At 45.1% G+C, this 72,089-nt stretch overlaps 4 protein-coding genes and 1 long non-coding RNA gene across 5 annotated transcripts; 2 read left to right on the top strand and 3 right to left on the bottom strand.

The window, feature by feature from the left end:
* Positions 1 to 13,483: 13,483 nt before the first annotated feature.
* Positions 13,484 to 19,193, bottom strand: LOC135373186 (uncharacterized). The gene is made up of 3 exons (XR_010416327.1): positions 19,172 to 19,193; positions 18,314 to 18,525; positions 13,484 to 13,552 (listed from the first exon to the last, which is right to left on the bottom strand). It is a non-coding gene; the product is annotated as an uncharacterized LOC135373186 (long non-coding RNA).
* Positions 19,194 to 29,357: 10,164 nt separating this feature from the next.
* LOC135373224 (uncharacterized) lies at positions 29,358 to 32,722 on the bottom strand. Its single transcript, XM_064606459.1, has 4 exons — positions 32,684 to 32,722; positions 30,651 to 31,270; positions 30,081 to 30,156; positions 29,358 to 29,978 (listed from the first exon to the last, which is right to left on the bottom strand). The coding sequence occupies exons 1-4, from the start codon at positions 32,720 to 32,722 to the stop codon at positions 29,358 to 29,360; spliced, it is 1,356 nt and encodes a 451-aa protein (XP_064462529.1).
* A 13,829-nt stretch (positions 32,723 to 46,551) lies between these two features.
* On the top strand, positions 46,552 to 47,340 carry LOC135373223 (uncharacterized). Its single transcript, XM_064606458.1, has one exon. The coding sequence runs from the start codon at positions 46,552 to 46,554 to the stop codon at positions 47,338 to 47,340; it is 789 nt and encodes a 262-aa protein (XP_064462528.1).
* Positions 47,341 to 47,714: 374 nt separating this feature from the next.
* Positions 47,715 to 49,403, top strand: LOC135373222 (uncharacterized). The gene has a single exon (XM_064606457.1). It carries the CDS (start codon positions 47,715 to 47,717, stop codon positions 49,401 to 49,403), a length of 1,689 nt encoding a protein of 562 aa, XP_064462527.1.
* Positions 49,404 to 54,255: 4,852 nt separating this feature from the next.
* Positions 54,256 to 56,485, bottom strand: LOC135373221 (uncharacterized). The gene is made up of 2 exons (XM_064606456.1): positions 56,168 to 56,485; positions 54,256 to 55,476 (listed from the first exon to the last, which is right to left on the bottom strand). Exon 2 carries the CDS (start codon positions 55,417 to 55,419, stop codon positions 54,280 to 54,282), a length of 1,140 nt encoding a protein of 379 aa, XP_064462526.1. The 5' UTR covers positions 55,420 to 55,476; positions 56,168 to 56,485; the 3' UTR covers positions 54,256 to 54,279.
* Between the last annotated feature and the right edge of the window lie 15,604 nt (positions 56,486 to 72,089).

The following is a 72,089-nucleotide window of genomic DNA, read 5'->3' as shown; positions in this document are numbered from 1 at the left end:
ATGTTATAGGAGAGGACTGGTTATACAAATAATGGAAGATTTCTTTTAGACGACCCATATGTGAATATACTATATGGAAAAAAGTATTTTTTGCAAGAGCTTGATATTCTCAAACGCTTGGTTAAACACTGAATATAGATCAGCTTGATATTTTTATGTGAAGCTAATCCCGATGCACCAGTTTACAAGTATAAATAATCTGGGGCTCCTTCAAGAATGCTAATTTGCCGGAAATTTATCGTAAACTTGATAGAAAATGTGCTCCGTTCTTGAGTTTTCACCACGTCACCTGATCTATTCTCGTTCTACATACCATTTGGGATGGCACTCGTGCTTCCCCTCTAACACCAGGCAAGGAAAGCGCACAAATGATGTATATGTAGATCTCAGAAGGAAGCCCGTAAGGGACAACTTCATATTTCGGCACATTTTAATGTGCCCCCATTGTTCAAGAAAACAAAATGATTTACATTCGATATATGCATCGTGCAAAAAATCCACACATTTTTTTTCAGTGATATTTAAGAGAGTCAAGCTACACCTCTGGCTGGGTTTGGCTGGAATAGCCCAGATTGACAGTTACACAAGCAGATGTAAGTCAACATTGAAAATATCAAGGAAAAAAGGTATTTTAAAATGCCTCACTATGTCTCACTCAGTTTACTATTTTCATAGCTTACACCTTGACAGTTGTTCTTTATCCTAAAATGGTTTTATTGCCAAGATCCACGAGAAAGACCGTGATCACATTAACAAGTTTCAACTGTATACCAAGTAATAACAAACATGGGCTTACTTTTTCTGCAATCAATTCCGTATCAATGAATGACATCGTTGAGTTACAAGCTTCAGTGAAAAATCACTGCTAGTGACGCAACATGTGACGCCAGTGTCTTTCACCCCATCCCATGTTATTCTATGAGCAGTTAGCATCTGAACCAATGAGCTTGCATGATGCACTTGAAGGGGAATTTCATATGTGCCGATAAACATACTGCAGTGCTAATTTAAAGTGTAGTTTGTACCAGTGGAGCATGCTCATATTCAGTATGCCATGTGAACTGGGGAGGATTTTCTGGCATAAACATTAGATGAGTGAAGGCCCTAAAAAATGAAATCACTGTTAACGTGCATTTGACAACCTGCATTTTTATTACTGGGAGACTCTCTTCGTAGCAAGAGGGAAAGGATGCTGGCAATGTGACACATGTTCATAAAATGTAGAACCAGAAACACAGAAAAAAATTTACAGCATATGATGATCTCAATCACGTCATTGTGTCCGGATTTTAGCCCAACGGCACGGTCAGCAAGTAGAGAACATCCAGAGCATGCAAGGCATATATTTCCTCATTCTCCGCACTCCATCTTCTTCGCCATCCCGAAAGCTATGCTCATCTTCATTGATGCACCCACCAATCCACAAGAAGACTGTCGAAGCTCTCCCACTCGTATAAAGTATATTTACCTTGAACTGCAAACTGTTTGGTGCACACTCCACAAAACGAGAACAGCTGATTGCTGATTTCATGGGGGCGGCCATGCGAACTGAGAAGGCCAGTTCAACGTTCAACAGAGGGACAATTTTAGCTGAGATCGAAGGTGGCGCTTGTCGTCCGTGCAACAATTTCCAGAGTAAACCGATCTCGATCAGCCCAGATAGCTCAACACTTTTCATTCTTTTTCTTTTTAGTATTATTTATTATTATTTTTGGTGCATTTCCAACTCTAATTCCTATTCCAGCTCAACGGCTCAACCGCTCAGCACTTTGACATTAGTGCAACGTAGAGTCAATAAATAGCTGTTATAAAAAAGTAGTGTCATTTGTCTACACTGGGAGCAGTACGTAGTTAGCACAGAGATACCTAGCCAGAAGCTGGGAGCAATCACCTAATTCTAGCTACACGTTGCTCGACACTGGGAGCACTAGACAATGGGAGCAGTACGTAGTTAGCAAATGACATACCTGGCCAGGCCTTCTTAGCAGGACGCTCGGAGCTCTCCAGACGTTGCTCTACACTGGAAGCACCAGACGCTGGAAGCAGTACGCATATTTAGCAGTGACATAACTAGCCAGACGCTGTTAGCAGTACGCTGAGAGCAAGATAGCCCATACCAATCTCGTGCCGGCCCCGCCCCGGCTCATGCAAGTGATTGATAACCAAACATATGTCTCGTTTTTATATTTCATTTTAATGAATTTGATTCTGCATCACCTGCAACACACAATATATTGCAATTACTACACAATGACACATACGTAAGGATGCGTCACATCTGCTACTCAATGCAGCACACAAACTGTCACACAATGATACACCTCACACAAACATTGTTAAGAACTTTTACGCGAGGGCACACAATGTATGGGCCCATGCAACCACAGTATATAGAGTAATAATGGACTGACCTTTAGTATTGAGGGCTCTGAACTGCTGTGCTTCATGCATCAATGTAGTCCTCTGAACGGCTCTGCTTCATACATCCATACACTCCTCTGAATTTGATATACCAATCCACACGACATCACTGAAAAGAACAGAGACTGTAACAACATTAGAAGACAACAGTAGGACGCACCACTTTGCCAGGAGTTCTGAGGAGAACACTTCGACAACAATCTTGAGGAAAAGCATACCACATTGTGGTCGCTGGAAAAAACTTCGCTTTAGTACCCCTCTTGCAAAACAAGTTTTCGGATCAATTATCTTGATTCGTGTATCTCTTTCTGTTGCGACTTGAGCAACAAACAGCTTTTCTTTTCTCGCATAGCATTATCTTCAACTAGGATCTGGCGACTTTTTGTTTTTGCTCTAAGGTGTGTGTAACATCTGAAGAGAGAACGTCTCTCTTTCGGGTGACTATCTCGAATCGCATATCTCGAGATTTTCCCCCGCTTACAAAGCAAGTAGCAAACCAGTTGCATTTAACAGTAGCATGTGCAACTGGATGTCTGCCAGAAAGAAGGAAAATGGCGAGCCAGTTTTATGTAAATCTGCAATCGAACGCTTCCACTAACATGATGAGGAAGTTTCGTGTTAAGCTCTCTCAGCTCTTAAGTCTAGATGGTACATGTGGGAAGTTGCCCTGACAGAGGTAAATATTTCTTTTGCAATTAAGAACATCACAGGTGGCGCTAATGAGATAACGGAGACAAGCATGTTCGGTGCTACAACCACAAAGAAGAAGAGGAGAAGTTTCTGGCGGGGGAAAATATTCTCCCACCCATCAAGCAGTTGCTCGCAAAGCATTACGGGACAGAGGCACGAATGATACGTGCTACTGGTCATTATGAAATACAGCTTCCACTCAATGCTAACTTGGAATTCAGTCTCACACTGGCAGCTAAGCTTGGCTTAACTCAGAAGATTATTGGTCGCTTGGTGATTGATAAATGTCAGCCTGTGAAGGTGCTCGAGTACCAAGTGGATACCCAAGAGGAAATTACCTTAATTGCTTATCAGTCACGTACAAAAAAAAATCCAGAAGGCTATTACAGCTCAGGACAGGATCTCGTATGTGAAATAAATCATTCATATCGGACACAGTTACAGCTGCCACAGAACGCTTGTCTTTTATTCTACAATTCCTACAACAACGTCTGTCAGCTGGAACGTCATAACGATGGTTACACCACGTTTCATCCATATTTAGCTCTAATGTTGGGATTTGGAGCGAGAACAAGTTTCACCAACTTTGCTGTGGCACAGCGTGATATATGTCTTTTTCCGGCACAAAATTACATCTTCGTTTACACAGACATCATCCGGAACGAAGCTGTAGGATATATACCTCTCCACTTTTGCCACTTTTACCTATACTTCCATTCAGGGTACAGAATCGTAACGGAGTCATTTCTTATTCTTTTACAAACCTGTACTATAAATATGTAGCAGCCAAGGAATTAACTACCATTCAAATCGAGTTTGCAATCGAGATAGGTGATTTCATTCCATTCATTACAGTGTCAGGACGTGTCGGGACATTACAGTTTAGGGAAGTCTAAAAAGAAAAAAAACTGCATATATTGCAGTCACCTTGATGCGTCACACATTTTGGTGCCGGAAAGCATATTATTCCATATTATTCAGGTCCACTTTGTCAAGTTGGATAGGGCTTTTCCTCAGACCTGGTGCAACAGTTCATACCTATTCTAACTAAACAAGTGGCACCTGCAATCTGGATCGAAAACTCCTCGACACAGGACGTCATATGGCTGAAGAAGTTCAACAACAAACAACATTTGGAGAGGCTGTAAAGAGAGGTGTTGGACGCACGATACACACAACCCATGACGATTTGCTTCGCAAACTTAAAAGAATAGAAAGGAAAAGCAATAAAAGCAAACGCAAGAGGGTTGGCCGGTCAGTGAAAGTGGAGAAGAAACGAAGAAAGGTTGACTTTTTCACCTGAGAAACATGTCTAGCATTGCTATTGTACATAAGAATTCCTGCCTCTGCACAACAAATCAACTGGAGCTCTTTTCATTACCTCCAACCAACTTTTCTTTGGAAAAGTCAGAATATGTGGAGTTCTTTCCCGTTTCAGCACCAACATCGAGTGGTGTGATTGAGTCAAATGTTCCTGGTCTTGGAGGTGGTTTTTTCGATATACGCTCGAGTTTCTAACACATTTAATGTAAGATTGTTCGGAAAAATGGGAACGTGGCATCCACCATGGTAGGCACGACTGTGACACCAGACAACATCATCCCTGTTGAGAGTTTTGCCTCTTCCCTCTTTCAACATGTGCACATTTATCTAAATTCGACACTGATTTCTAATTTCGAGCACTATGCATATCGTTCCTATCTGGATATCATTACCAATGCAAACAATGTTACTCGAACTCACACACTGTCCACAATGATATATGAGCCAGATCCTGTGGGAGAGTCAGAAAATTTTGCTGTGCCTGCTGACGCAAAAGGGATGTTTGCTCGTGATAAACGTACTAAAGGATCAGCACTCTGTGATCTTTATGCACAAATCTTCAGTGACATCTGTCAGCAGGAAAATTTTTTACTTAATGGCACCGATATCCTGTGATCTTTATGCACCAATCTTCAGTGACATCTGTCAGCAGGAAAAATTGTTACGTAATGGCACCGCTATCCGGGTTGTGCTCCGGCAAACAAGTGACGAATTCAGATTCCTCTCTGGTCCTGCTGAGAATGAACAGCATACAGTGGAGTTTTTACGCATTGTCCTCTACCTTCGACATGTGCAGGTATCACCCAGCGTACTTGTCAGCATTGAGCGAAGACTTTAGGCGACACCTGCCTCGTATCTCCTCCGCGGTTTTAAATTAACGATTGCACCGAACCAGTCTCAGGCGATATTCGATTACCTCTACAGTGAAAGAGTTCCATCAAAATTGACGGTGTTGATGGTCAAGAGTGTTGCATACCAGGGCAATTTGCAGCAAAACCCTTTCACACCTAGGTTTTGTCCTTGAAGTGTCATCACTCTGTCCTGGAATTGTCCTCAAGGAAGGCCTGAGGACATTCTTAGTACGCCATAAATAGTGCCACATTGACACAATGAGGAGGTTTTGAGGATCAGATTTGACCCTCCTTGGGATGTTATCCCTGTCCGTGCATGATGTTCTTAGGATATCCCTGGGATGACAGTGTGTTCTTGGGGTTAAGTTTTCGTGTTACTTTATAGCTTTCACCCGGCGGTATTCCACAATGCCCGTAAGTTCCCAGACAGAACAAATTGATCCCACGGAGGTCCCACGGATATCTTAAACGGGATCTCACGACATCCTGCGAAACGGGTCTAGCGGGACAAAAGACGTCCCACGGACACCGTTTTGTCAGCTCCTCGAACATCCCAGTTACTTCCCACGGCGGTCCCATTTGAAAATGCGGGATGTGTGACGGACGACGGATGGAAGTACTCTTTCATGTTGAAATTTAAACGTTTTGTTGATTTTTAACCATTATATTAATTAAAATATAGAGATCACTATAAAGGACAGAAGTGATTTATTTTTACGCATGATACACGTACAGTAAGGCATTTGTGTTGCAATGACGCTTACACCCCACAGCAGTAACGTCCATCAGAACATGCGCTGCAATATAGACGCAAAAAATTGTTGAAAAGTTATGTCCAGTCTCATGCGGCACACAAAATGAATTTGTCCAATGTCTGTACAGCACAGAGAAGTAATGTTATTTAATATAGCCGAAACTAAGCCTGAAACGTTTCAGGGAAATGTGTCGTGCAATGACAGAGTGGTCGGTGGCGTAAGTCGAGAGGTCTGCCTTTGAGTGTCGTGGGATGTTCCTGGGCAGACTTTACAATTAATCAATATATTTTTCCTCGAGCACTTGTGCAACCATGATATAAAAACATGCAAATTCTCATGCGGGCAGCCATACGCTCCATTTGTGCAGGAGTTCTCAATTTGACTGTAAAATTTCCATTTTACAAAACTCATGAGGACAGTTACTCACAAAGCTACACTGTTATAGAGCATAAGGTATAGGTACACGAATATTTTACAGCCCCGTATAAACGCCAAATTTGGACAAATTCCACAGAATATCGAACAATTAATCATAAAAAGACAATGTTTCAATGGGCCTTTTCTCAGAGCGTGGGAACTCTCAGACAGGTAACGGAACAACATACAGCAGCAGAACTATATTCCCAGAGCACATATGTCACATATTTTTGCTGTCCCACGCACAGACATATGCGTAGAATGTTCAGTAAAGAAGAAAATCATAATCAACTGCAAATACTACCTCAACGTATCCCAAATTGAATCTGTGCAAAGTATAATGTGAGCTGACTCAGAACGAATGAAAAAATTGTAGCACTTCCAAATGATATCTTGATATTATGCTAGATCATGAACAAGCTCTTGGACCTTTTGGAATGAAACAAAAAACAGTTTGTGAAAAATGAAATGCTTAATGTATACTAAACTCTAAGCATCAATTCCCAAAATACACCCAAATTATCAGAGCGAAAGTGTGTTCTATATTCGCCAGAAGTAAATAATTTACGAGCGATTCGAAGGATGTGTGGATGGGGCAAAACGATTGGAGTAATCAACATGCAACGCAAATGCTCCTCTGTACACACACACTCACAGACACATGAATAAGTTTTGCAACAGTCTTTTCAATTTGCGCAGCTTGGTGCTTCCTTGCAGGAAACTCATCAAATCTTTCGCGACAAGTGTTCTGATGCATCCTGTAAACCACGACTTGATTGCTTCTTCGTTGCATTGTACTTTGTGCAGGAATCTTGTCGTCATGCCAGGTGAAGCAACCTAAACATCAAAGGAAAGTAGACTGCGCTTGAGATTGTACATTTATTGTTGGCACATTGAGCTTCAAAGAACATACATGCCATACACATTGTCAAATCTGAAGCACATGCACTTATATTCCTCCAAAGTTGCAGATTGGGACATAATTAACTTAATCAGTGTGCCAAAATCTCACTTTTTCTTACGTTGCTTTAGATCGGAAGAGTGAGGAGACGCTGTTTGCCATGAGCACTAAACTCATACTGCAGTACCCTTGAACCATGCGCCAGATGAGCCGTGGAGTATGATCTTCCTATAGAAGAAATACAAGGAAAATCAAAGCAAATAAAAAATCAAAGCAAATAAAAGATGACACCACCATGAAATTCGGCATAACTGACATTAAAAACAGCAACTGATGGTGTAAGGCAGGCCACTAAGGCGGGCGTTCAGAATAAACTTGACCACCACAAAACATTACATCAAACTGATCTACCTTAGCAGTTTTGAATTAGGTTCTTTTCTTTGCGGTGTAAGCTTCGCAACACAGACAGATGACCTGACAAGGAATCGAGAGTCGCTCGTGTGGCATGAAATGAGTCAAACGGCACATGGATGCTAGCGGAAAAGAACTCACCTGAATTGCAAGACTGAAAAGCGGATTCCGGAATACATCGGTTCAATTACATTCAAAATCAGGTCGTCCAATCCTCATTTCCACGGCAGACGCAGAGACCGCTTCATCATCGCACCTCAAACCCATTCAAACCGCACGGGCGGTTAGTCTGCGTTCAGCGGAACATAGCAAGCACAAGTTTCGTACTCACGATATTTGCAAATGCGAAACGTGTGCGCAGACACATAGTAATAATATCTATTCGTATTCCAGCATGGCGTATTGCAAAATAAGCTAAAAAACGCCAAAAAAATGAATCCAGCCCTCTACCACTACAATTTCAATTCCGAAACTGCACGCAGATTAGGCCCTGCGGCATCGTTGCGATTGCACAATGATTGCAGTTCACAGTGCAACTTGCAACGACCGTTGCGACCGGGCGACGCGGCGCAGGTGCGTCCGTTTCTGGGGAATGACAGACATGTCCTGTTACCCTTTTAGACATGACCACCACGTCCTGAATACCGCAGCTAATTGCTTGCGAGAGAGCCTCTCGACACATACCGGTGTGCACAGATGTTCTGAAGCCCTGATGAAAAAGTATCCAGTTTGTGAAAGAAATCAGTCCAGTAGTTGCTGAGGGGGGCAGTCTGTCGTGCGATATATAAAGAGGGAAATGATCGCTACGTCTAGTGTCGACGTCCGTAGCGCACAACAAGTGGCAAATTGTGTCGGTTGAGCATCACGAGAGGTTTAATACATCGAGTGACGTTGCGGATCGCATGTAAGTTGGCTCTCGATTGTTCAGCAAGCACATGTTATTATCCTCCATTGCCTCCAACAACCCCCTTCCCCTACCGTCCGTCCTTCGGCTTCCCCAGGCCGAGTGATGGGCATTGAAGTAACCCAGCACGAGCGCCGGGGCTTCCAGAGAACCAAATAAGCGTTCGGGGTCACTCCACAGAACCTGTACCGCGGGACGTATACAGATATTGACGACCATTAACAGCATGGGGCCAAGGCGGATCCTGCAGATGACGTAATCATAAGAGCGATGACAAACTGACCCGATGGGCGCAGCAACGAGGCCATTATGAATGTATAGCGCTGTTCTGCTCTCAGAGGATTGATGAGATCGATAGATTGTGTATCCATTAACGCGATGTGTAGAATCCATGCCGTGTGCGCATACAGCTATGAATGGGAACTTGTACTGTTTAGATGTACTTTAAAATCAGGGAGCTTGTTACGCAGGCTTCGAGAATTCCACTGTATCGTCGTGGCCTTTCTATACAATGCCGTCATGCTGATGCAAAGATAATGCCTCCAGTGCCTGAGGAGCTTGAACCTCGGGCAGTTGCGACGCATTAGGAAAAGCAGAGACAATTGCCTTAAGGGCAGCGAGTACCGCTGAGAAGAGTCCCAGAGAAGGCACATCTTCAGGCGCTGATGAGGGTAACTGTCTCCTCGTGCCTGCTGGTTCCGTCACACTGGCGTAAGTGTGTGAATCTGCCTTGATGGACGAGGAGGCGGTGAGAGGCTGCTTGTAATGGGCTTAGTCACGATTATGTTCAGCGACCCTCGTTCACCTCGTGCAGATCGAGGGGGTAGTGCAAAAAATTCTTGTGCATTTGTTCCAGACGGGAGTGTGGCACTACCAGTACCATTTTGTTTTTTGTTGAATACAAAGAATTGTCTTGCTCCTAGGCTGAGTTGTCCAAGTGATGGTCGGCTAGTTCTAGCAGTGACTTTTCATCGCTCACATTATTATGTAGGAATCTGTGTCTATGTACAAGAGTCTAGTATCGAGAGCTACACGCATCAGATGATTGTGATAGGAGTCAAACATCTTAAGCTTTGAGAGTTCTAGTAATGTGAAACCCAAGTAAAGTGGTTGTTTCATCTGAAGCACTGCCTGAGAGAACTGGAACAGGATTACATGAGCACTTAATGCTCGAAACTGTTTGAGGTTTGGCTTACGCAAGCGTTTCAACACTTGTTGGTCCGTCACTGTGAGGCGACAGTCTACAAATTTTCTCACTTGCATACAAAACCTCCTGAAGACAGCATTTATCATCAATTTACTCTTCTGACGTTCGAATGTATCAGTGGCATTTTTTCGCAGTTCGTGATTGAAATCCACATAGTCGCGGAGAAAAGGTTTCTGGTTGAATTTTAGAACTCCGTGAACCTTTGTGACTCGCTGTCCCAATTGCATGTACAACTGCAAATTGCGATAGTGAAAGTACTTCTCTTTGTTGAACAAAGGTAGCAGCACCTTTCGCTCGATAGCTTTCGACCGAAGCCCAAACTTTTCCATCAACTGTTTCTGGTAGTCTGACAAATAGGTCGTAGGGAACAGAAATTTTCTCTGGTGCAACTGGAAGATCACTATGTCGATCATGAATTTCTTGATCATACAATAGATCCACTTCGAGAAAGTAACCAATAGATGCACCATGTGGAATGCGAGTTACATGTAGGTTCTCAATTACTTCCTCTGTCAACCACTGAAACCCTCCAAAGGGTAGCGACTCTCGCATTACTGATCCATACAGACCGTTAATGTCAATGTAGTTAATTATTCTTGTCGGCTGTGTTGGATCAAACTGCTCTGTTCCCGGAATGTTTGCAGTCACTTTTCGGAGAGAGCATTGTGTTACACCTCCTCGCAAGCCATTCTCAATTAGCAGGTATGCATCGGCGTTGTGAACGAGTTCTAGTTGTATCTCACTAATTTTTAGTGCGCAGGACATGCTTAACCCTGGGAGAGATACAAAATGCAGGGGCTCAATTTTGTGCACAAGAAGTGTCCATTTACAAATGTTTTGAAACACGTCTGCTAAAAGCAGTGTGTCGGTGAGCAGGTACAAATCTGAATATTCACCTAGACTTGTAATTTGGAATTTTTCAAAGACACTCTGCGCATGGTAGTAGTCTTCTTCACTTACTTCCACTCAATTGAGTGTACTGAAGAATTTATCATGGGGTCCCAGACAACACAATGACATCCCACGGACGTCAAAGGGTATCCTGCATGGGACATTGGGGACATCCTGGGGAGCTATTTGTGACATCTCTTGGACGTCATATGACGTCCCTATGGCACATCCCGGGTTATCCGCGAGAAATCCTGGCGACGTCGCTTTATTACATATGTCGGACGTGTTTGGTACAATTGTATGTGGTTCTTTATTGTTGTAGACACTCAAGAAAATGACGAAATATCATCATGCATTGATGTGCTCCTGTTATATTTATTCGTTTCAGCATACACTGAACAGTATTACAAAAAATATGAAACACGTACATTCACAAAACTTTTTTTTACATTGAATTCGCAATATAACATATTCGTGTAACTTACAACAGTAATAGAAAGGATAAGCGCAAGTCCGTAAACTTAGACTTTAACATCCTTGACTAGAAGGGTGCTAGAAACTTTCCAGACACATGTCCACATAGAAATATATGAAAATATCACACAACTGCAATGTATCACAGTGAAAACTGAGCAACTGAATGTGATATATGTCAGTATAGTGCACAGAGAACAGTCAGCTATGCGCTGCTAAAACAGAACGAAATTACACAGTTTTCTAAAAGACATCATAAAATAGAACACTCGAAAATAATACAAGCAGTCTCTTTGCAGATGAGAAATTGTTTGCTGAATGAACAGTCACGTGAGGCATAAAAGTGGTAAAAACATATCATGAAACATCCAAATGACAGCACCCCTGACAAGCAAACTCTTAAAAATGCTCTAAATATCCTTGAATTACAGTAACGAAGAGCACAGTATATGCACACTGTCTTTCACTTAAGTACCACGCCGGGATAGTTCAAAAAGAGAACACACCGAAAGAAAGAAAAACACCGATGAACCTCCCCTTCGGCGGGGACCTTTGACACATTGGCTAGAAACTGACGTTAGAGATCCCATTTGCACACTATGTGCATTAAATAAAATCCCTAATTTTGAATTTTACCTCTGGCATTTTTTGTACCCTGTGGACCTTCCTCAGTGACATGTCCCAGTGAAAGACTTGTGTCGACCCTTGGTGGCTTACAGTAACTGATTTGATTGTGTTCACAATTACCTTGCGCAGTCTACCAATACGTTATTCTGCTAAAACATCAGAGTACTGTTGTGTTCAAAGGAATGGATGCTTGCGACGTTTCAATATCAACCCGACTGGCGAATGACACTTGCGGCTGTGTCATAGGGTAACCGAGACCTTGTGCCTTGTTCTTTTATTGTGACGTTGGTAAGATCAGGTCACACATTGTCCTATGTCGCGACTGCAAGTGCTGTGTCAGAGCACCACATGGAGCTGTTCCTTACCATCCACCACCACAGCACTGCGACTATGACACGAGAAATCACAACAGAATATGTGGGCTATATGCGAGGGGTATTTGTGTTGGTAGAGAAACCCAACAAGAAAAGCAGCAACAGAGCCTGTTTGCTGGGGCATACCGTGCTATAAAAGTAACACACAAAGCACAATGGCATACGCATTCTAAACTAGAAAATGCAATGAGGATTGATACAGCCCAAACACAATATAGTTGAGGCTTACGATAACCCCCCTTTGCTCGTCTTTTCTGCCTGCCTGTCCTTCCTTTCTTTTGCATGACGTAGCCATGATTTCACTGCATCTTCAACATCCTTGAACGTTATGTTCTGCTTGTCCTTTGGCGGTGAAGATCTGATGGATTCTACAGACTTGTAAAAGTAATAAGTAGTAGTAAGCAATAGTTCCAGTCAGCTGAATTGTGTGTACCTCCTAAATACTCCAAGTCTGCTTTTCTAAACTCACAACCTGTACATTGTGTACATTGTACAACCTGTACAAGTGTCACATGAACATGTGCGCACAGGCATGTTTTGTGCGCTTGTATACACAGACAGACAGGTGGTGATGACAACAAGTTATGCAAATACAAGTTGGCTAATTATCAGAGATGCACAATAAATATTTTAATAAAGCTCTTCAGCAGAAACTCCAGACAGCTAGAATTTGACAGAATTCTTGTTCAAGGCATCTCCTATTAAAATATTCAGAAGCTTTGTAGATGGAGTCAGTGGTTTTCCAAATCACTTCCTTGTAAGGAAAACTACTAGAACTACAACAAGCTACTTTGTTGTAGCTTTTTTCCGGGGCCACCGCCATCTTTCCTTAGATGGAAACGGAAACAAACAAAAAAACACAGCTAAACTTCGCATACTGAATGTGGGGAATGCAGAATAACTATGAGGTAAAAGAAACAATAGGAATATAGAAGATGGCTTCTCCAGCTGTGTTCTCTTATGGCAGTTTGTTCCATCAAAAGGAGAATCAAGATTACGTATGGGTCAAATGTTACATGTTATGCACTTTCCATCATGTCTAAATTATCTGTTTGCAAGAACACCCAATTAAATATTTTTTTTTTGTTATAACTATCATGATTTTATGCCACTGTTAGCGAAGTAGCAAAGTTCGGCTATACTTACCACAAAGTAGGTCTGCAAATGCAAGGTCTTTGAACGATCTTTTCCCCTTTGCGCCAAACCAGCTGAATTCTGTGGCAAGGTCATTGGTGATAACACGAGACAGCATTCATGCCACGTGGTCCGCAGTGCCACGGCCTCCGAACATTGCCAGGAATGTACGCTGTATGGTGAGGAGTAAAGCAGAAAAGTCTATTTAGTGTCAACGTACATGTGTCAATGCATACCAGAGGTTAGCTCTATCACAAATTGAACAAGAATGTGATGTCTCGAATGAACGGAGGAAAATATATGTTGAACACATTGGTGAGCTAGGAGAGACAAAACACTTTGAGAATAGCCTGTGCTGCGCGGCGTGCGAGATCGGGCAAAGGGAAATGACTGCCTCTCAGAAGATGTCGTTGTGTGGGGGTTTGAGCGTCCTCTGCAAGGCTGTTTTGTGTCACATGATAGAGATTTTTTGTTCTGGCTTTAGACTACCTATGGCACAAGAGGCTCCTGCATAGACAGTGTTGTGTCTGTGTTTGTTTATCTGGGAAAACATTCTCAAAGCACCACAAAGCACCATATTCAGTGCAACTTTCCAGGCAATTTACAAAACTGATAACATTTATTATACATAGGGCTGGTGAATGATATGTAATGTGTTGCTCTATTGTATCACGAGCATAAATGATACCTCTTTAGGTGTCATGATACCTCCGAAAAATGAAGACTTTCAGGAGCTATTGTTTACAAAAGCCTACCAAAAAATTGCCTCGAAAATTTCATATATCGTAGAGAGGCCTTAGTCTACACACAGAAGAAAAATTAAAATTCGGACTCGATGGGTAGGTGCACTGTGAATATTTTTGTCGGCTCAATACGAAGAGCACAGTTAAACAGTGGTACAGGTCCCAACAAAAGTTTACGAAACACCGGAGCGATGTATATAGCCATCGGAGCGATACCATTGCTGCAAACAGAAGTAGATAGACTTAAAAACAGGTGACAGGGTACTCCATGCACCTCTCAGTAAGTGTGTCCACTCCCGTTGTCTGCTATGATCTCGTTCCGATCAAGAGATACGCCGCTCTGGCGTTCCGTAAACTTTTGTCAGCATCTGTACTCTGTACGCATGTGGCAAAATCGATTTTTTTTCACGCAGTGTTTCAGCCTTTGTTCTCATAACTTTCCAGGTGAATGTCGGCACAGTTCGCCCTGTTGTCAGCCCAGGATGCATGCTAACCCCCCCCCCCACACACACACACATACACTCATTCCTGCTGTACTTTCTCCATTTGAATATAGTCCAGAGGCCGGGAGTAGACATGTGTATCAAATTCAGCGCACCGGCAAGCAACACAGTAAACAACATAAGACCCGAAACGTCAAGCCTTGTGTTGGTTACTGTATTGCTTACGGTGCGCTGAATTTATTAAACACCTCTCCTTCTGTCCACATCTGTACGCCACTGACAGCCACAGTCGCTTCGCAGTGCTAAGACGGAATAAAAAGCATGACTTCGCCTGAAAACTAACTGAGCAGTTAGTGTTCAGCCAGTTGAAGCCATTCTGAGTGTTTGCATTCATAACAGTGTTATAATCACTGAACGACACACAGCAACGCGATGTGCTCGAAGCTTTCACTGGAGATGAGGCAGGTGTGATGCTACGAAGAACACAATGCAGTAATGCAGTTGTCTTCATACACGGTGTATAAAGGACACTCAGTGCTCCTCTGTAACCGAGAATGATGCGAAACATGGCGTGCAAGCCGTCTCATCCTGGAGTTAATGCAATTAACACCTGATCATGGTCACAGCATGTGGAACCGAAGATCGTGGGTATTGCTCAGCGGAGTCAGTCGGGCTGTCTTGGCAATGTTCACAAAAGTCACCAGGAATTATCCTTGAGTGTACGTGTAGGACACTACACAACGACACTTTCCTCTATGCGATTTCTCTGTCTGTCTCTCTCTGTTAGGGATTAAGAGCTGCCAGACACATGGGACAGGCGTCGTCCGGCGCCATGCGACTGTAGGAAAGGAAAGGTTTTAGAGATTGCTGGAAGTCACACCACGTCTCTTCAAACACTTCGTGTATGATTCTGTACAATCACTCCAAATAAATATGAACCCTTCAAAACATGCAAAAGCATTTTGTTCCTCGTGGGCTCAGCACTTGCAATGCATGCACGACGTCCAGTGAAAAACGCAAGCGCATCTGGTTGCTTCACCATGTACATTCAGCGATTTTAACACTGCTATGAACTCAGACGCTCAGAACGGCTTCAGATATGAAATAGTTTTCATGTGAAGACAGAAGTGGAAAGTATGTTTGGAAAATGAGATTTTGGCCCACGCAGGGATCCTCCTCTCCTGATCGGGCTCCGCATACAGGACCGGCAAAAAGGCACAGTGTGCCTACCAGTGAAGTTCCAATTTTGGTTTTTCTTCTGCATGTAGTCTAAAGAACTATGAATGTCATACCATATTTTGGAGGCAAGTTTTCACTGTTTTCTTTTGATAAAAGCTTCTGAGTTTTATGTCATTTTGCAGAGGTATTGTGCTACTTATAAAGGCATTCGTCATGTACTTGCTAGAGTACAGCAACAAATTATATATCATTCGAGAGTCCCATAAATAAGACATTAACAACATCAGGCTTAATCTTATCCGGTTTATACAATGTCAGGAAAGTTGTACTGAATATGGTGCTTTTTGATGCTCTGACTGAACTTTCCTTTTTTTTCAGATGAATAAAGAAAATGACACAGAACTGACAATGCAGGATCCTCCTGCATCATAGCTGGTCTAAAGCCAGAGTAAGATATCACTATACTGTGACAAGAAATAACCTTGCAGGTGACGCTCAAACCCGCATACAGCGACATCTTTTCAGAGGCAGTTTTATCCTCTTCTCCTGTTTTCTGAAGCATGCAGAGAATTCAGAAAGAATTTGTTTCTCCTGACTTACCAATGGCTTCTATATATTTTTCCCATTCATTTGAGCCATTAAATGTACCGGCTTGTTCGATTTCAGATAGAATTAGCCCAAAAAACATCCACAAGATTAGAGGTCTCACTGATCACTGCCATGTGAGCTTGCGCTGTATGCTGATGACATCATTTGAAGTGATTCAGAGCCTTTAAAATACACCTGACTATACATTTTAGTGGAGAGATGTGCGCTTTACACTTCTAGAGTGTGTTGGGGAACAGAACACGTGCATCATGTAAACTGCTCTTAAATGCATACGAAACACAAAAATTATGCAAGTTGGCATTCGGCTGCAAAAAGCACCCTGCGTTGTTAGGATCCAAAGCAAAAGAATGATTTGTTAACGAAAGAGCAGCATCCTTCATGCTACTGCCAACCTGTGAACTGCTACTCTGTGCTGGTGACCCTAAATCACACTGACTGGGACACATATGAAGCTCACTTAAAGGAGCATCTCATTTGAATGCAGTCACTTGTGCAATTAAGCAATGAATAACTGCAGTGGTATAATAGCTTTCTTTTCATTGGGAGAGCATGTTGCGATTGTGAAGTTCAAGCCAAACCTCCATATTTTCCAGCCACTCGCTGAAGTGAGAGTGCTTCAGCTTTCTCTGCTTGAGTTATCGACCCCATTACTTCACCTCGAAGCCCGAATGAGAAAGAGGGCGACAATAACATCGACATCCCCCATCTGGCTTGCCACAATAGCAGCACTAGAAGCAGGCAATGCAGATGACGGTTATCATAAGTTTTTCCTGCCTGCATTTTGTGAGAGCGCAGATGATAGGACAAACAGAACGAAACGCCAAAAAAGAAACACGTATCATGGTAATCCAGGTTGGGGTGGCTGCATTCCAGGTAATGTCGCTACGCTAACGACTAGCCAAGGCGAAGATGTCGACACCAATGTCACTCTTTTTTTTTCGATTACTTTCTATGTGGAGCAACCTCTGGAGTTGCATTCATTGCAGCATGCAATTTCAACATATAAATGCTGGACCTCAATCTGGTATTTACGATATGCTCATAATCTGTGGTTAAGGCTCAGTGCTGGTACATAAATTAGCCGATTAACTGCAGAACTGATTTTAGCAACCGCCAAGTCCTGTGACTTTTTGTAAAAATGAAAACCGTGTTAATGCAAACCATGTTTCTTTCTGGAAATGTAACACAGTTGCAGAAAGGGAATTATGTATATCATGCAGTACTTTCTGTAAGTTGAGGAGTACACCGCAGGTGCATGTTTTTTGTAAGAAGTCGATAGACGTGTATTGCTAGCATGGTCTACATATTTTGTGTGCCCCTGTGTCACAAAGTGTAGAACTAAAAAGATAGGAGATTACTTAATTGCCTGGACACAGTAGGGAGAAAAATGTGGGTGGGGGAACACCGGACTTCAAATGCACTTTAAGTTTCATATGCGTACAGCGCTCTTTCTATTAAAAATGGGGGAACATTTCAATACAGACACCCGATAGGAAGCCACTGTTAAAGAGCAATGGAACTATTGCATGTAATGTCAACATTGCATATATATTGACAAAGATTAAATCGAAAAGTTTTTTCTGTGACTGGCCAAAGGAATGGCAGATGTACCACATTAGGCAGCTGGCTAGGAAGAGACAGTGCAATAGGCACCTGCAAAGCTCAAAATATTTACAGGTTGCAAACATTCCTGTCAAATGACTAAACAAGAGAAGGCTTGACGTGAGGCAACGTTTGCATTAACTTCAAGTTGCTCTGTAGAGTACAACACTACCATTGTTATTTTGCTGCTTATTTTCTGGCACTTGCAATATAGTGCTTTAGTTGGTTCGCGGTACATTCGGAGGGAACAATTGCTCATGTATTTGTGACTTCGATACCTGCTAGAAATGAGATGTGCCACGATGTATAAATGTCATACAAAAAACCCTTGGTCATGAAAAATCACACATCACTAACCACTTCGGTCTGCTTCTGTTTGTTATTTCGCAGCTGGTTGTCGAACTCCACAAAGTCGTCCAGGTTATTTATAGGCTCCTCAAAAAGCTTCTCGTGCTAGTCCACATCTTTGTGGATGCTCAACTTTGATAGACTGTGACTTAGTTGGCTTGAAATATCTTGAACCTCATATCTGATGGAATGTAGCAATGTCAGCACCCTTTTCTGGAAAGCTGAGAAGCAGTTCATGGTTGCATGGGTATAGGTTAGGCACATGAATATGGCAGCCATCGGCAAAGCCAGGCAGTGACAGGCCTTGAACCGGCAGTCAGGATATACAGGCACAAGTCCTGTCGCTGTCTAGTTTTACAGAACTTCAGTATTTGTATATTCATGGTTCTGAGGCATGTGAATCTTGCTTGTTCTATCCTTTCACGTGTTAGAGTCTCAGAAGAACATGTTTCCATGATGTTTACGAGATGTCGCTGCCTGGTTTTGTGCTGTACATACAAGACTGTTCGTGAGCGAGAAAGAATGCAGCAGAGACAGGGAAGTACGTGCATGCCTCATTAAAGCCCCGTGGTAAGGGAAGACGGATTTTAGGGTGTGCAGTGTTCAGTACAAGCCTCATACACTCAGCAACTTTTATTTGGGTAGTGTATTCAAGCAAAGCAATACAAGACTGGCAAAGGAAAACAATACTTTTAGTCTGCTAATTTTCGAGTCCGATCAGCAAAATTAGCCTAATTATAGCATGTGAAAATGAATACAAACTGCCACAATAAGTGGAAAAGCTTTCAAATGCTTTTAACTTGCAAACAACACTTTGATTTTGCCTATTTTTAAACAACACAGTATCCTGTATTACTTGCCGCTTACCTGCATTCTCAGCGCTTCCTGGCGGCGCATTTGACCCACTTTTAGTATCTGGCTATACGCAGTGCTTCCTGATTAAAATGATAAGTACTCCTTTACTCATGGCAACCACAAATTTTGTGTCTAAATGTCGCATTCCACTCACCCTTCACAGCAGGCGAAATTCGGTGGTTGTGCATATATCCCGCATCATAGACATCAGATGCCATTACACAAGACCCTGAAATAGAAACAATGCAAAGCCACTTGTGTAGTACCATGCATTTAGCTACCTGACCCTTCCTCACACTCAAAGCAATTTCATCGTCTCAACTGCATCATATTGTAAATGTGACAGAATAATTAAAAAATACCCCGGGCTGACGTTAGTAAAGACGACTGGCTGCTTGATAAGGAAGGTGCAGCAGGTGACCTCTGACTGCTATGGCACATCATAGCCTCCTCAGGTTCATCAACTGGTGATCGTCAGTTAACATGACCAGCAGGCACAAGATTGCGTGCAAAGAAGAATATCGATCGAGAAAAATATATACATGTGGCTTAGAGTAGAAGAACTGAACGAACCCTTGCCTTGTGCACATTTCACAGAGTATCAAAAGATCCTGCAACACCACACACATTGTGTAAAGTATAACTCACCAATATCCTCGTCGTCGCTGTACGGCGGGCAGAATACTCTCTGGTGAGTTTGTGGTAGATCTTTACTACTTCGTGACGAGCATGGCTTCTTGTGTGATGAGACTGTAATGGTGTTGTTGTAGAGAATGCGCTTATTGCATCTAGTACAGCGCAGACTCAACGAAACCTATGCACAGTAAAGCAGCAGAAATAGTTGTTGAACAAAATTTGTCAAAGTGCTCCTTTAACCTGCCTGCTTGATTGTCGTATTAAAGTGTATGCGGAAGTGCAGCAAAAGGAGGAAGTGTTCCCACCTCTTCTTTCGCCTTTCTTTCCCCCAGTTTGATCTTGCTGGTGGTGATGACTGTCTTATTGTAAAGAAAATAAAATGACGGTCTTGTCACAAGAAAGGAAAACAAATGAAGGTGTGGACACTTCCTCCTCTTGCCGCACTTCTGATTGCCCTTTTTAGAGAAAAAAGCAGGGCTAGAGCAGCATGTTCACTATTTTTTTTCGACTATACTGCACATAGTTCCTGATGGGTTTGCAGTTATCAGTGGAGGACTTCATATTTGAAATTTTGATTGACAAAAATAAATTTCCCTCAACTAGAAATTGGCCAAAGCCTTCCCAAATGGTGACAAAAATTTCCAGAAGATAATTGCCGAAAGTCCCACAATCCTCAGGCGAGTTCATTGACAGTCAGATTTTTTTATCACATTCGGTGAAACACCCTGTATCTTACGTTTCACACAAGGTGGTGGTGTGGGTGGCTTGGGAAGCAGGCTGATGTCTTCTTCATCTGAGCTACTGAAGCTCCGAACAATGCGCCGTCGCTTCCCACGTCTAAGCTCTTGATCAGTGGATAGGTGTGATGTGACCTCTGCAATGGCAAGCTTTTGGCGTGCTTGCTCATAGGTACCTGTATAAGATGCACACTAAGTAGTGATTCACACATGCATTAAAGGGAACTGTTTAATTATACTCACTGAAAAGGCCCAATGGCCTGAACCAATAGACCTATCCCACGATTCGCTATGCGCATGCGCGACTTCGCCTGTCTGACTGCCGCCGCCATCATTGTAGTACTCAGACGCGCAATGGGCTGAACGAAGTCCTTCCGTCCAAAGCTTTCTGGTTCTTCATGGCTAAAGAAGACAGTCCGACTTGCAGTTTAACTGACTGTGGGCCCTGTGGACTTTGACCGACTCTTGGACAAGGTAAGCGGAAGCATAACGTTTTGAGAAGTTCAGCGAGGTCGCACGAAAGGCAGCCGTGTATGGGCGTCAGGTTGTCATTTGTCGTTAATTGCAGAGAGATGGTGATTGTGTGGTAACGCTTGACATAGCGCAGTGGGGCAAGTAGGGCAGAAATAAGTTGCAAAAAATTATGAAGGCGCGCCCCGCCTTCGGCGAGTACTCGCGATGTTGGAAGAACGATGCGTAGGCGGTATAGTCGCCACTACATTTGTGTTTCTGGATAGAGTAAACTACGTCGTGTGTGAATCACCTGTGCCACAAACCGTGAAACAAATGTCATATCAGTGCTACGTTTAGGAGCGGTAGCGCTGTACGGGCATGATCACCTATTTACTATTGTTGAGCAGCCTGCTTGCTGACCATTCGTTATTTGTTTCGTTTTATTTTTTTTTGTTATTCGTTGTCTCAATATGTACCTCCCTCCGCCTGTTTTTCAGGGCAGATGGCTTGTGGTGTTTTGCGTGAACAAAACCAAGACAGTTGGACAAGAGATACACAATCACTCAACCCACTTTTTGGGAGGCAGCACATTGTCAGGTTGGTTGCTGACCATCATATGTGTAGCAGACTAAAACCCTTGTTGTCACTTGCTTATATTGATGGTTCTGGTCCCCATAGCTATGTGGAAGCACACGGGGCAACGAAACACCGGGAGGCTGGGCTGCGTCTCTTTACGTCTGGACATCTACAGAAAATGGAATTTTCTTCAAATGTATCCAGTGAAACACACGTCAGAGCCACCGTCCTAGCATCAATGGCTACCAAGTCATCATACACCGCCAATATAAAGCTTGCAAAAGCAGGTGGCCACATCATTTCTGGTCAGTGTACGTGTGTTGCAGGTAATGGAGGAGTGTGCAAGCACGTTTGTTGCGTGTTGTACGGCTTAAGGCGGAATCACCCCAATGTAATCTCTATGGGTATCACGGTGCCCAGTTCATCTCGCAAACCACTGCTTTTAGGTAGCCAAACTCTGGGCACAAAATAATGGAAGATACCATGTAGGTATTGACACCTTTTTAATTCATCTTCTGCACACGGTTGAATTTATACATTTTTTTGCTTCCTTGGAAACAAATACATTGAGCCCTATGGAACTAGCATGAAAACGGTCGGTATAACGTCGGTGAAGAAAATTTTCCTTTTCAGAATGGTGTCCAGCAGTGCAAATGTTGATTCTGATCACCTTTCAATTGAAGTTCCGTGTCAAGGTACTCAAGTTTCCGCGGTGAAGTGGACATAAATTTGGCTGTTTGTCGTCTGCTCGCCGGGGCTGCACTGTGCTGCCACCACATCCAGCTTCCGCTTTGGGAGAGGGGCCTCGGCTTTCGCACCTAGCTGGGAGAGGGGACGGGAGAAGGTGCGCGAGCAAGCGCGTGCAGGGCAAACTGTCTGATAATCAAACTACATTACAAATTCCGACTTCGTTTTTCTTTGCAAACATATCCTCTATGTCACTCAAGGGCTCGTGACTGAAACAGTTAGTTGAACCTTTGGCTCACGAAACGTATTAGGGATCGTATAGTGTCTCAACTAAATAAAAAAGCTGCAGTTGTTGATGCTAGCAAGTTTTACTCTTACGAAAGTTCCCCAGTTGCGTACGATCCGCCTATCCACAAATGACTAGATCAAGAAAACGTCCATCAAAGGCAAGGAAGCGAACGAAAAGAGCAAGGAGCATTGCCACAGCTCGCAAGAGGATGCGGCTTGTTGCAACATCATTGGCGGAAAACTCTGACAGGTAGGCGTCGCGTGACATAATTTATAGCTGTCCGATCCCCAAAGTGGAAACATCCCCAAAGGAGTGCAAAACTTGTTCGTAAGTAAAGCACGAGATGCACCGCAAAAAAGAAAAAAAAAGAAAAAAAGCAAACTATAAAATAAAATAAAAGTTCACTTCGTGTTTCCTTTTTAGCTTGGAAAGTGAGTAATGACCAGATGCAGCATTTGCGCTTGCAGCGCGTTGTTGCTGACCCACGTTGGGTATACTATTCCTTACTTTATTAGAGGAAACGCGTGAGCGTCACCTACTCTCACATACGCTTACAGGTCTTTGTTTGTAATTTCACCTCTAGGGATCAGTCCTGTGCATTTGATGCAGACGTGATGGACACTGAAGCACAATGGGTGTCTACCCCAAAACGTCCAAACACGGGAAAGCCACAGGAATGTACTTTCATGCCACGTCACGTCTGCGATAACAACGACGCAGGCAGTGATAACCGGCAGCAGTCGCAGAGAAGTGATCTGGAACTACCAGCATCCGCGTCGAGTGTTCACGGCAGATCGGGAAACGACGACAACCGGCACCCGCCTCCTACGGCATCGTTGTCCGCAACCTCTGTGTGCGACTTTCCAGAAACCCCTGTCAACACAAGCCAGTCGATGGTGTCAGAAACCGCAGATGGTGAACGAGCCACCCTAGTCATCAACTTTCAACAAGTGATTGAGGAATACGGAAAAGCTGCTGTTACTCATTCACAAGAATGCGTGTTTTGTGGCCAGCTTCGGTTCTACAAAGAAGTTAGAGTGGGGCTGAGTGTCACATTGGAATATCGCTGCACCAAATCACCTCTCTGCACCTTTAGCCATTTTGTGCGCACACAACCTCCACTGGATTCGAAAAACAGCATCAATGCCGATATTGTTCGAGGATGTCTCGCGGTCGGAATTGGGTTCACTCAAGCCCGAGAACTTACAGCGTCAGTTGGCCTTCCCTTCCTTTCTTACAAATTGTATCAGAAGTGCGAGGACAAAGTTGGCGAGAGTTTGCACGCTGCAACGTTGGACTCTATGAAGGCTGCCGCTCAAGAGGAAATCGAATTGGCGAAGCAACGTAAAGAATGTCCTGATCCTGACGGCTTTTGGCAGATTCCGGTCATAGTGGACGGAGGATGGAGTAAGAGGTCTTTTGGGCACAGCTACAATGCAAACAGCGGTGTCGCGGTTATCGTCGGCAAATATTCACGAAAGATACTGTACATTGGCGTCAGGAACAAGTATTGCACTCTTTGTCAACGTGCGGAGGCTGAAGGGAAAGATCCTTTTCCACACAACTGTGCACGCAACTGGTCTTCATCTTCGACCTCAATGGAGCGCGACATTATCGTTCAGGGTTTCCAAGAAAGTGAACGAATGTACGGAATCAGATATACGACACTAATTGGCGATGGAGATAGCAGCGTTTTCGTTGCTGTTCAAACACAAGTTTCATACGGTCGATTGGTAAAGAAAGTTGAATGCGTGAATCACCTGGTCAAAAATTACACTAAAAGACTGTACATCGCTGCAAAAGACACCAAAGCATTCACATCACCAGATGGAAGGGAAGCCAGGAAGATTTTGTCGTCAGCGAATATCCGAATCCTAAAGGGTCTCGCGAGGTCCACGGTTAGACGACATGCCCAAAACACCCACGCTGTGACGCCTGAAGCGATACGGAGGCTACGTCACCAACTGAAAAACGGCCCTTATCATGTTTTCGGCATCCACAGCGGCTGTCCCTCTGAGCATTGTCCCATCAAGAGAGGTGATGCGGTTGAACACGAACGACGGACCGAAAAGGGCAGGCTTCTAATACGATCCGGCATGATGGTAGAAATTCAAAAGGCCATTGATATACTCGCTGACAGGAGTGACATGCTCCTTCTGGACGCAACAAGCAATGCGGCTGAGACATACATGAGCATGGTTGCTCGTACAGTAGGCGGAAAGCGTGTGGACTTTGCGAAAGGCAGGGGGTATGGAAATAGGTGTCGCCTTGCAGCCATTGCATACAACATGAGAGGCGCAAAGTGGCACGCATTCTACCTGCAGAAGTCATCCGGGAAGAGGCCGACGTCTTCGTTGATCAAGATAATAGAAGAAAGAAAGAGACGAGACGAACGCAAGGCACGCAGAAAAGCGGTGCGTCGTGACAATCCCTGCAGGATGCCAAAATTTTCAAGCGTCGCCGGAGACAAGGACTATGGGCCAGATTCACAAAGGCCGGACCTCGAGAACACCATCTTTCTGCAGAAAGCTAAAGAGCTAGCTGACAAAATAAGACTTACAGCCCACGAAGCGAACACCCTCCAGGAATCTACGCTGGAACAAAGTCAGTGCTCACTTTGGCGTGCAGAAAGAAAGCAGAGGATACCTTCCACCTCGATTTACAGCATATGTCGGCCGCATCGAGCGACTTTCAACTACTCGTCAATTGTGAAGCAGATATTGTATCCCAGGTCATTCCAGAGCAGGGATTGCCAATACGGTATGGACCACGAGAATGAGGCAGCTTCGGTATTCCAAGCCAGAAATCCAGCCTGTGTGGTGAAGCGGTGTGGTCTTTTTGTGAATCCTGACACGCCGTACGTGGCCACGAGCCCCGATCGCCTTATTGATGACGATGGCATCCTTGAGATCAAATGCCCTGCAAGCGCTCAAAACTACCCGTCCATCTTGGAAACTGCTAAAAGACATGCCATTGGTGTCAAAGTTTCCAAAGAAGGTTCACTGTACCTGCCGCGATCACATAAATACTTTTATCAGATCCAAGCGCAATTAAATATAACTAAGAGAAGTTATTGCAAGCTTGGGATCTGGTCACCCACGGACATGCAGGTACTTACAATAAGAAAAGACCCATCGTTGTGGGAATGCCTGTTGCCCCAGCTCAAAAAGTTCTACCTACATTACCTGATGCCAGAAATAATCGATCCCCGTGTAACAAGGCATATGAAATTGAGAGAAGATGCTGTGGAAATGAGTGACCTTCAGGACCTGCTGTAGCTGTTGTCCACGTTTGTCCTTACTACTCCGTCGCAGGTTGTAAGGTGATGGCATACCGAACTACGGAATGTACGAAGCAGGATTTCATTATTTGAAGAATGCACTGCAAGAGTGACAGCCTTGACTCTGCTTGGCTTGGATGTAACATGTGTTTAGCAAGACACAGCTGATCCACGTCAAAGTCAGCGTGTCGAGAACAATTTCTTTGCAATATTTCTTGCATAGCAGTAGACAATGATAACTGTGTGACATTTTATAGGCAATCTGCCACTAAGCTGTGTTTCTTTGGCTTTTTTTAATGATAATTTTGGTTGCCGGAGCATGACAGGTATTGTGTATGTGTGTGCGCAGATAATTTCGAAACAGTTCACAAAACAGAAGAGATAAAATGTTAGAAAATGTTGGCTACTTAGTTGATCGTTAGAAGCCTTGGCTGCCTTGGCCTCGTCTGATGCCGACTAATCAGAAAAGAAAAAAGAGAATATGGGGCGCTCTTTACTGCAATCCGCTTCACTTATCGGTGGTGGTGGGCAAGAGGATCGCTTAGACATTGTAGCGTGGTGAGAAATCATGCGCAGTAAACAGTGGGACTCGCGAACGTGTCATCTCCACAATTTGATAAAGGAGAATAATCAGGTGTAGTCACTCGCCCTTTAATTTGAGGAAAGAAAAATTACAACAGGTTACGATAAATATACTTATATTTCGACAGCTTTTATTTTCGGCATCATACACAAGTGCATTACGCACACATTTCGAAGCAGTGGGTAGGGTTCCTTAAAAGCCATCATGGCTGCCGCCTGTCGCGCAATTAATATGTTCGAACGAAAGAAAAATAAGTCATCGGAAGGACAGGTATGGTGAACTATAGTTCACCATAGTACAGGTCATGGTAAGCTATTACAGCCATTGTGTCGTAACGACGGAAGAAAAAGACCGTGTGGGTTTCGTCAACATGTAGAATGCAAGCTCTCTGAATCCCTCTTCCAAAGCAATTTTCTCATATAAACAGGTAAATGGCGCACATTCCAAAGAGTAATATATGTCTTTTCGTGTACACAATTTCCTTTACAAGGTGTTTACTATTGATCTCTTTCTTCTCTACACCCTGAAAAGAAGAAGCAGCAGCCAGCGGGCTCCTCGTGCCGTCAGTACCCAAAGTCAGACAACGTATAGACACGCAAACGCGCGTGCATTCGTCATTTCCGATTTTGGTACAGAAATATCACGTGGCTCAACAGTGCGTGGCGCCATCCATCGCGAGGAGATGACATGAGCGGGTTGGGTGATTCGGCCTTAATGCACATAGCAACGTATGACCTGAAGCAAGTGCCTCTACAAGTATCGTGCACAGAAAAAGAGAGGCAGTGGTATAACCCAAGAAATCCAAAGGTGGTCCCAAAGCACTTTGACACGATCGATTTTGTGAAGGACACAACAGACCGAATAAGTTGTGCACCGCAACACTGTGAAAGAAGGAGGAAGTACTCGTCACTTCCTGATGATCATTCGAAGCTTACACGACTACACCTTATATTCCTGCATGGTGTGTTGAAAAGCAATGGACTTCATTGTATGGCAGACGTGTTAGAGTGTCAGGGCTTCACACCCGAATGCTTTGAACACAAGACAGCCAGTGGAGAGACACTCCCACCAAAATGGGTGGAACTCGTAAAAGAAAATAGGACTGACTTCAAGTACACTTGCGATGACATCAGAGTTATTGAAGAAAAGACGCGCGATCAAAGTAGCTGCCAACTTTGGCACACCTATCGAGTGGGTGTTTTCACCGCATCTGTGGCCCACAAAGTTTTCACATGGGTCTACACACGGCAGCACAGAAACAAAGAAAATTGCCCAGAGTCTCTGCTTAAAACTCTCTTTGGGAAACAGACGAGGCAGACATACGCAATGAAAGTAGGCAGCGAGCTTGAACCTGAAGCGAAGCAGTCCTTTGTAGCGCAAAACCAAAACCATGTGGACCTCACCCTGAGGGCTTGTGGACTGTACCTGTATGAGCTGTATCCGTTTGTAGGTGCTACACCCGACGCAATGATTCAGTGTGCCTGCTGTGGACTGCAGGTCCTTGAAATAAAATGTCCACTCGATATAGAGAAATTTTCAAGGAAGGAACTCGAAGATGGGAAACTAAAGCCCACAAGTCAATATTATACACAAATACAGATGCAGATGGGTGTAACTAATGTGTGTTCTGCAATCCTGTATGTTTATGGAAGGCAGCAAGATCCAAAGCAGGTATCAGTGCCTTTTGATGCAGATTATTTCAACGAGTTAATGGCTAGGCTAGAGGTTTTTGCATACACGTGCATTGTGCCAAAGATCACAGGGGCATTGTGACAAACATCACACGTCATAGACACCAGTTTGGACAGTTGCACAACTGTATAGGGTTTTCCCCCACAGTTTTAATGGAGGTGCTAACTAAATTAACCCTCGTACCTTTGAATTTACGTTGAATGTGGATAAATTTAGGTGCCACATCGAGTAAAATTGGTGGGAAAGCCTGCAGTCACAGAATTGTTATACCATTATTTATGCTTTTTTAGGCCAGTACAAAGTATCGTATTTTTATAACGCCAGTAACAGCTCGGAGACAAGCCGACGGTGAACAATGACTACCATCTTTCTTTATGTGGGTGGTCAAAGCCTACGATTCTGAGAATTTTCCTGGCAAAGTGCAATTGCTTTGATTGCTTCTGTGATATGCGTACCATGTTTGGTCGGTACTGTTCTTTTAACATTCTAGTTATGCAATGGTAGAGTATACTGTTTTACATATTTTACTTACAATTTGTCTTACTGGTAGAGTCCCATGTGGCGTACTTTTCATTCACCTGCGTCATTGACTTGTTTTACATCGATTTCTGTATTCGGAAAAAGTGTGCTGCGATTTTGGGAGCGTATTTTATTATGGGCCGGCAATAGTTGCACTGTAACATAGTCACTCTCCGAGATGTCAGATATGTGCAATATGATGCAAGGTACCATTCCAAGGTACGTACCACTGTGCATTCTGCACCTCCTAACTGCAATAAACTTGTGCAAGTGTGTACATTTTGCATTATCTCTGATTTCTGCATTATTAGCACCACAATCCTAAATATTATAATATACAGTGTGTTCAAGCTAACTGAACAGATCTTTTATAAATCAGGTAATCATTTCTGAACAAAATCAATTGTACGCTGGGGAGCTCGTTCTTGGGTCACCTGTCGACCTCATTCAATCACGTCTTAATTTACAGTAATTAACTTTTTAATTATTAACGATACTGGTATGGTTCCAATGTAGCTTTTTTCAGAATCAAAATCGGCCTACTGGGTGAACCGTATGTCTTGACGTTTAAAATATCACTGAAAACCAACGCTTTGTGGCTAGTGAGATAACCACTGTTTCTTGTCACACTCTTCCTGAAACACGTAGCACTAGAAACCCTTTATAGGCAACTGCATGCAGGACTGTGACAGAATAACAAGAACATCAGGTTTGCGAACAGTTGTGAATTCATATAATACACATGCTCAGTTTTCAGCATCTGGTGTAGCACTCTTGTCCAGCAGTGGCCTGTCCGTGAAATTGATGATGCGAGCACAGATATGCCATATCTTGTTTAACTGGTAGGTCATGGTGTTTGGGAGGACAGTAGCCAGTATCTTATAATTTTTGATGCGCCTGATCACCCTTTCAATGTGAATCCGAATGCTTGCAATTTTTCTTGTTTCCTGTTCTTCCTCCTGGCTGAGTTGGCTCTTTCCTCTCATGAAAGGTGGAATGTTCAAAGCAATAGAACGTTTCCTGCACTCTTCCTCAATGAGAAATCCACGATCAGCCATGACGCTTCTACTGGCACAAATCGTCTCGAGGACCCCACTGCTAATAGTTAGGTCCTTGTCTGAAAGTCGCCCCGGTGAAAGGTCAGACACATATGTCACCAGGCCATTGGGGCTGCACATTACCAGTCCCTTAGCAGTATTATGTTTTTTATAGTTGGAATATGTGTCACTCTGCACACGAAACGATGATGGGGTTTCTATGAATATTTCCGTGCAATCAAGGATCCCATCAACAGTTGAGTAGCTTTTGTCCTTGAATGGTTGTGGCCTGTACTTGTCACACAACTCGGGTGTGAGAACAGTTGGCACCTGCAAGTGTACATGGATTGTTAACAGGCATGCGTGCCACACCTGTGACTCACAGTTAATAGTGAGTTTGTCGTCATGGCACATGTGATATGAACTAATCACCTGGCGAAGGCGGTTGTACAGGAAGTCCACCCATGTGATCCAGATTCTTGACACTGTGCTCTCAGATACTCCAAATCTGCAAAACACAATCACTTTATTGTATTACCTTAGAAACACATGACCACTATGGCATCCATAAGGAGAGTCTCGTGGCCACAGGGCAATTTCAAAACTCTAATAATGTTGCGTTCACATGGGAAAGGGATAAACAATGCTAGAAGACTGTTCCTGAAACACCACATATTTTTGGAGAAATTTTAAGAAAGATGGCGAATGTCATGTGCTTTGACTATCTCCCCACATTCCTTTCGGACATGAATTCGGGTGACGACAGACATGCCAACCACAGAACAGAGGATCACAGTGGATGGAGAAAGCTGCTCTGAGTCAACTTGGAGTGGGATATGTGTCCTTCATATGACTAAAAAAAAAAAGAAAATCCCTAATGATCTGTGCCCATGGTTAATAAATGTCTCGCCCTTAACCGAATAAACTTTGAGTAGTGCATTTTCAGGCACTGGAAATTGGATGGTATTGTTCTTGTCGGGGCGGAAGTGTAAGAGACCGTACCTGTAAGTCAGGTCCACACCATCCAGTCCAAGCCTTAGCCTCATAAGAGTAAGAAGCAGCTGATCTTCTGAGGACAGAACAAATCTTCTGTCCCTGCTTGTTGTCTTTGGTGACGCTTGCCAATATTGAAGATGTTCGATTTGTGGTTGCAAGAATGAGAAGAACCCCTTAAGTAGCTCTGGTGAAGAAAAGCCAGTATAGTATCTCATTTTTCTGGGCTCACTAAGGAGTGCACTGTACGAGAATTCTTCAGTTTTTGCTTCTAGTCTCTCCTTGAGTGTGTCCACCTCAGCTTGCAAATAGGCAAGTTGACTTCTGAGCACACTGTCTTCTTTTTTAATTTCATTGAACTTGTCTGCTGCTGCCACTTCTGTCTGCCTGAGTCTAATCCTTTGGGCCTCTGCATCTTCCTTGGCTTCACTGACTTTTTCTTGCAACTCAAGTAACATGACTTTTTGGCTCAGGATGATTGCACGTAGCTCGTCCAAACACTGAGTCGGAAGCCCGTGCCCGTGCTCAGGAACAACGGATCCATCAGTGATGTGGTCATTCCTCGCAAGCTCTACACTGTGGTTGGATGCAGTGGTGGCAGATGTAGACGGCTCCTCTGATGGGGTGTGCTATACAGAGTACAGTCAAGATTAAAAACTCTACCAGCTCCAAGCCCATATAATGCCCATCTATTCAAAAATATCTGCATGATATCAAAAAAGGAGTGCCACTGTTCGTATGTAGTTCTCATCTCCAAATGGGAGTATGCTTCAGCTATCTGGGATCCCCCTCAGCGCTACTAGTGCTCTGCTTTAGAGGCTGTCCAGAACAGAGCAGCTCGTTTCATTGTCAGCGACTACTTGCGAAGTTCTTCGGTAACGGCAATTAAACAGCTACTTGAGCTCCCTAGCCTGGACAGTCGCTGAACCGTCACCAGGTTATCACTTTTACACAGATTCGTCCACAGTACCCCACCTAACCTTTCTCTGCTTACCCGCTCTACAGTTATATTCCCACGTTTCGACCATCGATGCAAAGTAGATCATTTTCAATGTCGAACAGACACCTTTGCGAAATCATTTTTTGTCGAACCGCAATTACCTGGAATGACCTTCCCTCTGACCTAGCTGAGCTCGTTGACTACAATAATTTCCGTGGCCAACTTCCCGTTTGATGTCTGTACTCTTTTTATAATGTAGCATTTATGTTTTTTCTATTATATGCTTTGCTTTTCGTGCCAGCCAAGCAATGTGACTGGTTCAGTGTTTTATACATACTGATATTTGTTTTCATCGTGTTTGTGTTGCTGACATGCTTGTATCGTCCTACTCCCCCATGTAGCGCTCTTATGAGCCTTTGGGGTACTTTAAATAAATAAATAAATAAATAAAATAAAGAACGCAACAAAATGCAGTGTATATTACAAAGATTAAGGTGCTGTTGTGTAAGCTTCTGGCGTGGTGCAGTAGGTAATGTGTTAATGTTAAAAGCAGATCGATATTCCTACCAAATTTGGGACAGCTGTCTTTCGGGAGATGGTGCGCCTTTCTGTGCGGCCCTGCGGTCTCAGTGGAAAGATCGTCGGCACGCGAACCATGTACTACTTGCGGCCTCCAACAAAGTGGGCACCACATACTCTGTGCCCGATAGTGGGCGCGAACTTTGAAAACCTGGAACACAGAAAAGCGACGGTATATGTCATGCGCTAACTGAGACAATCGCGGCTGCCTCTGTGAACAACACTCCTTTCTACAACAGAGGAAGACATGCATGCATGTGCACACAGCAAGAAACCGCGCAACACGGAGCCTGCGACGCACATTCTATCTTTGCAGCTAATATTTAATCGAGGAAGTATCCAGCGATCCCGTAAAACTCTAGTGAAAGAGCCACAGCGGGGAACCGATATTTCGAATGGAGATTTTTCTATTGAAAATATCGGCTCCCCCCACAGACTTCCTTTCACCTAGCTAACACTTAATGTGAAGCACCTAATGTCATGACATTTCAAATGCAAAACTGTGGACTGCGTTCAAACTTACCGGTCTTTGTTGCCCGCTCGACCGATTCTCGCAATCCATTCCTCTCTTGGGCGTTTCTCCTTCGGAAAGCTGTAGAAGCCTAACCCTTTGTTTTTCGCGCTGTTGTTATAGCAGCCAGGGACGCAACAGGTAAATCCCACCATGTCAAAACGTGAGTCGTACCTCGTAGGCCACGAGAAGAGATATTACAGCCTGCAAGTCACCTCAAAAGAACAATGCGATCGCCTCGCCTCACCGCTCCCAGGACTACGCACCCCAGAATCCCTCGCGGCAGCGGCGGCGTTGCAAAACTCAACGTGAGATAGGTCTATTCTCTGCTGGAATCGTTCCTTCTTCAATGAGTGCCCGCAGCTTATTGCCATTTTTTTTCAGGAGGCCACATGCACCCCCCCCCCCCCGTTCAGCCAATTTACATGAACAACCGCAATACAGTCATCTTCGTCCGGGAATTTTACGACTGCGAACAGTTTCTCATCTGCAAAGTATGGAGAAGGCAAAAAAATAATTATGGTGATGACCCATCCTACACAGCATGGTGAAGTGGTATGATGGCATGGGCAGTCCCGAAAGGGAGCTTCACGCATTTGCGCTCCACGTTAGACAATGGCCATGACTGCAGTGGGGACATATGCGACACTCTATATATCCCAAGTATCGCAGATTGCATGGGTACGTGTAGAGGTCATGCTTTTGCAGGAATTTCCTGCCTACTATGTACAGCTGCTGTGTTGGGTGTGCAAGAATGATGTTCTGGATTTCTACTGCGCTTCCATCACTTAGCATGCAGACGCAGTCTCTTCCATTTGCTTGCAACATAAACTTTCCTGGAACTTGAACTTTTTATACTGCAAACCCTGACAATTGTCAATCACTGGCCCATTGCGGTGTTTTTGGGAAGATGCTATCTGGTTGCTCTGCGGACACTCTGGTTCCATTACGCTTCTCCTTTCAGTGATCCTGTTGACGAATTGTTCCAATGCCCTCTCAGGTTTCCTTTTCATGTTTTTCAAAGTTTGCATATGGTTTTCAAAAGGAAATGCTGACCAGCTGTCTAACGGTCCATGTGTTCCGGCATCTGCAGCAAGATGAAGAAGACCATGGATGTTGTACGATATAAGGTGGCGGCCATATGTTGAAGAAAACATCTCAACAAAGTATCGAAGCAAACGTTCGGCATACTCCAAATGCCTTTCATAAAGATCAAGGCTGGTCAGGATTGTTACAGCTACGTGCAAGACCATATAGTTCGCATACATGTCACTGGGTATGACCTGATAAAGTACCACTGGTCCCGTATACAATAACATGGTTCGAAACTCAGTGGCCTTCCACCTGTCAAGGTCTTGCAAACCACGGGGTTTCCTGTTGAAGTCGGACGGCATATGCTGACCCAGGGCAATGCTCTTCTGCGAAAGTTCTTCACGTTCTCGCTGTTTATTCTAAATGATGATGCGGCCTTGCACCACAAAAGTAACTTTCGCATTGCACCCAAACACAAAATGGTGAAGGCGAAGTACAGCCCACAGGCCATTCATGCGCAGCGAACGCGCCCCCACGATATATGCGAAGGCGCATTTGCATTCGAGCAGTGGAGCAGCCAGGGTGTGGGCTAAACACCACATCCCACCGAAACATCGAATGTATTCTGTTCTGGCTGAGATTCTCGCGGAAGACGACCCAAAGTCTTCCCAAAACAGGCAAAACCTTAATATAAATGAAGAAAAAGAAACCTCTCGCACCTGTTCACATAGTAACAACAACAACAACAACTACGCGATTGACGGTGGGATGAGGTGACTCATCGCAACAATACGACAAAATACGTCAAAATGTGCACTGCCCGTGAATTTTCATGCGGAACACACCATAACGTGTAATACATACATTTATATGTACCACACAGAACCACTCTAAACGGTCCCAAACGACGACCAAAAATGTTTTTCATCGTCCAGATACGAAATAATATCGAGAAAAAAAAACAGATTTGCATGAAAATCCGCGCTGTAGCACTCATCAGATAGTTTTGTCTTCAGGTGCCGTCCACTTCTCACGTGCCATAGTGGACTACGATTAGCCGAACAATCACGTGTAACTAAGACTTGTCGTTGAACAACCTGTAGTTTATTTTAATTTGCATTGAGGGTGTATTCGATAAAATGGGTGTTCTGTGGCGCAGAGTGTTTCATTTACCGAAAACAAGCCGATTCTCTTACTTTAGCTTCTCTGGCGCGACTGTGCATACACGTAATGCATGCGTTTTACTTGCTTGTAAATCGATGGATATAGCGATCTCCTGGGGGTTGTGATGATTTGTGCTGGCTTTAGTTGCCATAAGAGGTATGCCTAAACACACGACCACATTCGTCACGCGAACAGGTTCCTCACGAAGCTGATGATGATGATTATTATTCAGGTTTTTATGGCGCACGGACAACTAAGGTCATACTGCGTCAAAGCTATGGTGAAAAGACAATGGGGATGGTTTGTGACTATGTAAAAGCGACAAGGTTAAAACTAAAACCATAGTTTTAGAAATGTTTAGACAGTAAAACAAGATACATGATCAGCTGGGTAAAACTATATTACATTTAAATAGCCAATCTCTTTAAAATAGTTAAAAACTCTCATGAAGGGTAAAAGAGGCTCATCACCCAACAACAAGGCTGGATGAAGTGGCAACTGATATCTGTAAAGCTCTTTAAAGTGATACTGACGATGAGGTTCATATGCAGGACACGTGATTAGGATGTGCAGCACAGACAGCTGCTCCCCACACTGCGTACATTCCGGTGGTTCCTCCCGGCGCAGTAAAAAACCATGTGTGAGGTGTGTGTGACCAATGCGTAAGCGACTAAAAACTACTGAATGGAGACGATTTTCAAAACTCGGTATGCTTCCTAAAATTGTGTTTTTTGACATCCAAAGCTTGTTGTTTTCTCGTGTAGCCCACTCTCGTTGCCATTTCACATTAATTTTCCTCCTCAGGACTGACCTAAGGTCTTGAGAGGGACTCTCCAATAGGCTCACTTCAGAAGAGAGCGCAGCTGCAGCTGCTGCAGCTGCGAGTTCATTGCCGGGTATCCCAACGTGGCTGGGAACCCAGCAAAAACCTAAACAGAGACCTTTTTTGATTACCTTGGTTGCAAGATATCGGGCCCTTAATACAAGGTGATTTTTCTGTTTCTGTATTGTACAGATGGCTTTAAGAGAACTGAGTGAATCGGTGTAGATGATCGAAGACTTGATCTGACGGTCTAGGATGAAGCTAAGCGCCTTGATTATTGCATATAGCTCTGCAGTAAAAACTGATGCAGAGTTTGGAAGCCGCTGAGACTTCGTGCAAGATTCAGTAACCATTGCACAAGAAACGGATGTGTGTGTCTTTGACCCATCGGTATAAAAAGCAGTGTGATCTCCAAAGCTTTCGGCTACATAACTGAATTCTTGTTGGAGCACACATGGTGGAGTGCCATGTTTGTTATATTTAGCTAAACAGTAATTGCATTCTGGAAGTACGTCCCACGGCGGAGCTCCCACACACGCTTGCAAAATTGGTGTGTGATACTCAATGAACTCATACGTTTCGATTCCCTGTAGCACACGCATACTAAAAGGAGGTATAACTGTGGGTTTGCTGAGAAAGAACTGCTTAAACCGTGTCTCCCTCACAGACTGGAGTGCAGGATGTTCTGGATAGCCTTTCACTCTAAGCGCATATGATGCTGAGAGGTAGAACCTACGTCTCTCCAATGACCACTCCTTGGATTCGACATATAGAGTCTCAACTGGTGATGTACGAAAGGCACCAGTTATTAAACGCAACCCCTGGTGGTGAACTGGGTTCAAAATCTTGAGAGCAGATTCGCGGGCAGATCCATATACAATGCATCCATAGTCCAATCTTGACCTCACTGTCAAAATGTAAATTCTATGCAACGTGTCACGATCTGCGCCCCAGGATCTGTGTGACAGCACCTTTAAGAGGCTTAGGGGCTTGATGCATTTAGTTTTAAAGCTCTTGATGTGCGGTAGAAAAGTAAGTTTGCTATCAAACGTGACCCCAAGAAATTTGTGCTCACTCTTAACAGTGAGGTCCTGTCTATTCAGCTTAAGAGTAGGTGGAGGAAGCATTCCTCTGACCCTAGAGAAGTGAACACAGACAGTTTTCTCGTGCGAGAACTTAAACCCATTTTCGAGGGACCATGTGGTAAGCTTGTTTAGAGCTAGCTGCATCTGACGCTCGCATATTGCTAGATTTGTAGAAGAATATGATATTTGAATGTCATCTACGTATATGGAGTATGACATGGAACGAGGAATTACATTGGCTACTGAATTGATTTTCACAAGAAAGAGAGTAACACTCAGGACAGATCCCTGTGGCACTCTATTCTCTTGAACCAGAACACGAGATAGCGTCGTTCCAAGTCGTACTTGGAATGTCCTGTTTTGTAGGAAGTTCATGACGCACCTGAGTATGCGCCCCCTGATCCCAAAAGAGTACAGATCTTGTAGGATACCATACCGCCAAGCGGTATCGTATGCCTTCTCAAGATCAAAGAAAACAGAGAGGCAGTGTTGTCTTCGGACGAAAGCGTCACGTATCATTGTTTCTACTCGAACGAGGTGGTCTGTTGTGGACCGCCCGGCACGAAAACCACACTGAAGTTCAGAGAGACATTTGTTTTCCTCTAGAAAATGGACGAGCCGACCATTGACCATACGCTCAAATGTTTTTCCGATGCAGCTTGTGAGAGCGATAGGTCGATAGCTAGTTGGATTTGAAGGGTCTTTTCCAGGTTTTAACAGTGGAACAACGGTGGCAGTTTTCCATGCGGATGGTAATGTGCTATCTGCCCAGATTCGGTTGAAGAAACGAAGCAAGCATTCTTTCGATGTTTCGGACAAGTACTGAAGCATGGAATATGTCACTCGGTCTGGACCAGGTGAGGTAGCCTTTGCTGAAGATAATGAGCTCTGCGGCTCTGTCATAGTAAACGGCTGATTATATCCATGGTCGTCCCCGCCACTCATTCGAATTGTCTTCTTTTCTGCAGTGTCTTTGATCTTAAGAAACTTTTTACTATAATGAGATGAGTCAGAAATTCTTTGGAAATGCTCCCCAAGCGCATTCGCCTGCTCTTCTAGGCTTTCACATACCTGATTGTTAACTTCTAAAAGAGGGACGGAATGACTGATGTGTTCTCCTCTGATTTTGCGAAGTCTGTCCCATACCACTTTGGATGGGGTATTACAAGACAGAGACGATACAAAGGCGTGCCAAGAGGACCGCTTAGCTTGCTTGCGTGTCCACCTAGCCTTTGCTCTTGCCTTTTTAAAAAGTAGGAGATTTTGTGATGTGGGGTACCTCCGAAATGTGCCCCATGCCCGATTTTGCAGTTTGCGAGTTTCCTCGCATTCACTGTTCCACCAGGGTTTAGGTCGCTTTGGGAGACGACCGGATGCCTGGGGCATGAATTGTGTTGCTGCATCGAGGATGACGTTACTAATAAGATTGCTAGCTTCCTCGATTGTCACCCTATCAATAGGAATCAGACAGAGGTCACATTTTTCAGAAAACTGATTCCAGTCGGCTATTTCAAATTTCCACCTGGGAGGGCGTGTCGTCAAAGTGTCGACTAGAGTAAGGTATTTTAACACCACTGGGAAGTGGTCACTTCCAAGTGGGTTTTGTTTTACAGTCCATTCTATCTCCTGAAACAAGGATGGACTGCAAAAAGACAGGTCTAAGGCTGAGAGAGTCTGACTTGAAGAATGTATGCATGTGGGTGCCCCTGTGTTTAAGAGACAGATGGATGTTGATAATAAAAATTTCTCTAACGTTTTCCCTCGAGTGTTAGTTCTTGTACTGCCCCAAAGTGGATTATGAGCATTAAAGTCACCTAGAACTATAAAAGGACTTGGAAGTTGGCTGCATAAATCTTCTAATTCTTTTTGTGTAATAGTGTCTGATGGCGGCAAGTATACAGAGCAGATGGTGACGATCCTGTCTAAACACACCTGCACAGCTACAGCTTCCAAGTTTGTAACTAGGTGAATTGCTTTTGTTGGGAGAGATCGCCGTGTGATGATCGTTACACCACCCAGATGCCCGGGTGGCGTCACTCCGATCTCTTCGAAATATATTGTGTCTACGCAGTGGATTTTGTGTTTGATTGTTCAAATATGTTTCTTGAAGACAAAAACATGTAGCATTATATGTCTCGAAGAGATCGTTCACATCATCCAAGTTAGAGAGAAACCCACGACAATTCCATTGGAGGATCGTGTGCTGCATAATAGCTGCAGTACTAAAAAGTAGTAGTAAGTGTGTCAGAAACTTTTGCCGATGACTTTGAACAGCTTTCATTATCTATTTTTTGTTGGAGGTGTGACCCGCGGTCTTGTGAGTTTCTTCCGCGCAGTCGCAAGCTCCTTGTCAGATATGTCAGGGAGTGACCCACTCCCCGACAGACTAGCTCTATTCTTTTGGAGGACTTGGGAGCTCGTGCTCGCAAAGGAGCGCTCAGAGCTCGTCTCGTCCTCGCAATCCATGGATGTGACCTCCATGGACTGTGAGGACAGAAGTGGCGTCGGTGTTAGTGACGCCACTGGAGTTTCGGGGACTGGAGGTGGATGTGCACCTCCTTGGACTTCATTTGTGGTTGTTTCTGTCAGTAGTGATTGCTCGGTCTGTGTGTACTGTGTTACTAGTTTTACTTTCTGTTTCACGGCTGTGGCAAAGGATTTTTCGAAAAAGATGGGAGCTACTCTTTTCCTGGCTTCTGGGTAACTGATGTTCTGTGTAACCTTAACGTGCAGGACTTCTTTTTCATATTTCCACTTTGTACAGGACCTCGAGTAGGATGGGCGGTTGGAAGAACAGTTGACACAGCAGTCTGGCTCTTTGCATTCTTTAGTGCCATGGTCAGACTTTCCACATCATGCACAACAGGCAGAGCCACGGCATCCGTCTGCAGCATGTCCAAACCTGTTGCACCGAAAACTGCGCAACGGGTTCGGTATGTAAGGTCGGACATCTGCTGACAGGTAGCCTACTTTTAGTTTTGTTGGAAGTGTGGGCCTGTCAAAAGTCAGTACTATATTTCGTGTGGTGATGTACTCCCCATTTTTACGGATTTTGATTTTGCGTACATCAATGACATCCTGGTCCTTTAAGTTTTCTAGGATTTCTTCCACAGGCACGTCAATCAGTTCTGATACTGCGATGACGCCCCTGAAAGTGTTCAGTGTTTTGTGCAAGGAAGCTGAAATCTTTTTACCCATCATCTCATGTGTGTTTAGAATGCGTTCACAGTCTATTTCATTGGTGCATTTTACGAGAAGGTCGCCAGATCTGATGCGTTTGATTTCAGTAATGTACTTAGACAGTGATGCCACCGCTTTCTCAATGAAAAAGGGTGACATCTTTCCCAGTGGTGTGCTTTTCTCTTTCTCTGTATCTGAAGAAGAAAGTACAATGTATTTTGAAGTGAACTGTTTTGTTACAGTCCTTAAGGCTTCGGTCCGTGGACGCTTTGCGGCCACGATCTCAGTAGAAGAAGAATATTTACCCATGTAGGTTTGATCAATGAGTATTCCAAAAAGGTCACCCGTATTTCGTACTCATACATACGGGAAGGTCCCGGAGTTTGACAACCCATCAGCCGGGGCTTGACCAAGACCCCGACTGCCACCGTTCAAAGTTTCTACCCTTCACCTTAAATCCCCTCGGCACGGTACGGTTAACACCTTAGGACTGGGGGCTGGGGTCCGTGGTGGCGCCACTCACCAAACACCAGCCGAAGCTGGTGCCCCCTGCGGGGTCCTCACGAAGCTTTCTGCCACTGCCACTAATATAATTTTTGGGGTAACATATTTTAGGCCCGGTTTCATCAACGCCTGATAACGTTTGAACCGAAATTAAGGCTCCCCAAACTTTGATTTAGCCATAAACCGCGTATCACCAACGCCGGTTAGCGTAATCGTCAAAGTTGACGGGTTCCTTGATCGGCCGTCAGCTGGTTAACTCGAAAGTTAAATACGGCAGCATCCTTACTGGAGAGGAAGCGATGGCAGCTGCACGTGAAGATGCACTTCAAAAGTGAAATAAAGAGTGAAGTCTAACCTAAATGCTAGCAAATAGTCAAACGTGTATCACATGTTATTGGCTCAGTGTCATCACAGAAGTTTCCAACAACACAGGAAGTTAACGGCACACAAAATTGAAATCCAATGGTATTCCCAGCTTTGCTGGGGCCATTGGAGCAACTGACTGCAATCATGTAGCCATGCAGTCACCAGGTGTTCCTACAGCAGAGTTGTTCAGGAACAGGAAGGGCAACTTTTCTTTTTTATGTCTAGAGTGTTTGTGATGTTGACTTGCGGATGACCGATGTTGTTGCTATGCGGCCCGGCGCGAAGCCATGATCCAACAATTTTTGATAGTTCCAGAATTCGAGCCAGTCTTGAAGTGAACTTATGTGGTCACTTGCTAGGAGATTCAAGGTACACTTACGGGCCCTTCCTCATTACCCCCTTCCAGCACCTGTTTATCCTGCAGAAAAGAAGTATCAAGACAAACATGCGGTCACAAGAAATGTGGTAGAGAGGATGTTTGGCGTGTGGAAGCGCAAACTTCCAGGGTTAAAGATGGGCATCCGGCTGAATGTTGCCACCCCAGTGACTGTGATTGTTGCAACAACAGTTCTGCAGACCATGGGCCAACAAAGGCATGAATACAGAGTTTTCGGGAACCGGGACAGAGCATACGGTCGGTTAATCGGTCGGTACACGGCCTTACGGTATGGGACTGCTAAGGCTCTCGCTACAAACGAGCTTTCGGTGATCGGAGGGACGTAACAAGGTACGATGCGCGTTGAGCCATCTGTTGTATAAAATACGAATCTTTGGGTGCACACTATGTTGCAAATAGTGCTCAATGTGTTGCCGTTGAGCACATCAAAAGCTAATTTCGTTTGTGTACAACACATGTTTTATGTGTTGTACACTTTTTTGCGCGTGCTAATTCAGTCACACAGAAAATCAAGTGAAGACCATTGAATGACCCAATGTACTGCCCATCGCTATGACATCACGAAGAGCTCCTATGGTGATTGGAATGAGCGCGCAGCATTATGACATCCTCTTGAGAATTTAGATGACGAGTTGGAGGCGCTGTTATTTGAGGAGATGCTCAATGAGCGACGCCCTCCATCAACCTTCCTGACGAAGCGGAAGTTGAATCTAGCGGGTATAACGGCAGATGAAGCTCGGAAGCTGTTCAGGTTCACTTCAGCCGCAGTGCATTTGTTGTACGCATGATCTAATCGCTATCCGTGTTGCAGATTACTGGCTGCGCTAGTATACCTATGATTCAGACAACATCGGCACCTGGAATCTACTTGTCGACATGATGGAAACCGGTGCTGCCTGTTCGCTGCTCCCGCCCTCTATTTCATTGCAGGTTCTTAAAAGGAGGGTACTGTTACTGACCCGTCTTCACTTCAGCGGCAGTGCATTCGTTGTACGCATGATGTAATCGCTATCCGTGTAGCAGGTGAGGACGTCATTTTATATTGTATAATCTTGTCTCATTTATCAGCACTGCCGCTGAGCTGTTGCCTGTTCTGTGCTCCCGTACATTGACTGCTTGTACAATGTCGGCGAAAGAAATTAAGGAGCTTGTCAATGGCATTCAAGACCTGAAACGAGAAATGCGGGCCCACAACCGCATAACCATGAAAGACATGATAGACATGAAAGACAGCATACAAAATTGTCATGACACACATGGGCCATCATCAGCAGTACGCAGGCAGGCAACGTTTGAGCGGATGGCGTCAGAAGGTCACGTGGCACGTAATGCCTCCCGTCAGGGTGTCCTAAGGCACCTCTGAAAGCGCAGTGCAAAGCCAATCAAGTGTATAAGGGAAAAGAAAATTAGCAAGAGCTCTTTGGCGGCACGTGTAGCATATATTTGTAAGTGAAACGTCGCCATGTCAGTACTGGACAGCTGTTTCGGCCTTCTTGGGCCATCATCAACAGTACGCAGGGAGGCAACGTTTGAGCGAATGGCGTCAGAAGGTCACGTGGCACGTGATGCCTCCCGTCAGGGTGTCCTAAGGCACCTCTGAAAGCGCAGTGCAAAGCCAATCAAGTGTATAAGGGAAAAGAAAATTAGCAAGAGCTCTTTGGCGGCACGTGTAGCATATGTTTGTAAGTGAAACGTCGCCATGTCAGTACTGGACAGCTGTTTCGGCCTTCTTGGGCCATCATCAACAGTACGCAGGGAGGCAACGTTTGAGCGAATGGCGTCAGAAGGTCACGTGGCACGTGATGCCTCCCGTCAGGGTGTCCTAAGGCACCTCTGAAAGCGCAGTGCAAAGCCAATCAAGTGTATAAGGGAAAAGAAAATTAGCAAGAGCTCTTTGGCGGCACGTGTAGCATATGTTTGTAAGTGAAACGTCGCCATGTCAGTACTGGACAGCTGTTTCGGCCTTCTTGGGCCATCATCAACAGTACGCAGGGAGGCAACGTTTGAGCGAATGGCGTCAGAAGGTCACGTGGCACGTGATGCCTCCCGTCAGGGTGTCCTAAGGCACCTCTGAAAGCGCAGTGCAAAGCCAATCAAGTGTATAAGGGAAAAGAAAATTAGCAAGAGCTCTTTGGCGGCACGTGTAGCATATGTTTGTAAGTGAAACGTCGCCATGTCAGTACTGGACAGCTGTTTCGGCCTTCTTGGGCCATCATCAACAGTACGCAGGGAGGCAACGTTTGAGCGGATGGCGTCAGAAGGTCACGTGGCACGTAATGCCTCCCGTCAGGGTGTCCTAAGGCACCTCTGAAAGCGCAGTGCAAAGCCAATCAAGTGTATAAGGGAAAAGAAAATTAGCAAGAGCTCTTTGGCGGCACGTGTAGCATATGTTTGTAAGTGAAACGTCGCCATGTCAGTACTGGACAGCTGTTTCGGCCTTCTTGGGCCATCATCAACAGTACGCAGGGAGGCAACGTTTGAGCGGATGGCGTCAGAAGGTCACGTGGCACGTGATGCCTCCCGTCAGGGTGTCCTAAGGCACCTCTGAAAGCGCAGTGCAAAGCCAATCAAGTGTATAAGGGAAAAGAAAATTAGCAAGAGCTCTTTGGCGGCACGTGTAGCATATATTTGTAAGTGAAACGTCGCCATGTCAGTACTGGACAGCTGTTTCGGCCTTCTTGGGCCATCATCAACAGTACGCAGGGAGGCAACGTTTGAGCGAATGGCGTCAGAAGGTCACGTGGCACGTGATGCCTCCCGTCAGGGTGTCCTAAGGCACCTCTGAAAGCGCAGTGCAAAGCCAATCAAGTGTATAAGGGAAAAGAAAATTAGCAAGAGCTCTTTGGCGGCACGTGTAGCATATGTTTGTAAGTGAAACGTCGCCATGTCAGTACTGGACAGCTGTTTCGGCCTTCTTGGGCCATCATCAACAGTACGCAGGGAGGCAACGTTTGAGCGAATGGCGTCAGAAGGTCACGTGGCACGTGATGCCTCCCGTCAGGGTGTCCTAAGGCACCTCTGAAAGCGCAGTGCAAAGCCAATCAAGTGTATAAGGGAAAAGAAAATTAGCAAGAGCTCTTTGGCGGCACGTGTAGCATATGTTTGTAAGTGAAACGTCGCCATGTCAGTACTGGACAGCTGTTTCGGCCTTCTTGGGCCATCATCAACAGTACGCAGGGAGGCAACGTTTGAGCGAATGGCGTCAGAAGGTCACGTGGCACGTGATGCCTCCCGTCAGGGTGTCCTAAGGCACCTCTGAAAGCGCAGTGCAAAGCCAATCAAGTGTATAAGGGAAAAGAAAATTAGCAAGAGCTCTTTGGCGGCACGTGTAGCATATGTTTGTAAGTGAAACGTCGCCATGTCAGTACTGGACAGCTGTTTCGGCCTTCTTGGGCCATCATCAACAGTACGCAGGGAGGCAACGTTTGAGCGGATGGCGTCAGAAGGTCACGTGGCACGTAATGCCTCCCGTCAGGGTGTCCTAAGGCACCTCTGAAAGCGCAGTGCAAAGCCAATCAAGTGTATAAGGGAAAAGAAAATTAGCAAGAGCTCTTTGGCGGCACGTGTAGCATATGTTTGTAAGTGAAACGTCGCCATGTCAGTACTGGACAGCTGTTTCGGCCTTCTTGGGCCATCATCAACAGTACGCAGGGAGGCAACGTTTGAGCGGATGGCGTCAGAAGGTCACGTGGCACGTAATGCCTCCCGTCAGGGTGTCCTAAGGCACCTCTGAAAGCGCAGTGCAAAGCCAATCAAGTGTATAAGGGAAAAGAAAATTAGCAAGAGCTCTTTGGCGGCACGTGTAGCATATGTTTGTAAGTGAAACGTCGCCATGTCAGTACTGGACAGCTGTTTCGGCCTTCTTGGGCCATCATCAACAGTACGCAGGGAGGCAACGTTTGAGCGGATGGCGTCAGAAGGTCACGTGGCACGTAATGCCTCCCGTCAGGGTGTCCTAAGGCACCTCTGAAAGCGCAGTGCAAAGCCAATCAAGTGTATAAGGGAAAAGAAAATTAGCAAGAGCTCTTTGGCGGCACGTGTAGCATATGTTTGTAAGTGAAACGTCGCCATGTCAGTACTGGACAGCTGTTTCGGCCTTCTTGGGCCATCATCAACAATACGCAGGGAGGCAACGTTTGAGCGGATGGCGTCAGAAGGTCACGTGGCACGTAATGCCTCCCGTCAGGGTGTCCTAAGGCACCTCTGAAAGCGCAGTGCAAAGCCAATCAAGTGTATAAGGGAAAAGAAAATTAGCAAGAGCTCTTTGGCGGCACGTGTAGCATATGTTTGTAAGTGAAACGTCGCCATGTCAGTACTGGACAGCTGTTTCAGCCTTCTTGGGCCATCATCAACAGTACGCAGGGAGGCAACGTTTGAGCGGATGGCGTCAGAAGGTCACGTGGCACGTAATGCCTCCCGTCAGGGTGTCCTAAGGCACCTCTGAAAGCGCAGTGCAAAGCCAATCAAGTGTATAAGGGAAAAGAAAATTAGCAAGAGCTCTTTGGCGGCACGTGTAGCATATGTTTGTAAGTGAAACGTCGCCATGTCAGTACTGGACAGCTGTTTCGGCCTTCTTGGGCCATCATCAACAGTACGCAGGGAGGCAACGTTTGAGCGGATGGCGTCAGAAGGTCACGTGGCACGTAATGCCTCCCGTCAGGGTGTCCTAAGGCACCTCTGAAAGCGCAGTGCAAAGCCAATCAAGTGTATAAGGGAAAAGAAAATTAGCAAGAGCTCTTTGGCGGCACGTGTAGCATATGTTTGTAAGTGAAACGTCGCCATGTCAGTACTGGACAGCTGTTTCGGCCTTCTTGGGCCATCATCAACAGTACGCAGGGAGGCAACGTTTGAGCGGATGGCGTCAGAAGGTCACGTGGCACGTGATGCCTCCCGTCAGGGTGTCCTAAGGCACCTCTGAAAGCGCAGTGCAAAGCCAATCAAGTGTATAAGGGAAAAGAAAATTAGCAAGAGCTCTTTGGCGGCACGTGTAGCATATGTTTGTAAGTGAAACGTCGCCATGTCAGTACTGGACAGCTGTTTCGGCCTTCTTGGGCCATCATCAACAGTACGCAGGGAGGCAACGTTTGAGCGGATGGCGTCAGAAGGTCACGTGGCACGTAATGCCTCCCGTCAGGGTGTCCTAAGGCACCTCTGAAAGCGCAGTGCAAAGCCAATCAAGTGTATAAGGGAAAAGAAAATTAGCAAGAGCTCTTTGGCGGCACGTGTAGCATATGTTTGTAAGTGAAACGTCGCCATGTCAGTACTGGACAGCTGTTTCGGCCTTCTTGGGCCATCATCAACAGTACGCAGGGAGGCAACGTTTGAGCGAATGGCGTCAGAAGGTCACGTGGCACGTGATGCCTCCCGTCAGGGTGTCCTAAGACACAGCATTGTCAAGGCTCAGCATTGTTCGACCACTCTCCCCGCGACTGCAGACACGGAGGCACCGCGCGAAGTGTTGGATGTCGTCGTCTCACAGACTGTCATGTCTTCATCACCCTCGAACGTGCATGCAAAATCTGGAATGGCACGCCTTCAGAAAGTCTCGGTTTGGGCAGCAGAACCTGCAGGTAAGAGGCGAATTCGGCTGCTTTTTGACACGGGTAGTCAACAAACGTTTATACGTCGCGATCTGTTGAAGGAGCTAGGGTTCCAAATCACTGGTGAGGAGGACCTATCCGTGTTCTCTTTCGCACGTACGCGCCACCCCAGAAGATTCCACTGCGAACGGGTGCAAGTCCGCCTCGAAGCCATCTCGGATCCGCGGTCGTTCATCGAACTTGAAGCCCTCGGCATTTCTGAACTATGCCGCGTGTCTACGCCAGCCTTGGACGACGTAACCATGAGCCTTCTCTCGCTGCGAGGCCTCGAAGTGGCCGATACGAGCTGCACCACGGACGTCGCTCTGCTGGTGGGTTCCGATTACTATTGGAAGCTGGTCACCGGCCGAGTGGAACGTCTCCCTGGCGATCTTGTTGCGGTGGAGATCATTTTCGGATGGGTCGTTCAGGGAGTCCAGCGGTCACCCAGTCGAACGCTGTCCACCGTGGTATCCGTCCTCTCCCTTTCCTGCGAGGAACAAGAATTCTTCGACTACATGGACCCTTCGGAAGCGTAGCGCTTGGATGCCCTTGGCATAAGCGATCCGGTTCCTGATCCCGACGATGACTTTGCGGCCGCCTACTTTACAAGTCACGTACGCCAATGTGACGGCCGCTACGTCGCCCCGCTAATGGTTAAACCAGAACTAGGGCTCCCTGCTTGCGCCAATAACAGGAATACGGCTCTACAGCGCCTCTTCTCGCAACTACGTTGGTTTCGTTTCGACCCAGAATTGCTGGCTCAGTATGACAAGGTCATACGTGAGTATTGATGACGAAGGTCATGCTGAGAAGGTAATGGGGATCACCAGCCGCCAAGAAAACGTTTATACATGCCCCATCACGCGGTTGTGCGACCAGAGGCGGTCAGCAATCGTTCACTACTCACCTGATGAAAGGGCCGAAGCTAAACGCAGATCTGCTCCATCTTCTGTTGCAGTTCCGCTGCAGCTTCACGGTTTTAACCGCCGACATCAGGAAGGCATACCTGCAAATCATCATTCACCCCGAAGACAGAGATTTCCTTCGCTTTCTGTGGGTAAAGGATGCACGGCAGGCATCCAACGACAGCAATCTCGAACTTGTCGTGTGGCGGATGACTAGAGTCCCTTTCGGAGCTACTTCGAGTCCATTTCTGCTAGCAGCAACGCTGCAACACCACTTTGAGGTAGTTTGCTCGGATTATCCCAACACCGTATTCAGCCTCCGGACGGGGTTTTATGTCGACGATCTGGTATACCAAGCAACGGTAGAAACACTGATATCCGCTGGAATGGATATTCGCAAGTGGACCTCAAACTCTCGGGTTCTGCGGGATAGATTTCTCATGGATTTGTCATGGTTCTATGACAATGCCTCCGACGGCGACCCCATCGTCAAGGTTCTCGGCCTATATTGGGATCGCAGCACGGACGATCTTCTTCTCAAAACGACTCGAGCAGCAGACTTCGCCGTCCCACACCCTGCAACGAAGCGCACTGTCCTGAAAGTGTTTTCACTTGTGTATGACCCCTTGTGGTACATCGCACCCGTCATTATATCTGCGAGAACTCTGTTTCAAGACCTGTGGCGCAAGGGCCTATCGTGGGACCAACCAGTTAGCGAATCAGACAACGTAATGTGGGAGAAGTGGAAGGTCAGCCTGGGAGAATTGAACATGCTCCGACTCCCGCGCTGCGCTCTCCCTCAAGATATCTCACCTGTCAATGTGCACTGTTTCGTAGATGCCAGTCCGAAAGCCTATGGCACTGCTATACACTCGCGGAGTCTCTCTCCCAACGGCTCTCTTCTGGTTCATTTGCTCATAGCAGGGGCTCGTCTGGCACCGTTAAAACAGGTGTCGTTGCCACGTCTCGAGCTCCTCGCCTGCCTCTTAGCTACACGTCTCTACCGTCACGTTTCCGCGCTGAAGACAGACATTTTTGGACAGAATCCGAACGCTCTTCAGTGGATTCATAGATCTGGTAGCAAAACTCAGCAATTTGTTCAGTCTCGAATAACCGAAATCTTGGCTTCATCCCGCGCTGATCAATGGTACCACTGCAGCGGTAGTGACAACCCCGCGGATGTGATAACTCGGGGCGTATCCGCTACCAGTCTCAAATGCTGCAGATTGTGGTGGACAGGTCCCGGCTGGCTATCATCGTCGTTTGGCACCTACGTGAGTACAGAAAACCAGCTTTGCCAACCAGGGATTCGATTAACCGATGACAGAGCCTCTCCAGCAAGTGAATGTCCAGCTGTGCTCAAACATGCCTCCGTTTCGGCAGTCGTCGCAATTGAAGAATGGATGGAGATCACGGACTACGGGACGTTATCCAGGCTCCTTCGGGTCACCGCCTGGATGCTGAGATTTGGGAACAACGCTAGATCTGAGAGACCATCCGTGTCTGGTCCACTCACACTTGAGGAAATCACGCATGTGGAGAACTTTTGGATCCGTCGCGTGCAGGCTGAGGCTTTCCGTCATGAGGTTGCCGCTCTCAGCAAAGGAAACATGCATCATCGTCCCTACATGCGTTCCAACCGTTTTTGGACGCCAACGGCATCATGCGCGTCGGCGGCCGTCTTCATCAACTGAACGTGGTCGACGCCATAAAGCACCCCATTCTCCTGCCATCGAAGCATCACTTTACACATCTTGTAATACTCCACGCTCACCGACAAGCCCTGCACGCCGGAGTACAAGATACGATCACCTAAATCAGGGACCGATTTTGGGTCCTCCGGGCACGCCAGACGGTTCGTCGCGTTCCACACTCCTGCCTCAGCTGCCGCCGGCAGCGCGCCGAACTTGCTGGTGTTCCAACGGCCCCCCTCCCCCGCGAGAGAATCACAGAGTCCAACCCTTTCTCGGTGGTTGGTCTGGACTTCGCAGGGCCGCTGTTCATCACGAATGCGGCATCAGGAAAAGCATACATCGTCCTTTTCTCGTGTGGCGTCACCAGAGCCATCCACCTAGAGCTCGCATCTTCTATGAACGCTGTAGACTTTCTACTGGCCTTCCGTCGCTTCGTTCCAAGACGTGGTGTGCCCACCCTGGTCTATTCAGACAACGCCCGAACGTTTTACAAGTGCGCAGCCATCTTGTCTGCGCCCACCACAGCTGCCCATGATGTACAAGATTTTGCAACTCGCACCCTATACAGTGGTGGTTCATCGTCGAGCGAGCACCTTGGTGGGGTGGATGGTGGGAACGCCTCATCGGCACCGTGAAGGCTGCTCTAAGGCGATGTCTCGGTAGAAGCCGCCTTACTTTCGAGCAACTAACTACAGCCCTATGCGAGGTGGAAGCTCTCGTAAATTCCCGCCCGTTAACCCACGTCGCATCTGATGTCGAGGAACTCGTACCCCTCACGCCAAGCCACTTTCTGGTCAAACGAGCATCTGGGCAAACGAGCCATCTTTCTACCGGGCGAACACGGTGCCAACTCACAGCCTGACGCGGAGGACCTCCGGCACAACTTCAGAGAAATGCTGAAGGCGAAGAAACTCTTCTGGAAGCGCTGGAGATACGAGTACCTTCTGCAGCTGAGGTCTGCCCACGTGACTGCGTATCCTACCCAAAGTCGTTTCAAGGAAGGGGATGTGGTGGTGCTTCAGGAAGATAATGTCCGTCCCCCTTGGAAGCTCGGACGCATAGCGAAGTTGATACGAGGAAGAGACGGGTTAGTGCGGGCATGCTCAGTACGTCTCGCAAGCGGCACTACCGTAACCCGTCCAGTTCAAAGGCTTTACCGTTTGGAAGCAGACGTCTCGTCACCCACGGCCGGGGATGATGTTGCGGATTAAAGGAGGTCGATGTGGGTCTCGTGGTCACGGGCCCATATTCGCCATTTTGCTTTTCGGTTTTTAGTTCATTAAAGCTTTTCCTCTCGGAAGCGGAGCGGGCGCCTCGTTCTTCCTTCACACAGATCATCACGTCTTTGAATGTCGGAAAGGCTACGGTGTTACGGTGGCGATATACTGGATTTGGATTGGTGATTTGCGATTGGATGAATGGCTGTACGCGTCAATAATATCCTTTTGGACTGCGCAAATATACACATCTAGGGCTTTATCACGGTTACCGTCTGGTGTAAAACTGGACGGCTGTTTGAAACGGTTGAAGTCTGACTTAGGCTTATCATGAAAGTATTCTTTGAGGCGTAAGCGGCGGGCGAAGTTATCTAAATCTATGTGAAGTTGATATTCATTTAATCTATTGTTGCTGGGACAATATGAGAGACCATGGCTGAGTAAAGATATTTTGGAATCGGTGAGAAAGTGATGACTGAGAAAGGTATGGGATGACAAGTTAACGGCATTCTGAGACTTGGGGCATTCGACATTACCGGGATCAGTGGAGGCGGCGTCTTGATTGTGATTTATTTATTCATTTATTTATTCATGATACCCCAAAGGCCCTTACAGGCATTACATGGGGGGTGGGGAAAGGAAACAGTCAGCAACTATCGACTAAGCAAAATCAAATAATGATAACAACATATATACAAACAAACAACTTCGTGAAGGCACACAACTATCAATATAAGGAGAAAAAAGTTTAGTGGAGGCACACACAAACAGAAGATAAAAAGCAGGTAACACACCAACCAGTGGTTCGCACTCGTGAGTATGGAAGCTAATTAGTAAGGGACCTGTGGAATAACGAGTGATCGGTGATATCAGCTATCTGAGAAGGGAGACTGTTCCAGTCAATAGCAGATTTGCAAAAGAAGGACTTCGAGTAGATATTTGTGCGGCACTCGAATCTGTTGACCTTGAAACGGTGATCAAAGCGGGGGAAGATAACTGAGGAACGGGAAAACGGGGGGATATCAGATGGAAAATTATGGATGAATCGGTGAAAGAGCAATAACCTGGAAACAAGCCGACGTTTATCCAGGCTGGTAAGGTTGAGTTGTTGTTTGATGGATGATACAGAAGAATTCCGCGAGAAATCAGCAACAATGAATCTAGCAGCTCGGTTTTGAACCGCTTCAAGTGATAGTGATAAGTAAAGTTGGGATGGATCCCATATGGCAGATGCGTATTCCAACTTGGATCGGACTAAAGACGTATAGGCGAGTTTCTTGAGATGACGAGGAGCCGATTTTAAGTTTCTTCTAAGAAAGCCCAATGATCGGCTAGCGTTCCTGATGATCAGTTCAATGTGGCGATTCCATGATAGGTCGTGCGACAGAAGGACACCAAGATATTTGTAGGTTTCGACTTTAGCCAGTGGGTTAGTACCCAGTATGTAGGAAGACGTGAAGGCATGGGAGGAACTACGGCGGAGGAAAGAGATGAACTTACACTTTTCTAGGTTAAGTGGCATCCTTCATGTCGTGCACCAGGTGTGGATTAAGGAAAGATCGTGTTGTAAGGCTATCTGATCGGAGGTTGAAGAGATTTTACGGTATACGACGCAGTCGTCTGCAAATAGCCGTACTAATGAAGAGAGCTGGTCCGGGAGATCATTAATATATATTAAAAAAAGAAGTGGCCCAAGTACAGAACCCTGAGGTACACCCGATGTAACCGGAAAGGGGTCAGAACTGGTACCATTACGAGATACGAACGACGTCCGGTTCGAGAGGAACTCACGAATCCAATTAAATAACCTGGGATCAATGTTAGTAGCGTACAACTTCTGAAGGAGATAGTTATGGGGTACTTTGTCGAAAGCTTTCTGGAAATCGAGAAAAACCGCGTCAGTTTTTAAGGAAGTGTCAGCATTAAGGAAAAGGTCATGGGTGAAGCATGCTAATTGTGTCTCGCACGAGCGCTGCCTGCGAAAGCCGTGTTGAAGAGGGTAAAAGAAGGAGTTATGCTCAAGTGTTTTTGCGACATGGGAAGAAACTATATGTTCTAGAATCTTGCAGCAAACGCTCGTCAGTGTAATTGGTCCGTAATTAATGGCCAGTGTACTGCTACCCGATTTGTAGACTGGGATGATTTTGCCCACTTTCCAGTCATTTGGTAAACTTGATTCTTGGATTGACTGAGTAAAAATGTAAGCTAAAATGACACTCGATATGTGCTTCGTCATAATTAAAATTTTAGCACTAATCTCATCAGGACCAGAGCTAGCAGAGGGCTTCAATGACTCAATTATTTTGCAGATTCCATTAGCCAAAATTTCGGGAAAAGCCACAGTGGTGATTTCTCTTCGCGCTACGTGTGCTTCACAATTTAGGTCACAACTGGAGTAAACAGCTGAGAAGGATAAAGCGAAAGCTGTGGAAGTTTCGGCGATTGAGACAGCATTCCCTGCAGGGTCCGTCAAATGGATATTTTCATCCTTTTTAGGGGACAATACTTTCCAAAATTTTCTAGGGTTGTTGGTAAGGAGGGAAGGAAGATCGTGATTAAAATATTTCTTTTTAGCATCTTTTAGTACGGACTTGTATCTGGCAGCGCAAGAGCGATAGGCCGACCATGAGTGAGCACTGTTGCTCGTCTTTGCTCTTTTAAATAAGCGCTTCTTTTTATTCAGGAGGGCTTTTAAATCCTTATTGTACCAAGGTGTATACTGGGAGTGCCTTATTGTTACCTTGGGAACGTGTTGGTCAACCAGAGTTAGGAGCGTATCCCTGAAGAGGCGCCAATTATCCTCCACCGAGCGCCCGCTGAATCCCGACACAACAGTAGCAGACCGTCACATATCGCGATGATATTAGCATGTTTATAATCTCTGATTACCTTTACGCAGTGGGAGCTGTGTGAAGACGAGGCGGTGGGAATAAAAAAGTGTACAGCCTTGTGGTCACTTAATCCGTCGAAAACAGACAAGGAGGTGATATCCTCGGGAAATTCCGCCAGGACTAAATCAAGAATGGATGATACTGAGGCAGTAATTCTAGTTGGGCTAGACACAGCCTGCGTCAGATTGAACGTCAAGCACAGGTCAATGAAATTGACGCTGACCGAGATTCAGCTGGGCGATTACCATCTGTGCACACCATATTCATCCAATCCACGCCGGGGTAGTTAAAATGACCAAGTAAAATGATATGACTGTTGGGAAACTTCTTTTTAACGTAGGTTAGTATGTCATGTAGTGATTCAACAAAGGTGTTTTCACTATCGGGTGACCTATAGCAAACACCGATTATAAGATTAGGGAAAGTATGAGATAGGGATACCGACACAGTTTCAATAGGAGTGTCAAGATGCATAAGAACAGGGATAAACTGAGTCTTCACCGCTATCAGTACACCACCACCTTTTTTTACTTTCCTGTCACGCCTGAACACTTGATAACCGGAAAAACATGGCAAAAGTTCACTATCGTAAACATCACACGAGAGCCACGTCTCAGTCAGAGCCACAACATCTGATGAAGTGTCATACAATACACTGCTCAATTCATCCAGTTTGGGCGAAACACTTCGGGTATTCATGCATAAAACCGATATCAGTGAGGGTTTGATGCTGAAGGGGGCGGGAGGGTGACATCTCTTTTTTGGTTGCTACTTAGCTACCTCTTCTACAGCAGAATTTATATGGTTGAAGCGGTAACACTTGGAATCCATGAACAGCTTGTCGTACCTTAGTTTGAACAGTGAAGACTTACTTTGAGCAAACTCAACAAGGCGACGACGAGCAAGTCGTGTGGCTGCGGAGAAGTCGTTGGCAATGCTCAAGCCGGATCCTCTGAGGGTATTACTTGAGGAAAGAACTTGTTCTTTGCGCTTGAAGCAGGAAAATTTGGCAACTATTGGTCTCGTCTTAGTACAACTAAAGGAACCGATACGGTGGACCCGTTCGAAGTCTGAAGAGGCGCATGGGATGCCTAATTTTGTAGAACAAAGTTCAACAACTTTAGCTTCGCTCTGTGACCATGACTCGTCCGCAGCGTCGGCAATCCCATAGAAAATCAAATTCGACCTTCGTGAACGATCCTCTAGCTCGTTTAACCTAGTTCCGAATGCAGAAATACGAGCAGAAGCGTTCGTGCTGGATAGCCTTAAATCAGCCAGCTCCGATTGCACGTTTCCCAAAAGGTCGGTCTGGGTATTTTTAACATCACAGAGATCACTTTCCACGGAATTCAGTTTAGCAGACAAGGCTGACAGAGCGTCCTCGGTGACCTGCTGCCAGGTCTGCAGCGTTTTAACATCAGACATTAATGTTAGGACGTTGGTGTCAAGTCGGGACAAGATCTCAAGAGCAGCAGACAGTTGCTCCTCCTGGGCTCTGGTCATGGGACCGGGGTTCTCCTCGACATCACCCGATAACACAAGACGACGTAGAATAAATACAATGCACTCAAGAGAGCTACACAAATACTCAACGCGTGGGGAAGGCGGCAGCAGCAGTAAACAGATATCGTCACTTCTATATGATACATCAAGATTGTCACTAACCTGTAACGCAATGAAGAAACGATAAGACATTGTATCTATAATGCTGCCGCCGTTCCCACTGAGGTGAAAATCGTGGTGACCGGGTTTTAAAGATTCATGTTGTGATGACGTCATTGCTGTCCGGAAGTAGGGGGCCTCCGATAGTATGTCGTCGGTGAAGATTTCCAAGCCGTGACGTGAGGCGCCGTAACCGTCTCCCACAGAGACGGGGCCCTCTTCATGGGTTTGTTGGTTAACAGGCATCCGAAACAGGCAATGCGAAGACACGTACACAGTGCCAATCGTTGGAGTGATCAGCAGCTGTAACGCAATGAAGAAACGATAAGACATTGTATCTATAATGCTGCCGCCGTTCCCACTCAATTAATAATGGTGTGCTGGTCCTGTGATGACGTACTAGTAATTTGGACAATACTTATCCGGTGACTATCCTGAAATCTTGTTTTAAGCCCGAGCAACCTGGCTAACTCCGTCCCTGGCGAGCTTTTTACGTTTACTGCAGTGCACGGCTTCTTCCCTGTTCATACTATCCTGAAATCTTGTTTTAAGCCCGAGCAACCTGGCTAACTCCGTCCCTGGCGAGCTTTTTACGTTTACTGCAGTGCACGGCTTCTTCCCTGTTCATGTTCCCTGTAGCATGCTAAATCTGAGCTATGGTTGTCACCAACAGTGGTTTTATCGGGAATAAATTTAGCTTCCTGAGAAAATTGGCTGATAGCGTCATCACAATGGGATAACAACACATCGATTAACGCGGTGGAGGCATTGTTGATGATCTCGTTCCACTTATCTTGGTGTTCATTTTTAAGGGGGAACGTAGGTTCAAGGTCGATAGCAAGTCACTTGGGAATTTTGTTGTGTTGCTTATACAGCTGTAAACTTTCACGATGAGAACTATACCGTATGGACTTATCAGTTAGTTTTCTAAGTTTAAAGAAAGCCTAGGCACTAGGGGATGGTTGAGGCTCAAAGTTGGAAAGAGCACGCTCACCGGCGGTTAGTCAATCCTGTCTTGATGGTCGTGGCGTCCGTCCTAGCTGTCACTGTTCCAAGATAGTGGCTTCCTGTGGTCACACCGGTTCCGGGACAGCGGTGGAGTCAGGTCGACGAGGTGGCAGTCGTCGTGCGAGTCGTGGTAGCAGGTTCTGCAGGTGACTGTTGATCATCCGAACTCCATCGAAGTTTGGATGAAGTCCGTCAGCAGCCAGGATCTGGGTGGGACGTAGTCGGTAGAATCCATGGTCTACGTAGCAGATGTCCGCGGTGTTCCGGCACAGCTGGATCAATCGACGGTTGAACTCGAGGGCCCGCGGATTACACTGGAACTCCCTGCGCCTGTCAATGAAGGGTCAGCGTCGGTTATGTGATCGAGGAAAGAAAGATATATATTATGCGTTTAATGGCACAAAGGCAACAAAGGCCATATATGATCGAGGAAGGACGAGGGTACAAACCACCATGTCGATTCCTCCTCGAGCACTTATCTTCTTTAGTAGTTGTTAATAGTGAGAGATGGCCTGCTGCGGTCCAGCGCACGGCATGTCGTTCGTCCGACAATGCAGGACGACGACGCGAACGCTCGGCGGCAGCTGGTCGACCTCCTCAGTGAAGTCCGGGATTCTTGCACCGCTCCGGAACACAAACATCGTTGGCATCAACCGGGACCTGAAATCAAAATGGTGATATGCTTAAGAATCCCCAAGAACGGCAACTGTAGGAGCATCAAATGGATACTCCATGACAATCGGTCCAGGTCTTCGAGCAGCCATCGTAGAAAACAGGACAAAGAGGTCAATATATCAGACGGCTACGAAGTTGAATAAAAGTGAAAGAATAAGACGTGAACTGCAGATTACAGGAACGTTAACAAAAACTAATTTATTTAATGGGTAATTTAACACATAGATTAAAAAAGAATGGTCGACGTTTCAACAGTGGCACTGTCTTCGTCAGGACAAAAGAGGCACAAGGGCTACATATTGCTTAAATAGGTTCCGTGAGTGACGTCACAATCGGTGCAAGTATGCCACGTGGCAGTTGTCTGTGAGTCATATTCTGGAACATTCCGCAAGGTGAAGTCCGGGTGGTGATGTCATCTTTCTTGGGGAGCCAGCTCAGGGTGAGCTGTACTGAGGCAATAGCTGAAAAGAAAAAAAAGAGAAAAAATAAAAGGAAAAAATGGGAAAGTATATCCCATCTAAGCGACCAGATTCCTTACTGTTGAAAGTACACCGGGATCTTTGTTAATGATTGATTGGAATTTGTAAATGAGGTAAGCCTCGCGTTGTTCCCTGCCTCTATCGGAGCTGAAGTTTGATTGAAGAATAAAAAGGGCGACGATCATTTATTGAATGACCAGGCTGGTTGAAATGACGAGAATCAGGAAGATTTGGCTTTTTATTAACGTCCGACCGGTGGTTGTTGAACCTGATCCGAAAAGTTGTTTTGGTTTGACCTACGTATTGTGCTTGACACGCTTTGCACTGAATGACATAAATGACGTTGGATTATTTACAGTCAAAGTCACCATGAATTTTGACGAAGAAACTAGAGTTTGTGCTGTTAAGCACGTGGGCACTTCGCATTAGTTTGCATATTTGACATCTGCGGCCATTGCACGGGTGGCAGCCTGCCGTCGGACTTGTTGGTCGGTTGACTTTGGAGCTGACTAGATTAGCGTGGAAGTTTTGTGTGCGCCTGTAGGTCACATGCGGGGGGTTCCGGGAAGATTTGTCGCGTGCGCTCTGACTGACGAAGAATACTGTAGTGGCGATTAAGTATACTGTTGATGTTGGAAACAATATTGTTGAATGTTACAACGAGGTTAACGGAACCATTGTCTGATTTGCGGTTGCGGTTTTGGAACAGAGCTTTGCGATGTGCCCTGCGGGCCTTCCTTATTGCGTCCTCAACTAAACTGGGTGGGAATTGGCGACTGATGAATGCTTGCTTGAGTTGGTTCAAATTTCTATCCAGATCACTGTCGCTGGAACAGATGCGTCTATAACGAAGTGCCTGGCTGTAGGGGATAGCAAGTTTAGTGTGCCGCGGGTGGCAACTCTTGAAAGCTAGGTACTGCTGGGAATCCGCAGGTTTACGGAACAGGTCCGTAGTTAGGACCCCGTCCGTTAACTTTACCTGGACATCCAGGAATTTAACAGTTAGAGCTGAGTAAGAATGGGTGAATTTAATAGACGCATGCGCTTGGTTAAAATTGCTAATGAATATATTTATATATATATAATATATTTAGGTCGTCCTCCGAATATGACCAAACCATGTATCGTCCAGAAAACGCTTGTACAACATCGGCTTTTCTTCGCATTGGAACTGGAATTGGATTGGAATTGAATTGGGATTGAATTGGCTGTCACCTGGAGAATCTGCTACCACGACTCGCACGACGACTGCCACCTCGTCGACCTGACTCCCCCCCTGTCCCGGACCCGGTGTGACCACAGGAAGCCACTATCTTGGAACAGCGACAGCTAGGACGGACGCCACGACCATCAAGACAGGATTGACTAACCGCGGGTGAGCGTACTCTTTCCAACTTTGAACCTCAACCATCCCCTAGTGCCCAGGCTTTCTTTAAACTTAGACAACTAACTGATAAGTCCATACCGAACAGCTCTCATCGTAAAAGTTTACAGCTCTATAAGCAACACAACAAAATTCCCAAGGGACTTGCTATCGACCTTAAACCTACGTTCCCCCTTAAAAATGAACACCAAGATAAGTGGAACGAGATTATTAACAATGCCTCCACCGCGTTAATCGATGTGTTGTTATCCCATTGTGATGACGCTATCAGCCAATTTTCTCAGCAAGCTAAAATTATTCGCGATAAAACCGCTCTTGGTGACAACCATAGCTCAGATTTAGCACGCTTCGCTCAGAACAGGGAAGAAGCCGTGCATTGCAGTAAACGTAAAAAAGCTCGCCAGGGACGGAGATAGCCAGGTTGCCCCTACTGGGCTTAAAACAACATTTCAGGATAGTCACTCGATAAGTATTGTCCAAATTACTAGTACGTCATCACAGGACCAGCACACCATTATTAATCAAAATCAAGACGCCGCCTCCACTGATCCCGGTAATGTCGAATGCCCCAAGTCTCATAATGTCGTTAACTTGTCATCCCATATTCTCACCGATTCCGAAATATCTTTACTCAGCCATGGTCTCTCATATTGTCCCCGCAACAATAAATTAAATGAATATCAACTTCACATAGATTTAGATAACTTCGCCCGCCGCTTACGCCTCAAAGAATACTTTCATGATAAGCCTAAGTCAGACTCCAACCCTTTCAAACAGCCGTCCAGTTTTACACCAGACGGTAACCGTGATAAAGCCCTAGATATGTATATTCGCGCAGTCCAAAAGGATATTATTAACGCGTACAGCCATTCATCCAATCGTAAATCGCAGTCCAATTTATCGCCAGCAAAATACCGTAGCCTTTCCGATCTTCAAAGACGTGATAATCTGATTATAAAAAAAGCTGATAAAGGTGGTGCAAGTGTGGTAATGAACAAAACTGATTATATTAACGAGGGTATTCGGCAGTTAACTTGCACATCATTTCACAAAGTCCTCGAAGCTGACCCTAAAAGAACAGATCACTGCGAATGTTATCCGTAGCTTCAAAGATCTGAAAACCAGCAAAAAGATAGACACCACCCTGTACGGGCACTTACTCCCTCGAGATCCCATGCCATGCAGATTTTACATGCTCCCGAAGATCCATAAACCTGGGAACCCAGGGCACCCGATAGTTTCGTGTAACGGTACAGCTACCGAAAATATTTCCAGCTTTGTAGATTTTCTTCTTAAAGATATACCCCCAAAACTTCCATCCTACATTAAAGATACAAATCAGTTCCTGGAAATATTCAGTCAGTGCCAACCTCCTCCCTCAAGTTTGCTCGTCACGCTAGACGTTTCTTCCCTCTATACCAACATCCCCCACGAAGATGGCATTGCTGCAGCTCAAAGGGCATTTTTAAAATATTGGGACAACTCATGCGATCCTTCTGTTCTATTCACGTTCCTTAACCTTATATTGAAAAATAACATCTTTTAATTTGATGTTAAACATTACTTGCAAGTCAGTGGCACGGCTATGGGCACTAAGATGGCACCAAATTATGCAAACATCTTTATGGGTGATCTGAAGGAGGCATTTCTGTTCCAATGCGAGAAAAAGCCGACGTTGTACAAGCGTTTTCTAGACGATATATTTATGGTTTGGCCATATTCGGAGGACGACCTAAATATATTCATTAGCAATTTTAACCAAGCACATCCGTCTATCAAATTCACCCATTCTTACTCAGCTCTAACTGTTAACTTCCTGGATGTCCAGGTAAAGTTAACGGACGGGGTCCTAACTTGTTCCGTAAACCTACGGACTCCCAGCAGTACCTAACTTTCAAGAGTTACCACCCGCGGAACACTAAACTTGCTATCCCATGCAGCCAGGCACATCGTTATAGACGCATCTGTTCCAGCGACAGTGATCTGGATAGAAATTTGAACCAACTCAAGCAAACATTCATCAGTCGCCAATTCCCACCCAGTTTAGTTCAGGACGCAATAAGGAAGGCCCCCAGGGCAGATCGCAATGCTCTGTTCCAAAACCGCAACCGCAAATCAGACAATGGTTCCGTTAACCTCGTTGTAACATTCAACGAGGTTAACGGAACTATTGTCTGATTTCACAGTATTCTTCGTTAGCCAGAGCGCATGCGACAAATCTTCCCGGAACCCCCACGTGTGACCTACAGGCGCACACAAAACCTCCACACTAATCTAGTCAGCTCCAAAGTCAACCGACCAACAAGTCCGACGGCAAGCTGTCACCCGTGCAATGGCCACAGATGCAAATATGCAAACTAATGCGAAGTGCCCAGTAACTACCGGCCGATCTCGCTGACCGGTGTCTGTTGTAAATTATTGGAGCACATTATTTGCTCTCACGTTGAGCAGTTTTTAGAGGAGAGCAACTTTTTTTACCCGCTACAACATGGCTTCCGCAGACAACGGTCTTGCGACAGACACCTTGCATGCTTTCTTCACGACCTCTTCATGAATGCGGATACCCGCTCACAAACTGACGCCATTTTTTTTTTCGCAAGGCGTTCGACAACGTACCTCACCATTAGCTTCTCGAAAAGCTCCGCGCGAAACATATTGACCCTAAGTCTTACAACTGGATTCGAGGGTTTCTCACTAACCGTTCCTCATTTGTAATGTGCAACGACTGTCCTTCTTCCCCCTTAGCTGTGACGTCTGGTATCCCCCAGGGCTCGGTACTTGGTCCCCTTCTTTTCCTAATCTTCATCAATGATCTCCCTAAGAACATTTCCTCCACTATACGTCCTTTCGCCGATGACTGTGTAATCTATAGGAAAATCTCATCACCTGCTGACCAGATTGCATTACAATATGACATCTCTCTAATTCACTCCTGGTGCATGACTTGGGGCATGCCTGTTAATCTTGATAAATGTAACGTCATTTCTTTTCTTCGTCACAGACCTAACCAACTGTTTTCATTTCCTTATTCGCTTGACAGCTACGTTCTTCTCGACTTATTACAAATATATCGGTATTCATCTTTCCCAGGATTTAACTTGGAACAAACACATCGAATCAATAATTAAGAATGCTAATCGTAGACGTCACCTTAAGTTGGCCCCACAGGGTATCCGAAAATTAGCATACGTTTCTCTAGTTAGATCCAAATTGGAGTATGGTTCAGGTATCTGGGATCGCCCTCAGCGATACTTGTGCTCTGCTTTAGAGGCTGTCCAGAACAGAGCAGCTCGTTTCATTCTCAGCGACTACTCGCGAAGTTCTTCGCTGGGAAGGATAACGGACGTATTTTCGTTACCGTTTCCATCTTCGTTACTGCTATATTTTCGTTTCCGTTATCCGTTTCTGATACCAGCATTTAATTTTCCGCAACGTTTCCGCAACGTTTCCGTTACTGTTTCCGGTAATGGAACGGCTTTTACAGAGCTGCGTGAGGACAGCCAGTCCGGCTCTGTCAGCACCCTGTTTTGCCCAAGTGCTGCTCCGCTGTCCCGCGTACACACTACACAAGTAATTTTACGTCGTTGAGATGCGCACATCTTGCAAGATTTTCAAAGAAGTGTAGGAACATGTCTTCAGCAGTAGTAATAGGGCGTGTCCATTTGACGACATTGCCGCCAGGGCAGTGCCACCGTCGCGTCTGGGCCGACTTCACTCGCGTATTTTTCTCTCCGCGGCGCGTGTGCGGAGGGTTGTCCACGTGATTATCGGCAGGAAGGGCTGCGCGTGCGCTCATCGTAGCATATTTTTCAGCCTGGGCAGACTTCTTTGGCCATACTTGGGCCGACTTCACATATTTTTCCGATACAACAGGTGAGCGGTTTACATGCAGAGACATGCAAAGAAGGATCATACACAAAAAGTACAAGTCAAAATATTGTGAGGCAGACGATCGTCAACGTGATCATCGGTTCCGGCACGCTCGCTCGCTCGCTCGCTCGCTCCCGCTTCTGGAAGTTCCAGCATCAACCCGAATAAACCTTGCCAAACCTGTTTCCTTGCCACGAGCCCACGAGCCATGGCCGCGAGCCCTTGTGCACCATCGACACCATTTTCCCTTACACCCCGCAAACCGATCACAACCTACCCTTGGCCGACGCTACTTCCCGTACCGAAGAATGCCGCCAACTGGCCCGTTTCCGTACTTTTCACCACCAAGCGCTCGCCAAGCATCGCTACGATGAGTGCCACCGGCACGCTGAATTTCGTGTCGGCGATAAAGTATGGCTCTGGGCGCCCATTCGCACTCCTGGCTTATGCGAAAAGCTCATTTCCCGATACCTTGGCCCTTACCGCGTCCTTCGCCGTACCTCAGAGGTGAACTATGTCGTGGAACCCGTTGAGCCTCCTACTGACCGTCGACACCGCGGCACTGAAACCGTCCACGTCACCCGCCTTAAGCCTTTCATCACCCCCTAACCGTCCCGTTCATCAGTCGCCAGGTTGGCTCCTTTTCTCCGCCGGGGGAAGTTGTGAGGCAGACGATCGTCAACGTGATCATCGGTTCCGGCACGCTCGCTCGCTCGCTCGCTCCCGTATCTGGAAGTTCCAGCATCAACCCGAATAAACCTTGCCAAACCTGTTTCCTTGCCACAATATATTTATTAATGTCAATCAAGTTGAGATATATTTATTAAAGCCAATAGTGCTGGGAATTGTACCAATTGTGATGTCAATCAGGTGAATGGGCCGACGTCCTTCCCGCGACAGGTGAGCGGTGCTCGGGTGGAGGACTGCTGTGGTGGGCGGAGCGTGACCGGAGGGCTGCGTGCGCGCTTACTCTTCACCCTAGGCTGACTTCTTTCACCATTTTCCTACTTGGGCCGACTTCCTTCCCGCGACAGGTGGGCGTCGAGTGGTCGGAGGGCTGCGTGCGCGTTTACCATTCAGCCTGGGCCGCCGACTTTCGTCATTTTTCAGCCTGAGTCGACTTGAATCGTAATTTTTCCAGCTACAACAGGTGTGCAGTTTACATGCAAAGAATAGCCATACACAAAAGTACAAGTCAAAATATATTTATTAAAGTCATTAGGAATTATGTTATGACTCTGCGTGAATGGGAAAAACTTAGCCAAAAATCTGAAGTAGAAGGAACACAATACACGTAGCAAAGAATATACTTATTACAGCATGATGCAATAGCATTGCACCCCATTTTTTCTTTATTCACATCGCATCACATCACATCGCAATAGCATTGAATAGGTATCACAGATCCAACACAATATTTTTTATTAACAGTAATCACAAGTTTTCAATGAATCAGAAGTGATACACATTTAAAATATTCTTAATCAATACGATTACAATCAAAATTACAAGTTTTATTATAAAAAGTCTGAGAACAAACAGAACACGAACGACAAGAACACAGGAGGAAATAAAATCTATACCACTACATTGTCAAACTCGTCAGAAAATAAACATGTTAAAAGTTAACTTCACCACATAGCACGCTCCCAGCCAACAAACAGAACACAAACGACACGAACGACACGAGGAAATAAAATCTATACCAGTACAAATAAGATATCCTTAATCAATATGATGACAATCAAATCACAAACTGTATTATAAAAAGTCTGAGACGTGAGAACCATCATATCTGTCATAACATTTCGAGCGCAATAGGGAATCTCAATTTCATATTCCAACATTACTCAACTTTTAATTTCTGATTAAGTGAACAGCATAGACGTAAGGAAATAACGAGAAACAACACAATCAACAGCTACAATTAATAGCGAGCCAAACCTGCGCACCATCCAACACATAGAGAAATAATAGCTAATCATTCTATCAGAAAGGCGAAATAGCACAGACTTAACGCTGAAGAACAGAGGAACACGCGGCGACACGTAAACATCAACAGAGGAAAATAATCTATCATTGAACCATCATAAAATAGATCAATATACAATTTTCATTCTAACAAACACTACAAACCGTGATGGAGGTATCCAAGACATGGGAAATATGCACGGTTTTCACTCTTTTCCTCAAAGCCGGGAGACTTTATGTCTCTATCTATGTGACCATAGCACCGCGCATGCTTTTGTTTGTTGTCTTGATTCATGAATTCCGAAGACATCAAGTAGTTTATTCTGATTATTGGGCGCTTGAATCCAGCGTTGATTAACGCAGGTGATATGTTGTCGCCGTGTTTGTATTGCTTCAACAACTTGCACTTTGTCGCGATGAACTTGCACAGTCTCTTATTGACGTTTCCTTTCTTTGTATGAAGATTCTTGAATGGCGTACAAGAGAGTATTAGATGAAAATCGTCCGGTGGTCCACCGCAATTGATATGTTTGTTGAGTTTCAACAGGTGATAATACATCAGACCTTGCACGACAATATTGAACTTCTGTTGATTCGACATCGTTGCAGGGACTGGTAGAAGAAAATAATAGCTTTGCCGTGGTATTGGAACATATCACGTGATAAGATTTTATGTACTTTCCATCTCAGATATGTGTAATTACAACAAATCCGTAATGAATCGTGCGATATAGACCGCTTGTATATGATAATTTGATCCGACTACTTTCTTGATGAACACAATGCCCATTGCAATGATTACAATTACATCTGGTCTAGTGTATTTCAATTCTTCGTTAGCAAATCTCAAAAACTCCGCCATCAATCCTAGTGGCCCTTCCGACGTTGATGTGCAGATATTTTTATAAGTATTGTAGATTCGGCATATCAATTCTTGCACCTTCAGTTCTGTAGTTTGTACCATATCCCCGAATACGACCATGTCTAGGACTTATTGAAATGCAGCGATAATGAAATCGTTTCGCGGCTCCTCCTTTTCGAAGCGGTTTTTTATCACATCTTCCCATGACTTATGGTATCGAGTACAAAATCTGTCCATCTTTTCAATGTAGAGCAATTGTCTCTTCTGTTTTCAAGTGCACATCTACACTTAATTAAAAGCATATCTATGTTTATTTTATTGATTAAAATTTTATTATCTGGTTTAGAGTGCTATAATCTCCACCTGTCGTGAGAATTATTGTTTTGATTTTGTTTCAATTATTCACTCGACTGATATTCTATGAGTTGTGAACTTACCGCTCGAGGTAATTATTGTCTTGTATTTGTTCCAATTGTTCACTCGTTTGACATAAGTAAGTACCTCTAAGATGGGAATGCCTGATAACTCTTAGTTGCATTTCACATTTGATATTTCTGTGTGGTTCATTAGAAATTTCTGTTGCAAGATGTTACAAAAATTGATGTAATTAGATTTGTTTCTCTTTTTGATTGAGTATCATTGCTACCAATTAATAAGTTGGACTTTCTCTACATCTTCAATAACAATATCGCATCTCTACAAACTTAGCCGACTTGTCAACCACTTTGATGAAAGATTTCCGTTTCAGGGAAAAGATGCGAAAAGATAGTGACACCATCGAGTGATATCGACATCTATTTGCGCTGCACAATAAAATATATCGCCTTTGAACTCTCTTATCTGACCTCTAGAGCGCCCCGTTTGCTGGACGAAGTAATATAGCCCCTAACCCTTTGAGTGATAAAGCATGCGCGGTGCTATGGTCACATAGATAGAGACATAAAGTCTGCCGGCTTTGAGGAAAAGAGTGAAAACCGTGCATATTTCCTATGTCTTGGATACCTCCATCACGGTTTGTAGTGTTTGTTAGAATGAAAATTGTATATTGATCGATTTTATGATGGTTCAATGATAGATTATTTTCCTTTGTTGATGTTTACGTGTCGCCGCGTGTTCCTCTGTTCTTCAGCGTTAAGTCTGTGCTATTTCGCCTTTCTGATAGAATGATTAGCTATTATTTCTCTATGTGTTGGATGGTGCGCAGGTTTGGCTCGCTATTAATTGTAGCTGTTGATTGTGTTGTTTCTCGTTATTTCCTTACGTCTATGCTGTTCACTTAATCAGAAATTAAAAGTCGAGTAATGTTGGAATATGAAATTGAGATTCCCTATTGCGCTCGAAATGTTATGACAGATATGATGGTTCTCACGTCTCAGACTTTTTATAATACAGTTTGTAATTTGATTGTCATCATATTCATTAAGAATATCTTATTTGTACTGGTATAGATTTTATTTCCTCGTGTCGTTTGTGTTCTGTTTGTTGGCTGGGAGCGTGCTATGTGGTGAAGTTCATTTTTAACATGACTATTTTCTGATGAGTTTGATGTTTTCTGATTTTCTGAATGATAGATTACTCTGTTGTTTTGATTAATCAATGTAGTGGTATAGATTTTATTTCCTCTTGTGTTCTTGTCGTTCGTGTTCTGTTTGTTGGCTAGGAGCGTGCTAGGTGGTGAAGTTCATTTTTAACATGTCTATTTTCTGATGAGTTTGACAATGTAGTGGTATAGATTTTATTTCCTCTTGTGTTCGTGTCGTTCTTGTCGTTCGTGTTCCGTGGTCTTTCAGGGTCTCTGCTGTTCACAGTTAATTACATACAACTATCAGAACTTCCAGCTATTGCACTGATGGTTCTCACGTATAGGAATATTAGACTTTTTATAATAGAACTTATAATTTTGTTTATAATCGTATTGATTAAGAATATCTTCTTTGATTAAATGTGGTGATCGTTTCTCGTTTTGATATGGTGTAGCTATTATTTCCCTACATGTTGGATGATTGGGTTGATTCCAATTATTGCCAGATGTCTGCGCTATTCAGTTTAATAGAAAGTGATTAATTAAATTTATGTCATATTGGAATATTAAACTTAGCTTCCATATTGTGCTCGAAATTACTTACATCTATCAGGTTCTCACATCTCAGACTTTTTATAATAAAACTTGTAATTTTGATTGTAATTGTATTGATTAAGAATATTTTAAATATGCTATCACTTCTGATTCATTGAAAACTTGTGATTACTATTAATAAAAAATATTGTGTTTGATCTGTGATACCTATTCAATGCTATTGCGATGTGATGTGAGTGATGTAAATAAAGAAAAAATGGGGGTGCAATGCTATTGCATCATGCCTGTAATAAGTATATTCTTTGTTACGTGTATTGTGTTCCTTCTACTTCAGATTTTTGGCTAAGTTTTTCCCATTCACGCAGAGTCATAACATAATTCGTAATGACTTTAATAAATATATTTTCACTTGTACTTTTGTGTATGGCTATTCTTTGCATGTAAACTGCACACGTGTTGTAGCTGGAAAAATTACGATTCAACTCGACTCAGGCTGAAAAATGACGAAAGTCGGCGGCCCAGGCTGAATGGTAAACGCGCACGCAGCCCTCCGACCACTCGACGCCCACCAGTCGCGGGAAGGAAGTCGGCCCAAGTAGGAAAATAGTGAAAGAAGTCAGCCTAGGGTGAAGGGTAAGCGCGCACGCATCCTTCCGGTCACGCTCCGCCCACCACAGCAGTCCTCCACCCGAGCACCGCCCACCTGTCACGGGAATGAAGTCGGCCCATTCGCCTGATTGACATCACAATTGGTACAATTCCCAGCACTATTGGCTTTAATAAATATATCTCAACTTGATTGACATTAATAAATATATTTTGACTTGTACTTTTTGTGTATGATCCTTCTTTGCATGTCTCTGCATGTAAACCGCTCACCTGTTGTATCGGAAAAATATGTGAAGTCGGCCCAAGTATGGCCAAAGAAGTCTGCCCAGGCTGAAAAATATGCTACGATGAGCGCACGCGCAGTCCTCCCCCGCCGATAATCACGTGGACAACCCTGCGCACACGCGCTGCGCAGGGAAAAATACGCGAGTGAAGTCGGCCCAGACGCGACGGTGGTGCTGCCCTGGTGGCAATGTCGTCAAATGGACACGCCCTATTACTACTTTCAGCCATACAGCTGTCTTCAGTCACTCTGAGTCCAGCAACCCAAGATGGGCGTAACTTTCATCCAATGTCAGATTCATAGGCGGACGCTCCCAGATGTAAACAATACTGCCACACCCACGGTGAAATGAAGAAAGTAAAAAATAAAAATAAAAAAGCATATGCTGTCATTGCTGTGCTATAGTAGAGTAGAGTGTGTGGAGTCTATGTTGTGTAGGTCTCGTGTCTTGATGTCATGTAGGTAGGTAATGTCACGAGTAGGTAAGCGGGTGATGCACCCTCGGTATCCAATATTGCGCTGTTTCCATGCTGTCGTGTAGTATTTAGAGAATTACAGGGAATGGAATCATCAAAATACAAAAATAAAATGAAAAGTCACTCAAATGTCATCGCGCAACAGTAATAGCCATTACCGGAATTCAATACCGGACGATAATTTTCGTTTCCCTTTCTGTTTCCGGTAATGGAGGACAAAGGTATGCGTTTCGGTTTCCGTTATCTTTACCATCTCCAATTTCGGTAATATACCGTTTCTGTTTCCGTTACCATTACCGATACCCTTCCCTGGTTCTTCGGTAACGGCAATTAAACAGCTACTTGAGCTCCCTAGCCTGAACAGTCGCCGAACCGTCGCCAGGTTATCACTTTTTCACAGATTCGTCCATAGTATCCCACCTCACATTTCTCCGCTTACCCCCTCTACAGTTATATTCCCACGTTTCGACCATCGATGCAAAGTAAATCGTTTTCAATGTCGAACAGACATCTTTGCGAAATCTTTTTTTTTTTTTGTCGACATGCAATTAACTGGAACGACCTTCCCTCTGACCTAGCTGAGCTGGTTGACTACGATAATTTCCGTGGCCAACTTTCCGTTTGATGTACTATTATGTTTTTCTATTGTATGCTCTACTTTTCGTGCCAGCCAGGCAATATGACTGGTTCAGCGTTTTGTACTTTTTTTTCATCGTCTTTGTGTTGCTGACATGCTTGGGTCATCCTACTCCCCCATGTAGCGCTCTGATGAGCCTTTGGGGTACTTTAAATAAATAAATAATTCCGCACCAAATGTTTGATCTCGGCCGGATTTGGGGGAAGACTTGCTGGATATGTAAGGAATCTGGGGTGCCATGTACGAACGAAAAGGGTGTCGCCAGTACAGCGTGCGAGGCGCTGCTCGAGTCTCAAAGGATTTCTCATGGAACATTTTCAGAATATTCTGCTTTGTATAGAAATACGATTCATTTAAGAAAACTCCAAAAACATGCATTAGATATTGCCTGGCCCTCCTTCAGGTAACCTTCTGAGATGTGACAGAAACTATGTAGCTTGCATACATTGATTTCTCGTGGACGCCGCCATATTGAAAGGACAGCGGGGTCTAGCTGGGGGAGGACGTTCAAAACAGTTTACTGCACAAGCCAGAGAGGACAGCACGCGGACCGTGTGCTTCTTTCCCGGTATCGCTTTCCTCCTCTCTGGCTTGTGCTTTTAGGGTTAGGGGCTAGGGTTAGTTAGCTTTTAGGGTTGTGCTTAAGCGTTAGGGTGTGAGACTGGCTAGAAAGCGGTGTGTAGGCGATGTGTAGGACGACCACCGCGCCGCCACCCGGCAGACAGCTGCAAACGTCTTGGGAGATCCGCCGGAATAGCCGCTTTGGCTGTAGCTTTGATAAGTGCTTGTAGCTGCAAAGTATATCCTGCTTTATCTCGTAACATGTATGTCTTGAGACGTAGTCGCCATATTAGATCAATTGTTGCGTGTATAAATGCACGAACACGTACAAGAACTCGCAGACGACAGCTTTCTACTCCTTTTTTAGGAAAGCGTGGGAGAAGCAGCGGCGGGAGAAATGAATTGCTGCTATAAAACGGCAATAGTGAGTATATACTGAGTGAGTATATACTAATAGTGAGTATTACTTCCTTGAGTACAAGGCCGTGTATGTCATATGACCAAAGATTATAGATCCGACTGTGTGAATCTACGCGATACCCCCTGTACGTGCCATTTCGTGAGCCCATACAATACATATACTTTTTGATGCCCAGCCCTGGCTGCACCCCGTGGATGCCAACGGAAGATTCCAAAGTGTGTAGCACACACTTTTGATGAGCACACACGATGACTCTCGCTATGCAAAGTGCGTGTTTCCTTTTTGGTGTGTGTATGTTTCGCATGCGTACGCATCGGCTACATGAAGATTATAATGTTTAAGTAAAGCAGTTTTAAGTGTATTATGGCAGTCGTACAATAACATAAAGTCACATCACAGATGTTATGCATTAAGGCAGTGTTCATGATCTTCCGAGGAGAGGCGTGCTGTTCTACGATGCTGCTAAGCTTGGTTTCAGGCGTTGTCCTTACACGTTATGGTACGTGCAAGCATATGTCCTTATTGCATCCCAGATTGCACAGCGCTCACAAAGCCAGCAATTACCTTTTTCTGTCTTATTTTTCTCTTTGCATGTTGATTCCAGTGTAAAAACCAACAGCTGCGTACGTTTGTGGGCCGTGCACCAACACTTTTTAGGCTGCGACACAGGCCGGTTGTGGTGATGGGGATATATTTATTAGAACAAAAGAGAAAAAAAGGAAGAAAGGTCACCAAACGGTATGTCGGCTTGCTATTTCGCAAAAAAACGGAAGAAAGAAAATAAAAATAAATAAAAAGACAAGAATTAGGAAATACTACATACCTTAGAAACCGATAAAATCCTCAAAATGAAGCCCGAATGACGCCAACTGCATGTGAGTCACGGCGCCCATCCTAACACTTCGACATTTCGTAACAGACTGACTAATCTGTTGCCGACTGGTGGAAACGCGTCCATTTACGTGCACTAGAATGCTGTACGGAATGCAGAAACAGTAGCTTAAAGAAAGAGGTGCTATACGGAGTTACCGCGGCACATATACTTTTGAGGATATGTTCACAGAAATTTGAAATAACGCGAACTATATCCAACGCGGACGAGCCATTATGTGGTGCGGCATGGAAACGTGTTACAACGCGCCCTCTTCGGACTTGTCCAGCCTTGGGGACACCGGCCAACGGCCGCTCACTTGATTTGTTCCGAATCAATTTTAATTTCAGATTTTCGTTCAATGTTCACTCGCAATATTTTTCGATACAATGTGTATTCTGGAATTTCATTTGTTCGAATTGGACGAGTTCCTCGATTAGTTCATTTTCTACACGGACGTACGGCGTTCTTCCTAGTCATATCATTACTTATTTGAGAATGATGGTGTGCCCTTGGTCGCCATTACGCTCGTTGCTTCAACAACTAGCTTCTCACTCATTGTATTCGTGACCATGCAACCTGTTGAATTCCATTAAATCAATTGGAAAGCAGTTTCTCATTGATACAGGTTAGGCAAATTCCTCCAACTGGCTTCTACTGGTGCAGTCTGTAATACGCAACATGTTGGATCTCATTAAATCAACGAGAAGTCAGCGTTTCTCATTGACGCCC

Source organism: Ornithodoros turicata, unplaced genomic scaffold (genome assembly GCF_037126465.1).
Source record: "Ornithodoros turicata isolate Travis unplaced genomic scaffold, ASM3712646v1 Chromosome22, whole genome shotgun sequence".
Taxonomy (NCBI): Eukaryota; Metazoa; Arthropoda; class Arachnida; order Ixodida; family Argasidae; genus Ornithodoros; species Ornithodoros turicata.
The sequence above is the reverse complement of the archived record's forward strand: the minus strand, read 5'-3'. Positions and strand labels throughout refer to the sequence as shown.

Coding starts and splice junctions, on each gene's coding strand:
- LOC135373224 (XM_064606459.1), bottom strand. CDS start 32,722: ATGGATTGCGAGAATCGGTCGAGCGGGCAACAAAGACCG. Junction 30,157..30,650: donor GGTGTGGACCTGACTTACAG/GTACGGTCTCTT, acceptor TGTGTTTTGCAG/ATTTGGAGTATCTGAGAGCA. Junction 29,979..30,080: donor TGTACAACCGCCTTCGCCAG/GTGATTAGTTCA, acceptor GTACACTTGCAG/GTGCCAACTGTTCTCACACC.
- LOC135373223 (XM_064606458.1), top strand. CDS start 46,552: ATGGCGTCAGAAGGTCACGTGGCACGTGATGCCTCCCGTCAGGGTGTC.
- LOC135373222 (XM_064606457.1), top strand. CDS start 47,715: ATGAAAGGGCCGAAGCTAAACGCAGATCTGCTCCATCTTCTGTTGCAG.
- LOC135373221 (XM_064606456.1), bottom strand. CDS start 55,419: ATGCCTGTTAACCAACAAACCCATGAAGAGGGCCCCGTCTCTGTGGGA.